Raw genomic sequence first — 72089 nt, forward strand, 5'->3', positions numbered from 1 at the left:
CTGCGGGGGGTGGGGGATGAAAGAAGTTTGTGTTGGGGGGGGGTGTGAGTTCCGGTTTAGCAGAGACTGGCACACCAACAGGAGGCAGTGACTGCATAGCAGGGAGGGACACGGTTCTCCTAAGTCAAACTTGTCCCAGCCTGATGACCTCCCCCGAAACCCCAAGAAAAAAAAAACCAAGGATCTGTGTGCTGGGCCAGAGGCTGGAACACCCTGATTGTTTAGAAACATACTTATTTTTCTAAAAGATTGGGCAGTTTCTTGACTTCTAAAATACAGGTCTTGAAACCAGGTAAAATGAACTGAGGCTGGGAGAAAGTCTGCGCCCCTGGTTTCTGCTCTGAGTGGAATTCTGGAGGGCAGGGCATTCTCTGGATCTCAGGGGTCCGGCCTCTCTAGTCCCTGTCTCCCTGGCAGGTCCCCAGATGCCCCGGGGGTCCTGCTGTTACTCTGACATCGTAACTGGGTGTCAGGATTTAGGAAAACTGAAAACCTTCACACAGGCCCAGCACTTGTAGTTTGTCCCACCCCGATCAAGGAAGTAAAAAGTGACTTTTCAGGCCACCCAGCCCTGAATATGGCAGGATTCAAACGGACGGGTGTGGGGGACAAACTCAGAATCCTGATAGGGCAACCTATGTCGATTAGCGTGTCTTATAAAAAAATCTAGCAAACTATTAGTGAAAATTTCCAGACCCCGCCCCCCTCCCAAAAGCCTATTGTGTTTAGAGTCTTTGAAATACAAACACACATGGCACAACGGCTGGATTGTTTCAAGAAATAAGAAAGATCATAAAATTCCCCGGAGGTTTTCTAATGACCTTGGGAGAGAAATTAAGCACTCTTCCTCCAAACTGTAGTGTGTATAAGAATCTCTCAGGAACCTTCTTTGAATGCAGACTTCTGAGTCCCATTTCTAGAGCCCGTTCAGAATGCCCACTGAGCGTATCTGGGGGAGGGGCAGCACAGAAGAGGCCAGCCAGCAGTGCTGGGCAGCTGTGTGGACCCGATGCCTGTTTAAAGGTAGGCCACGCTTCCTCTGGAAGGCTAAAAACCTACAGAACTGTTACAGCAGCAAATGTCATAATCCAAACCTGCTGTTAATCCCGCTTCTTTAACCTCATCTGTTGTAATAAGGCCACTTGTTCATTTCCCGGCCACCTGGCAGCTCAGACCCAAAATAATCGCACAGAAACTGAATTAATTAAATCACTGCTTGGCCGATTAGCTCTAACTTCTTATCAGCTAGCTCTTACATTTTAATTTAACCCATTTCTAGTAATCTGTGTATTGCCACGTGGCTGTGGTTTACCGGGTAAAGTTCCGGCTGGCTCCAGTGGGGCTACATAGCTTCTCCTGACTCCACCCTTCTTTCTTCCAGCATTCAGTTTAGTTTTCCTTGCCTACCTCTGTTCTGCCCTGCTCTGCTATAGGCTCAAAGCAGTTCTTTATTAACCAATGGTATCCATAGCATTCAGAGGGGAATCCCACATGGCTCATCTTTTGCTTAGCTACTCAATTTCAAGAGCTCTAACTACAGGTCCCATATTTATTATGTCTGCTCCTCTCCTCAGGGCATTCCACATGCTCTTTGGGTCTCCCTGGACTTCCTAGACACACCTGGGAGGTGCTCTATGCTTGGGTTCCTTCACTCTGCCGTCATCATTCTGCTTCTGGTTTTGTTCTGTACCTCTGGAAGACCTGTGTGACCCATGGGTGCCTCCTGTAGTCTTCTGCTCTAGCTCAGCGCATCAGCCTCAAGAGTAGAGCTGGTCAGGGTGGGGAAGCAATGGGGTTTCATTCATTTCCAATACTGATTGATGCTAAAGGGACCGTGCACGTGCGTGGGCATGTGCGTGTGTGTGAACGCATGTATACAGCATGTGTGTGTGTTTGTGCCCATGTCTGCACTGACTGTTGTGAAAAACAAACAAGCATAAACAACCAAGAATCTGAGCTCAGAGCAGAACTCACAAAGTTAAAGGAAGTAGACTCTGAGGATTGTTGAAGGAAAAGATGTTCAAATAACCCCTGGGAACACCTTGAAAAATAACAGTACCTACCTTTATCAAGTCGGCAGAATCAGAATAAGTAACACCCCTCTCTCCCCATCAGATCGGACACAAACTGAGGGCTAAAGGAACGGAGCAGCAGATAGTGGCCAACTCAGCAGCCTTGTTGCTGACCAACGTGGATGGTGTAAGATTGGCCTTGGTGGAGATGATGTGGAAATAAAGGACGGCAGACAGGGATCTCCAGAAGCCAAATGGTTCTTTTAATCAGAACACGCCAGTATCTCCTTGGGAGTGGAGACTGCACATGCGGCCCAGGCGGGTTGGGTCTTTATTGTGTGTGTGTGTGTGTGTGTGTGTGTGTGTGTGTGTGCAGGTGACTTTGAAGGTGGGAGAGTCCATGTGCAGCTCAGTTCCCCTGTAGTCTCAGAGTGGTAGATAGTAATGGAGGTGGGGGGGGTGTTCTGACAGCTCACAGATGTTTTCAGTCCACCTGTGGCCGTTAGGTCATTCATTAGCCCTTCAGACAGGGAAATGGCTCATTTTAGTGAGTGCATGCTCTTCTCTGTGACTTTCTTAGGCCAAAATTATTGTGTTTTATTCTTTTAGCTTTTTGGGGGGCCCACCACTCAGCTCCCAAATAAATCACACACAGAGGCTTATTCTTTCTTATAAATGCCTGCTTTTCTTAAATTACCCTGACTTCCTTTTGCATCTGGGCTTTCCCTTTTCTCACTTCTGTATACCTTACTTTCACTCTTTGTGACTGGCTGGGTGGCTGGCCCCTGACATCCTCCTCTCCTTGTTCTCTTGCTCCCCCTGGTCCTCGTTTCTCCTATTTATACCCTCTGCCTGCCAGCCCTGCCTGTCCTTGCCCCTACCTCGCTATTGGCCATTCACCTCTTTATTAGGACCATCAGGTGTTTTAGGCAGGCAAAGAGCCACAGCTTCACAGAGCTAAGCAAATGCAGCAGAAACAAAATATTATTCCCCAACACAAAATTTTCTGTTAGCCTTCTACCTATATGCTCTACCTCATTGCCAGACTCGTAGGCATGTGAGCGGTTAGTTTACCAATGGAGGCCAGGAACAAACAGAAAGAAGTGTGGCTGTATTTATGGAGTCAGCACATGGTAGGAGAACTCATGCTCGCCAGGTTATCATCGCTTGCTCTTCGGGGTCCAGACACCATTTATTCACGTTTTTTATTATGTGCACAGTTCCTGATTAATTTCCTATTTCCCACAGTGAATTTAGAAAAATGTATTTCATCTTGGAATACCACGAGCCTTCTTGCCCACTGCAGTTGTGTGACAATTTAATGCTGGCGACATCATCACTTACAGCCCCACATCACCGTTACCTTTGAGTAACGGCTTCCACGACTCCATCGAAGGTGCGCTGTGCTTCGCTGATAATACTACCTCTGCAAGCCTTATCCACACTACGCAGGAAAATGTGAGCAATCATTCATACTCTGTACTTGCTAAGTGTGCAGGTCTGAATCTCACAACATGTGATCCTTCCCCATGTGGGCTGCCCCTGGCTTCCACACGTGTGTCGTCAGCACAGTAGAGGGCTGGAGTTAATAGAGATGAGTCATCCTGGATGAAGAACACCCTGGAGGGAGACAGACCAGGGGGCCTACTCTGTTTGTCACCCAGATGTCCCAGTGGGTCCCTTGCTCTGGGCAGGAAGCAATTCCAGGCCCCAAGAACTCTGTGGCCAGGGCAGAAATAGGTCAACATTAAGCTCTGGAATTTCCAGCTAGGCCAAACTGTGAGGCAGAGGCACTGGCTCACTCTCCGGGAGAGTGAAGAACCTGAGACAGGCATGGTGGTGTGTGCCTTCCAGTGCTTGTCAAAGTCAGCCACTTCCCAGAAGATGAGGTGTAGGAGAGGCTAAGTGTCCGTGTCCCATCAGAAGAAACCTAAGGGAGGGAAGTATTCCCAGTCTGTGTATGACTCCTAAGAACATTGTCCATATTAACAGTCCTCACAATCCGGAAACACACATCCCTTCTTGTCCTGGGGCGGTAACTGGCACAGGGGCCTGGGTGGAGGCATAGCTAGGATTGAGGCTCAGCACATTGGGCTGGTGAAGGGTAGGAGGAGGGAAGGAAGGGAAAGAAGCCAACAGCTGGCAGGATCCTTTAGCCCCGCCCCTGTAACCCAGACCTGCAGAACAACCCTTAATTTGCATTTCTACTTGTAAAAAGAAAATTCTCCTTGGGTGGATGAAGCTCACTTTCACTTCTGTGGACGTCAATCCTTGACATTAACATGACACTGGAGTACACCGCTAGGCAACTGACGAGGCAAACTGCTCCTTTCCTTGTCTAAAAAAAAAAAAAAAAAAAAAAACCTCAGCAGGGTTCCTACTTCAGGACCTTGAAGCAATCACAGCTCCCAGGGATTACTAATCAGTGTTGTCGTCTTTAAAGAGCTCGAAATTCCATCCTGTGTCTCTGTTTCCATAAGGGGCCAGCTACATAGCAAGCGCTTAGAGAGAAAGGGTTTTGTTTCTGCACCCAAGCCTCCGATCTTAAAGCCGACCCCCACCTGGAAGGAAGCAGGAAAAGCGCGGCTCACCTGGGACTTCCTGTGCTGTCCGTCTTCCCAGTTCACCTCAGAACAGGTGGGGGGAGTGCAAGCTCTGACCGCAGCCCTTCTGCTTTTCTGACCCAAGCTTAGCGGCTGATTCATTGGAGGACGACAATGGGTACAGAGGGCTTTTGACAGTGTTAAAGACAAGGCTGCAGTCAGAAGCTGCAGATTCAAGTCCCAGACCCAGAATTTTCTGTGACTGTGATCTTAGGCAAGCAAGCCATTGTTGCCTTCATAAAGTAGATAACAAAGCAGTGATCTACGTCCTTAATTTTTCACTAGTTCTACGTACAAAGCTGTCCAGGAGTACAGAAATGCCTTCTGCCAAGTGGCTTTGGCAATGCTCACAGGCTCCCCTAGTATCTGCTATTGGAGACAAGGAGGCATCCATTAACCAAGGAGCAAGCTGTCTGGGATAGAGACTAATTAGAGAGGGCAAGACCCGCAGAATGGATTTCCTAGGCAGAAGGCAAATACAACAAAAGTTAGGAGCACAGGAAGGATTCCTTCAAGGGCTACTGCTATATCTGCTGGTTCCTTCTGGAGAACATCTGATTGTCTACATCTAAAAATTTTTGTTAGGATAAACTAAGATGACATGTAAAAATGACTCCAAATGTTCTCAGTGTATACACCCCATGTTAATGCAAACTAATTTTTATCAACTTCCCTGCTCTTAACAATCAAACAGTTAAGAGAGACTCAGCCATCCTTTCCAGCAAGTTTAGGCAAGGATCATAATAAGAATGTCCGTTTTTGGTTAGCTCCATCCCCGCAGTCTCAGCTTCCTCTCTCACTATGGCCTGCCTTGACAAGCACCCTTGCAGTGGATTTTGTGACCTTTGTTGCATTAGCAGAGTTGGGTGACTGGGGAACCCCTGGTCAGGGGTTTGTTTCTGGATGTCTTCCGAGCAACAAGCATGGGTAGCTGTGTTCTGTTCTGTCCTTTCAAAGAAACCCTTTTAGAAGCAGCCTTAAAGGCATGCATTGTTCCCCCTAGGTTGGAGGACAGATCTGTTAGGAAACAGATCTAGAAGAGGATGATAATGCCATGTTCTAGGGCATGTTTGTCGGTAACTAGCTCAGAAGAATGGTGTTTCCTAAGATGATTTCCTCTGTTGTGACGCAAACACAGTACAGCACCCTCCGCCAACAACCTTGACATCATCCTTGAGATCAGATGGGGTAAAAGCAACAAGGCAGTTACAATACTTAGGTTAGGAGTAGTCAGTCACCAGTCATTGATCCGGGTGTCTTACATATTCTGTTAGAATCTAGGACCCTTCAGAGCTCCTGACAAGGTGAAGGGAGACCTCACTGAAGCAGAAGGGTTGTGGCTGTAATGTGTCGAAACATTGTGGTTTGGTAGGGTGATGCTGACAGGACCAGCTCTGACTGCATTGTGGGATGTGCTTGACTAAAGCAGGCGGGGGTTGTCCTAGCCTGACGATGCACCTGCATAGCATCTAAGTCCTGGGGGCTCTGTGTGTGTCCATACAGCTTCCTTGGCCCTTTGTGAGAGCCGCAGTGGAGGAAGTTCAGCAATTTCAGAGGTGTTTACTCCTTTAGGCAAGGCACTCTGTAGGGAACTGCTGCTTGTGGTCACCAACACTTGCACATTTCCCACCAGAGGAATGCTCGCCCAGCACTGCTTCACAACTGTCTGGCTTATGTGAAAATGCCTTACAGCAAAGGGGAGTGGGAAAAGTAGAAAGTACGGCACACCAGATAAATAGAAACCCTGCCTCTCTTTAGCACGCCCAGTCGCATTGCCAAAATATAAACTCTTTTTACGTGTGGCCGTGAGGCGCCATGGCTCGAGGGTGTATGGGAACTCCCTAGAGCTCTCCGGGGGAACTCCCTAGAGCTCTCCGGCCTAGCAGGGGGTCCTTTAGCTTCCTCTCCCTACTTCGGTTGTTTCTAGCTTGGGTAGCCACACAACATCATCTAAGGCCCTGAGCACTAGGTACTAAGACAGAATTCTTTTATTTATTTAATTTTATGTGCATTGGCTTTTTGGCCATATGCACATCTGTGTGAGGGTTGCTGGATCCTAGAGTTAACAGATAGTTGTGAGCTGCCATGTGGGTGCTGGGAATTGAACCCTGGTCTTCTGAGAGAGTAGCCAGTGCTCCAGCCCCCTAAAATAGAATTTTTACAGATGAAATCCTACTACATGGGGCCAGGAGCTGGGGCCACATGCAGTTGTCTCCCTACTATGGACTAGGCATTCAGTACATATTTAATAAATGACTCAGGTGAGGTTATGCAAATGATAATCTGTTGACTTTGGTGACGTGTGACATGTTCTATGTTTTATTTCCACAAACCTATTACTTTAAAAGTCTAGACAAGTTTCAGGTGCTATTTAATTTAGATGTGGGTGGCAACCAAATCTCATTTTTGCTTTTCTCCAACACGATCACAGCTGAGACAATACTTTGCTCTACAGACAAGACTGACTTTGAAAGCTCCCCACTCCAAACCAAACCAAACCTCTGAGATTCAGGAAAGACAAACCCAGAACATTGAAATACCAGGCTTGGAGTTCCTGAGTCCAGCTGAAGAACGGACTTCCCACCGAGCAAGCTCTGGGTTTGACAGGAGACCCTGCTGCAATGAGTGCGATGGAAGAGCAACTATGTACGGCGTGCATGTGCAGCTACACACATGACCGCACACAGACATACCACATATATGAAAATGGGGAAACTTGTAAAAAACATCCCAGGTCACACCGACAGTTGTCCCTCTTGTAGTGTGTGTTAGCACACTTACTGACTGACCTTAGTCTCGACTCAAGGGGTAGGCTTACTGTGTTCTTTTTCAGTCACGTTGGCTAACCAGACAACAGGATGCTACACATCTCTGGTTAGAGACAGTCTCTCCGGAATACATTGAGTTCCAGCCATTAGGCAAAGACAGGAAGTTCTCACCAGCGCTTAAGTGACCAAGAAATGTGGTTTATGAACCAGAACACCACTAAAATTTTAGTTAGTAGTATAAAAATGGCCACGGCAGTAGCATAATGCAGTCATCCCTCTATCTACAGAAGACAGGCGCCAGGGCACCTCTGGATACCAAAATCTTCAGCTGGTCAACTCTTCCATGAAACATAGAGTATCTGTATATGATTTACATTCATCTCTAATCATCTCTACGTTATTTATAATACTTATTGCAATGTAATTCAAGGAATAGCCATCAGAAAGCTCAGTAAAGATTTATCTTCTTGTAAGAATATTTTATTAAAAAACCCAATCAGATCACATCTCACAAAATTAAGTAACCAACACTGACTAGGGAGTGGTGTGAAGTAGAAAAACCAGGGCTCTTAGATCTTCTCTGGGACTTGTTTTTAAGGTGGGGACAATAACACCAACCTTTCATATTGATCTCGAAGATCAGTAACTACACGCGGGCTCACTAACAGTCAAGTATGTTGTAAATAGGTGCTGTTAGAATGTAAAGTGGGCTTAAAACGAGTCGTAAATAAATGCTGTTAAAAGAAACTGTACTGACTGGCAAAACTTCTCTTGCTGACAATGACTTTAAGAGCAATTTCCCCTTCTCTCTCTCTCCATTTTTGGTTTTCTGTGACAGGTTTTCTCTGTGTAGCTTTGGAGCCTGTACTAGAACTCACACTGTAGACCAGGCTGGCCTCGAACTCAGAAAGATCTGCCTGCCTCTGCCTTCTGAGTGTTGAGATTAAAGGTGTGCACCACCACCCAGCTCAGTTTCCTTTTAAAAATAAAAAAACCCCTCTTCACCAATTTTCACTACAAAAATTAAAATTATGAGAACACATAACAAGTGGTCAAATTCCTATTACTTTTAGTGCATTATCCAGGCCTTTTAGTAAAATTAAATTATTTTAAAGATTACAAAATTATTTTTACTTATGTGTATGTGTCCATGTGATTTCATGTGTGAGAAGGTGCCTGCAAAAGCCAGGAAAGGGTGCCGGATACCCTGGAACTGGAGTCCCAGGTGATTGTGAAACCTAACAAGAGACCCTGGGAACTGACTGCTGAAAGGAGTAGATGCTCTTGACTGCTGAGTCATCTCTTGGCGCCCATATTCATTTTAACGTTTTCTGTCAAAATTCCCGGCCCCTGAGGTGACTATGACGCATTTACAATTTATATGTGCAATGCTCATCAAACTCTAAAGGCATTGCTAAAAGTAATGACAGAAACTAAGCACTTAAGATTCTCGTCAGGACTGCACATAAACAAAAACATGTTTCTAACTTTTACTCATGAACAACAACAGTAAAGAACCTAATTAGACTTATCACTTTATAGCAAAATCAGAAGCAGAGTAATTATGTAACTTGTCAATGTCATATTATTTCAAAGACAATTTTTGAACAGGGAAAAGGTAGGTTCAAGAAAGTAGCATGAACTTGACACTGAAGACGTATCAATTCTGGAACAGCCTACTGAGCAGATGGCATCTGAGCAACAGGAAACAGAGCTTATAGTTTTGCTAAGAAGGAGGCATTTCCAGCTGACTTCCTTTCCTTTCTTAATTTAGTACACTAGCAGATTACAACTATTTTCAAAGACACATCTTTGAAACATAGCACAAATTTTCTGGTGTCTTTTCCAGGAAAGGATGAAATGAGCGCACAAGGTGCCGACTGGTAGTTAGGCTCTAGAACCAGAAGGACCAGCCTAGAAGGTTGCCTGCGGTGCTCTATGGGGCACTGTAGTCCATCTTCAACACTCACCAGTAACCCCAGGAAACAACCAACAAACCCCACCCACCACGGAGAGCGCATGCTTTACCCAAAGACTGGAGCTGACAGAGGCTGAGAGGGTAACAGTAGCAAGGATAAGTGCTGCCCTTCAACAGGTTATGAAGAAACTAAGCTAGGAGTAGACACAGCTTAACAGTGACGCTCATGGAGCTAGTCCTTCAGCCATGCCATAAGCTTGCCCAAGAATGACGACAGCAACTAACTGCACCTACGCCGTCAGAATAATTGTGAAGTTGGCAAAAATGTCTCTGAACCATATATTTTAGTCAGATTACAGAAGAACTGTTTACCTTGTGGGCATAACATTTTAAGAGAATGATCACAAGACACAGCGTTGGACTGGTCTGGATCAGACATCATGGAACATTTAAAATGTGAAGCCTGAGGCAGGATACAAAGAGGTGAGCACATAGAGGAAATGTGCTACCTAGAGACAGCACGACGCTGCTTTTAGAGAACTCCTGCCTCTGCAGGGCACAAGGCGCCACCTTAGAAGTACTTCTGTACCACAGCAGAGGTATTTGCACGCCACTGCCACTCTTAACTCTGATAGAATTTTTCTAGCATGTTTATTAGAAAGATAGAATTCTAGTCCTTCTATACAAAGTTAGTTTTAGTTTAATAATGTGGACAAAATCTACTATTCAACTGACTCAAAAGTAAGCCCTTGAGGCCTTTATGAACCATGAGAGACCATTCTCAATGGGTACATTTGCCAGCAGTCCCACATTGGGTTTGGAGACAGCCACTCAAGTGAGGAGTCACAGAACGTCCAAGTGTTTCCACAGGCGGAGCCAGCACAGGAGCCTGGCTCTGCAGAGGACTGTGGGATTGCTGAGACTGTCAGGTGGGAAGGGCAACAGCACACATCCACCAGCTGCCTCTCTAAGTGACCTATGCCCCCCCAGATCCTGTCTGTTCAGTATAGAGTTCTTTAATAGTTGTGTTCTTTGTTATTGACTCTAAACCCTTAGTGGATTATGCTGTAGAAGAGATAGGATTACACAATTAAATATTAGAAATGACCACCGAGTATATCCTGTTTATTGTTTATGATTTACACGGAAAATGGCGGGCTGGGATTGTAGAACAATAAACCAATCATTACAGTTAGACCTGGGCTTTTGAAAACCTTGCATTCCATTTTAACAGCTCATATATATTTAACAGCTTATATATAAATCCATATCACAAATAATCTTAAAAGTTAGTTAGCTTAGAGATAAACAACTAAGAAACACAAAAAAAATCCACATGAGCCTAACTTTAAATATCAGCATTCATATTACAAGAAATAAGAAAATGTTCAAAAAATTAAAATTATTAGGCCAAGTCACAACGAAAAAATAGAGAAATAAGATAAATGGCATTTTATCAATAGTTTTACTATTTCTAATTTACCTTCATATATTCTTAACTTTTCAAAAAAGATCCAAGATAAGATCAAATAATACGTTGGGGTCTGAACTTGTCAGCCTCAGCTTATATTGGCTTGTTACCATCAAAGTTCTAAAACTTCATTTTCCTTTTTAGAAAATTTAAAGCAAGTCTTATTCCGCCTTCTCCTTCACAGCAGCTGTGTATATGCAGTCAGGAGTCAACAATGAAGGACGGTAACAGATGGAAAGCAAAAAGTACAACAGTTATCTTACGTTAAACTCTCTGGTTGAGTTTGGAACCAAACCTCTTAACAACTGGCAGATAACAGCTAAATTTTAATAGGCAAAGAAGAAATATTTTCTTTGGGACAGCTGCTATCTAGGAGAATAAACCAAGGTCCTTTAATACTGACTAAACATAACGTGGCTTGTTACAAAGCAATCTGCAGCGATGTCAGTTTAATCAGTAAGTGCCACAACTAATCAACAGCACATAAAAGAATACAAATAAACCATACAATCCACACATTCCCACAGCACACACAGGAGAGCTAATGTTAATCTGGTATGACTTCTTGACACTAACTGATCATCAGTGAAATATGGCATGGAAAGATCACAGAGTAGAAAACAAGCAAAGATTAGTTTATACAACATTGACTATATACATCAGAAAGAAGCATGCTAGCTAGAGCAACATTAAGGCCTGAATGTAAGCATCCAAAGTCACAGAAGCCCCAGAGAACCCCTAAATTACAAATTCACCACATTACTTGCATGCAATGTTCACTTTTGTTTTACCCATAAAAGGATACACAGTATTTTGCTGTAAATACCAGCCACATTTACAATATATGCAAAAATCAGAATGCAAGTGTTATTTTTTTATATTTAAGCCTCAAATGTGCCAACAGTGAAAAATTCATTTATTTTTAAGAATGGAGAGAAAAAGAAAGAATATAAATACTCAGAGACATTACACAAATTAAATGAAACTGTGCATTTCGCAATCTATTTAGATATTCCCAAACCTAGATGAGCAGGGGACCAGGCAGCGTGCACTCACAGTGCTCCAGGACTGTGCCTTCTAAGCCATTGTTCCCCAGTGTGGACGTCAGGTCTCATCAAAGCTACCTACTACACCCGTGTCTGCATAGACTTGCCTACTCCGTGTGATCCTCTAAAAGCTGTGCATTTTCATCTGGGGTGATATAGTTACAAACATGACCATGTGCAAATCTTCAGACCTAAAATATTTCAGAAACCAAACTACCTTAAACTAACTACATCTAACTTCTTCAACAAATATGTCAAGAGTGTTCTGGACCTTCAAGTATTTAACAAGTAGAAGCAGACTGGATAAGGGTTTAGATAGTGTTTCCTAAGGCCAAACACATGTAACTGTGCTGAGCACTGAGCACATCAGACTATTCACAAGCTCAGCTAGCCTTTCTTTAAACATATCCAATGTTCACTGAATCCTTTACCACCTAACCATTTCAGGAGGTTTACATCTAAGATGTAAATTTCTTTTGTTTTTCTGGTCAAAATTTTCATCTTTGTTTGGCATTCTGAAAAGCTTTAATCTTAACCTTCTCAGTATTAGAAACCAAGAAGTTTCAATGTAGCAGAAGCAAAGGGACCAGTGAAAAAGCATGCTTTAGAATTCCATTTATTGTCAATGAAACCAAATTTTACTACTGTTGTGATCACAGTCTTCACATCTGATGTGGACGGGAGAGTGTAATTATGATCTCTTAGTGGCAGCACTTCAGACAAAACAGCCACATATGCCACAGAGCTAGCTGACTACTCACTTTATAGTGAACACCAACATAGTCAACTAAAGAAAATGGATGCACTGCTTCAACATTCAGCTTGAAAATGCTTAGTATGTTCTGCAAACCTAAGTTCAGTTTAGAAAGGTTAATATTCTCTTTCTAAACTATGGCATATACTATATATAGCATTTTAAATATATTTATATATAATTATTTGCACATCAGATTTAGAAGAAATTTGCAGATTTACTGCGATAGAATTTAGATCTCATTCCAATGTTACACTTTATGGGGCTTCTGCAGTATTGTCATTGGCAGGTGGGGCATCAGGATCAGGTTCTGAGGAAGCAGCTGCAGATGCTTCAATAACTGCAGGTGGGAAATGACGACGGCACACAGGGCATGTTCCCGACTGGAGGGAAAACAAACAAACAAACCAATTAGCAGTCAACAGAAGAAATATACTAACAGCCTTGGTCTTTATAGAAAAATGGCATCATTATCCTATAAACAAATTAAGCATCATTCAAAAAGAGATTTGTTACTTCATATTTTGGGTGTGTGTGTGTGTGTCTATACACACGGGTGCAGGTGCCACTGGAGCCACAAGACTCCCCCAAAACTGAAGGTACAGCAATTGCAATACACCTGACATGGGTACTGTGAACCAAACTCAGCTCCCCTGTATGAGGCATATGTACTTTAACTGTTGAGACATTGCTCCAGCTCCCAAATCAAGTATTTAAAAACAAAATACACCTCAAACCCACACAATATAAACACTTCTCTCTCTCCTTCCTCCCTCTTTTCCTCTCCCGCTCTCCTCTCCTATCTCCCCTGTGTGTGTATGTGTGTGTAACAGACCTGGTTGTCCTGGAACTCTCTCTGTAGACCAGGTTGGCCTCAAACTCGGAGATTCACTGGCCTCTGTCTCCCGAGTGCTGGGATTAAAGGTGTGCTTCACTACAGCCCAGCTCAAATTTCTTTTATGCAAAACAGTGTGTTATGATCATGTTTGCACCTTGGATTTAACTCACCTTTTACTTACTGAATTTTTATTTAGAGCTGACATTGTCATCAAAGACAAAGAATCAGTGCTTTGTCTCTTGGAGGTCATTTAAACTTAGTAATGACCTGAATCCAATCACTTTTATCTATTAGGCATGACGAAAGACCCCACCAAATTAGTTCAACAAATTACAGCCCATCAGGCCTGCCCTTGTTATATACATGTATGGAAGTCGCACTTTAGTATAGACAGATATATAAAACAGACTGACTTCAGACCTTACTGTATTAGCCAGGTAATCCCTTTCTAAAAACAAATGGAGTTATGTGTCTTCTTAGTAACAAAACAAACCAACCACAGACCTGGGAAAGAAGATGGGAAGGGAGTAGTTTTACGACCAATGGAAGACCACAGAGATTGATCATCTAACAGATCATGCCCTTGCAAATCTGATCTTTTCCCAAATACATCTCCCTGATAGAAGGGCGATGAAGCTATAATGCTGTTGAAGGTGCAAAGAACTTTATCTTAGGAAACTTTTTTCCCAGGGGTGGCTTCATATTAAGTTCTTTCATCAGAGGGCAAAAATTAGCTTGTTATCCAGTGCTAAACAGCACAGTTAAGTACACTGGCTGTGTCCCAGTCACAGCAGCATCATACATGAGTGCAGTTTTGACCTAGGAGGTACTAGCTATAACATCTTAACCCAGGTAACAATCACTGGAACAGGGACTAGAACACCAGTACATTTTCCAGTTTTTGTGAAGATGAAGTGGGCAAACACAGGCGAATCATCTAGTAGTGTCTGAAACTGATTACACAAATCATGGAGTCCTTCCTAAGTTTGTAACTAACTGAGAGTGTAAAGAAAGCTTGTTATGTCAAAGATAGCAATGGGAAGGTCAGCTTATCTACTTAGATCACCTCATTTCACAGGCAGGATGGAGGGAAGCAGGAATGAATGCATAGAAACAGGACTAGATGTACAGAAGAGAAAATCTGAAGAGACAGGGTGGGGGTTAGAGCACAGAGAGCCTTGAAAGCCAAGACAGAAATCCACCATCCCACTATTCTGCAAGTGAAAGAAAATCAACCTTAATTTCTCACCTTTAAAGCAAACAAAATAACACAACCAGAGCTGCAATTTAGATAATACCCATAATGAAGATGAGGAATGAAACAGGCAACCACCACAGGTAAAGAGGTGAGAGTCTCTGGGAGCACACACAGCGGTGCAGGTTGGGAGCCTGTATTTCTGCTTTCCTAGTAATCTCAGAAATATCTTCTCACTAACATCACTTCTGCCGCCACACACAGGAATTACAAGTTATTTCCTACTTAATTCTCACCTTAATTTCTGCTAACTTACTGTTACTTTATTTGTTATAAGTGTTTGGATTAAGGTTTCACCCCAGCCTCTAATATTCCTATATCTAAAGAGTCTAAAATGTTTGAGTGGAACTTTCCATCCTAGCCCCCTTCCCTGGGAGTTGCCTCAGTCCAGACTCCACCTCCGAGAAAGCCTGCCAAAAGGTGACCCCCTCCCCAGAGAAGGTCAAGACCACTCCCACAGGCTACTTAAACTGCCCCCCAGAGAACGAACACGTGATCTTCTTGGTCTTCCTTTCCCTTCTCCATCCCTGGGGGGCCTGGAAGGCCACCTGGGAGCGCTGGCATTCATTAAACCTAGGCTTTTTCTAATATGGTTTGATTTGGTCTGATTAGGATTATTGCATAGGTGGAGAGGCTTGTTGGGACGTAAAAACATTTCATCAAGTAATTCATTAAATTCAATATGGACTATTTCAACTTCATGTAAAATTCAAGGTAGATAGACTATATTGTTTGATATAGCCATCTATGCTATATCAACATTAACGCCAAATAAACAGATTAAGAAAAAAAATCACCTAGAATGCCAGGGAGACTTGAAACATCCATTATCTGCACTAATCGATTAGCAATCATTTTGTTAACATGCAGTTTACCGAAGGCTGTTGACAGGTCTTTGTAACTTGTACCATAAATTAAGCTTATATTTGTCATCTCATTATTAACAAGCCCTCTCTAATTGTTACTAATAGTGCTGGTGTAATTTATGATTTTAACATTTATTAGGTACTGATTGCCTCCTAGGTTATCACACTAGCTCTCAAAATATTGTGTAATATACGTATCACCGTAACAATGGCTGTTTAGAAAAACCTTGAAATTAAAAAGAGCCAGCAGTAGTTAGGTGTAGAATGCCCGACTTCAAAGAGCACTGTGCCCCATGAATATTTTTGTGTCCAATTAATTTAACTGTAATAAAAGTATTTCAGAGCAAGTCTATAACAGGATGTATAAATTTAGTGCTATCACAATAATAAACTCCAACCAAAATGAATTATTTTTGGAAAAAAGCAAATAAATAAAATGTTTTTAAAGTTCAGACAGAAGACAAGTACTTAGAAACAAAATTAGAAAATATTATGCATTGAAAAAAACTATACAACCCTTTTGGGGGAGAATAAAAGCCAATCCCACAAACGTTAACAACTGGGGAACATGTACACATGCCCATGGTAAATGGGAATTCTGGTTACTGGAGGCAAAATTGCAGCTGTGGGAGCCATGGGAACAATGAAGATTTCAGCCAATGAGAAAGTACAAACTGAGTATGACTTAACCGCAACATAAGAGGCACCAGCAACAAGGATTCCTCAGATTCCGTAAGAGAATGGTGAACACCCTACACCAGATTTTATGAGTGTTCCTGTGATGGAGTCGGGTCCTCTGGAACAACAGCCAGTTCTTCTCTTAACCACGGAGACATCTCTCCAGTCCCAGACATTTTTTTGAATATATTTTCAAGAAGATAAAGTGACAGTAAAAAGTAAAACAGTTAAAAGAAAAAAAGGAAAGAGGGAAGAAGACGGAAATGGGAAGAAGTGTTTATAAGGAGGAGGGAGCTATAACCATAAGAAAAACACTAAGAAAGAAACTTGGGAATTTCTACTAAGCTAGATAGTAAGGACCTTCATGTGACAACAGAGATCATAGGATGTAAGTAAACTCTATTTCCGAAGTATCTCAAATACACTGGAAATTATTGGTAAGTCTTCAAGATAGGTAAATAAAAACTAGAAGAGGGGTTATTTAATTGGCTATACTTTTCTCACACATTTTCAGCACCACCCGGTCACACTAGCACTATTCATTAGCACAGTATGTCTGAGTGGTGTAAAAAATCTTCTGAGCTGTATCTGTAGACATTTGCAGGGCTACAAATGAAAATATATTAAACAGTTCCTGTTGTCTAAATTTCTACAAAGGAAACCACAAAGGAAGTCTCTAGCCTGAAACACTACTGAAGTATTTAGGAAAGCACATCCAAAACTCACCTTCTGTAGCCAAATTGAGACGCAAGGCTTATGAAAAAAATGATGGCACGGCAGCTCTGTCGCTATGTCGTCCTTAATGTACTCACTGCAGCAGATGGGACAGCACTGCTCCTGACCAATAGCTGAGAACACAAACAACGTGTACCCATCAATCACTAGTCACCATGATGGTCATGGAAGGCGGAAGAGGTAATTTATCAATTACCAGGCAAGCGTGATCCTAGCATGTTAATTTGGAATTTCATAAGCATTCCTTCTTTAAAAAGTTGACTGGGTAAATACTTGGCCTTAATCTATCATTTCATTAAGTATTTTCTACTAGGTGAAAGTTTGTCAGCTTCTGGCTTATGAAAAATATAGTAACTACTTGATCTCCTTGGTGTCCCAATAATACATCAAAATATACAACATGGCATCCCAAACCTGAGAACTGTGACTTTACCAGTGTGATCTTCTAGAACAAGAGTTTCTGGAAGTCCGTCAATGCTCTCCTTACTAGCTGGTGGATTAGCCACCTCAACATCTACTGCAAGAGACTCTAGATGTGCCAGTGCAGTCTGAAAAAGAGAAAGTATACTTCTTTGTTAGGAGATACTTTAAAATAGTAATATGAACTATTTTTAAGTTGTCTTGTCAAATTATATTTATCATATTGCCATATTCTCTTCCTATTATTCTTTGCCTTTTTAGTTACCTTCCAAAAGAACCACTGCCCTGATCATTAAGTCAAATTTTCTGTTCCTCACCAGCACACGTGCAAACACACACACACACACACACACACACACACACACACACACACACACACATATATGCAGAAAGTCCAACCTATCCCAAGGAAGATCTTACTTCAGTAATCATCTACTTGCTCATTATAACTGTATTTTTCAGATGAATGGTCACGCTTCCAACTTGAGTGTTGTTATGTGAGATCAATATCAGGAAAAGAAACACTTTAGAAAAGCTCACTTCATGAGACAAAATATGGTGAGACTACTAAATATTTAACGTGAAAACAACCAATAGGGGCCCTTTGTCTCCTGAGTCCTGGGAAGACCAGCTAGCCCTGTTGCCCTGCTGAGCAGTTCTTCCCAGAGAGATCCTTCATCTGGCGTTGGATGGCGATACAGATGGAGGCCCGCGTTGGAGCATCGAACTGAGCCCCCCAAGATCCAAATGAGGAGCAGAAGGAGGAAGAAAATGACGAAGGACTGCGAGGGATACTATCACCCACTGATACAAGGGGTCGGATCTAATGAGAGTTTACCAAGGCCAGATGGACCGTGACTGAACGAGCATGTGATCCAACCAGATTCTCTGAATGTGGCCGGATTTTCTGAATGTGGCTGGCCTGCAGTCTTTCTGAGAAGCCATTGACAATGACACTGGGACTGGTTTCCTCTGCATATACTGGATTTTTGGGATCCAGTCTGTTTGGATGCTCACCTTCCTGGACCTGGAGGGAGGGTGGAGGAACTTGGACTTCCCACAGGGCAGGAGATCCTGACTGCCCCTTGGGGACAAAGAGGGAGGAGGAGAGGGAGGGGGGGAGTGTGAGGGCGTTGGGAGGAGGGGCGTAAATGGAAACTTTTTATAATTTAATAAAATTACTTTCAAAAAAAAAAAAAAAGAAAACAACCAATAGACATCTGAGTGGTTTCACCTGCTTTTGGCACAGGATTAGAACATGCACACTGCTAGTAAACACGTTACTAGGTTGCCTGGTCAACTTCATTTAGGGGTTGAAAATGTGTGTAAATGACAATTCCATGAAAGCTGGAGAAAACAAAGGGTTACATAGCCATTTAATATGAATATCCTCTTCTAGATTCCAATTCAGATTAAATGATAGGAGGCCTTGTCTCTTTCCCTTGACAGTTTTCATTGCATGTTCCTAATGTACCCAGTGCTGGGTGACTGAAACTTGGCTGACTGTTGATTTAAAATGAGTCATGAATACAGTCCTGAGAGCTTACCACTGCTATACTAAATATTATGGTACATGATTTAATACATCATACAATCTTATAATATCTAGTGGAGAAACTATTAATTCCATTTTGTAGATGAGGCCCCTAAAGCATAGAGGTTAAGGGTACAGTCCAAGATCAGATAGCCTATCAACCTAAGAGATCATGCTTTTGAAATCCGATTTTCTAATTCATTTAGTTATGTGTACATGGATGCACATGGTGCTTACAAGGAGGGCAGAAGACAACCTGCAGGAGTGGGTTCTTTCCCCTGTGTTGAGTTCTGGGGGTTGAAGAGCTCATGTTCTTGGCCTCTACATATTATGTTTCTACAATTTACAGCCTGGTGTATATTATGTGCTTTTGTGAGCCTGTATAGGTTCTTGAAGGGTTCACAAGTATGGATGTTTTGGGGAAAACAACTTCAATTAACTTAAGCAGTCTTTGCTGAAACTATCCTGCATGAACATGTACCTATTAAGTATTATTGGAATTATATTATTATAAGGAATATTATCTCATATTCCTTGTATACTAGCCTTCCCCACAGTTTATAAATAAGTAACTTAGAGGTATAATCTAAACAATTGGGATCAACATGGATTCCAACAGAAAAAATAAACCTTTTTAGAAGGCTTACAAATCCTTTGCTTTAAATAAAAGCAAAACAAGCACCACAGGAAGGTAGTAGATAAAACTTTTGGACAATGTCACCAAAGAACTAAGTGATAATGCTATGATTAAACTATATTCCTATTATCTGTTGCAACAAAAGTCCTCAATCATACATTCATACAGATGAACATAACATTTATTCATTCATGTTTCATTCTAAGAACCAAACTTAAAAAATTATTAGACAGAGAAAAAGCCCCCCTCCATTTCATTAAGGAATGTCATTTCCAATAAAATTTTATGTTTAAGTGATAGCCACAATTTTTAATTTATCTGTGAGTAACTATAATTATAAATGAGAAACTGTAACTCAGTTTAAACCATTTTCTGCATTATTTAATTACATTTTCATTGTATGTATATATGTATGAATGTGTGCACAGGTATGAAGGCCAGAATACAACACCCTGGAGTTGGTTCTCTCCCACATGACTTATGATGAGAACTTCAAATGCCTACATAAATCTGTGCAAGTACATGGATTTTCAAATTTAGGACTACGTACAAAACTCTATTATCAGTTATAAAAAAATAAAGATGTTTGCTATTTTATCCTGTGCTCACTCAAACATGAGACACAGATAAGAGCTTAATGTATATTGCCAAGATCTGCCACAAAAGCTACTATCTAAAGAAAGATGGACCTAGTATTGAAAAAGAAGTAGAAATGAAAGCAACTACTGAAAAAGAGGTGGGATGCTTAGTATAAATAAAAGCAAGGAGAATTTTGTGTTTTTTAAAAATATTAAAGAATACCAGTGTTGTCTTAAAAAACAAGTTTTCAGTTCCATGCTTTAAAACTATTTAAATGCATTCTAGACATGAAAAAATTATTTCTGTAGTGACAGGAAAATGGAATTGTACCGATAATCTAGATGTGAAATAACCTAATCAACATCTCAATCAGTAATGCAGAGTGCTAAAATGTGATGAGACTGTTTATGCTGTGGAGACAGGAGAGAGTTCAAGACATTTCATCAGAGACACAGGACATTTCTGAGACTGGCAACACTACACTGGGTTCTCGTTAGCAGAGACAACAGTGGATGAGGCTGCAAGTTCCTAGACAGACTACGCTCTTCCTTGCTTTGTCTCTCACACTCCTGGTGCCTTTGTCGGGCTTGTCCCTCATGACCAATTTTTTAAGCTCTTCTTTCAATCAAATGTCACACTGCCCATTAGAAGTAATGAAAAAAATTTTACATTATTCTCAACATTTTAAGGATACCTCCATAGTCAAGGAAATAAAAACCTAAGACAATAAAATGAAAGATGTTTCAAATATCGTGAAACCAAACCCTAAAATGGATCTGCTTCACTCTGCTGACTCAGAAGGTACACTGCTTATGGAGGTGAGTAACTCTAACTGTCATGTGTTGTCTCTAATGCAAGCTATCACACCACACCACTCTTGTGTGCATCAGCTTTGGGAAGAAGGGTTCAGCAACAGTCCTAGGTATATGCTGTTTTCATGATGTTGGTTGCTCTGGTACATATTATTTCTGCGATGGTGATGTTTGAGAACAACACACTGTTAGAGCATAGCTGACACCAACACTCTAATGGAAACCACACAGATGCACAAAGACGTTATGTAACGCACATGTGGACCCAGCTGTCTGCCTACTACCTAACTTAGGAATCTGAAGGCAACTTTCTACTCAGAAAATCTCAAGATAAAAGACTGTCATAATGTTCCTGGAACTCCCTTCTTACCCACTTATTTTCTACCTCTTTCTCATTCAACTATTCAGTACTGCTGATTTAGCTTGAAGTCACTTTATGACTAGTGATTTAAAGAACGATTAATTTCAATGAGGTTCACCAGTATTATGGAAGCTCCCAAGTCAAAATGTCTGGGCTTTTAATTTTGGGCAAATGCATTTCAGAATAAGGTTGTGTTTTAGTTCAAACAATCAGAAAGCAGGCAAGAAGAGGTGGCAGATGTGTCCACTGTTGGAAAGCATGCACATGTGTGGGTATGGGAAAGCGAACCTAACTGCAGAAGAAAGTGCAGTCTGGAGGACAAAGGAAAGCTTTGTCCTGGGTCCTTAGATCTGCCTCTCTGTGGCAGTGTGTACATATGTGTAAAATGTTCATACTTGCATACCTAGAGTTCAGGACTGAGAAAGACTGCATTTCCTAAACTTAAGCAAAATAGTTCTCATTCTGTAGAAAAAAACTGACAACTACTGCAATTTGAAGTAAGCTTGCATGACAGCAAGTAACTTCATACATATACTAGTAACTCAGCAGGTATTAAATTGCTAAGAAAGCTATGCACATTCTCTTCAGTAAAGTTAAAAAAAGAAACCATTAAACCTTTAAAATTATTATTTTATAGTCTACCTTCTCTATGTATTTATCAGTTATAAAAATACCTCCATAGCCTGGGCTAAGCGTTCTTCTAGTGCCATGTAGGTGAGGAACTGAGGATCCACATAAGAAATAGCTTCAGCAACTCCGAGTCCATCCGCAAAACCATCAAACAGGCTGAAAAAACAAGATCCCTAACTATGATTTCAGAAACCTTGCAGTGAGAATAATTATGTATTACCATATTCATAGGCTGTAAAAGTTCTGTAAGAAGACAAGTAAAACTGTGTGAGTTGAAGAAGAGAAAGAGAATAGAAAAGCTAAGGGTTGACTATAAAGAGTTAAAATGACGTCATTTGCCCACCAGTCTGATACCTCACTGCACACAGGAAATTCCTCCTAACTAAAAGCCTGCTGAAGGGTATTTTTACGCATATAATCATTTCCCTACATTTTTTCTTTCTGTTAATTTTAGTTTCCAATCAGGGTAAAGGTAAAAATATGAGAAAGGAAATTATTGCATTTAAATTCTATTACTAGTTAGTCAAGACCTATCTTATCCCCCACTTTGAACTGCTTAATTACTTTTGGTTTTGCCAAATTTTATTTTCTCAAGCCTTTCTTAATCATTCTTCTTCCCCTTGGCTAAGAATCAGGCCTCGTTCACTTATTAATAGCTTGAAAATTATTTTTTCAAACTGTTTATTTTTTGCTGTTTTGGTTTTTTTTGAGACAGGGTTTCTTTGTGTAACCCTGTCAGTTCTGGTACTCACTCTGCAGATCAGATTGGCCTCAAACTGACTCTTTCTCCCGAGTGCTGGGATTAAAAATGTGCACCACTACTTCCCAGACAAACTGTTCATTTTTTATGACTTCTATGAGCTCTGAAGATAAATACATTTGATTCTACTTCCTTTATCTATAAATCAGATTCCCATTTTTCCCTGGCTCTAGAATTATTAATTATTTCAATAAGAAAATCCAGGTATGGGAGGGCACGTAGAAGAAACAAAACTTCCAAGCACCCTGCTCTACAATAGGTCAGATTAAACCTGAAATAGTACTTCTACTTAAAACTTTTACCTTTTCCATATTTGTCTACTGAAACAACACAAACACGTCCACTTTCTGTAGGAAGCCCAATCCAACGACTGAAGTAAATTACTTCCCAATTATTCTTTTCTTGAATAGCATAAGCAAACCTAGGCACTCAGGACCCGATATAATCAGGTCACTGAAGAATAATCAGTGTTAAAAACTCATGTTTGAGACAAGAATCACTAATGGATGCTAATGCTAGCAGATGGCAGTTTGATAGCTGGAGAGAAATCAGGTTATTTACAGTCTCAAAATTGCAATTAAAAAGGAGGAAATGGTAATTGGACAGTATCAGAATCTGAAAGGCTACATAATAACCAGATGACCAAAATTAATAGCACTAGTAACAAAATTATATGCCATAATATCTCTCCTGATATGTACTATAAAGACAAATTGCATCATTTTCTGTTGTTCTTGCAAAAAAAAATACACAACTATGATACAGGACAAATACAATGTGAGGGATAGTCCACAGAATAAATGACCTAAACTTTTCAAATATTTGTCAGACATGAAAAATAAAGATTAACTGAGGCTATGCCCAGACTTAAAAACAAAACAAAACAAAAATAAAAACAAAAACAAAAAACATTTAACTAAATGTAATGATGGTCCTGGAGTAGATCAGATAAATATTTTCTGTAAAGTCATTGGTAAGATAACTACCGATATTAGAATAAACTCTAGGCATTAAGTTATTAGCACTATATCAACACTAATTTTATGATTCAGCAATTCTGTGTTCTATAAAAAGTTTGTTATTTTTTCAGAAATTCATTCTAGAATTTTTATAGGTAAATAAATTATATCTGCAGACTTACTCATAAAAAGGCAGGAAGAATCCTAATCATAAATGCAGGAAGAAAAGAGAAAATGGAATAAATATGTCTAAAATATTATAACATTTAAAGAATCTTAATGAAGGAAGGATATATTGGAATACTCTATCATTTTGTACACTTTTCTCTAAGTCTCCAAATATTTCAGATATTGCATATTCAAAACAAAAACCTCTAAAAATGTTCTCCTAAAATCAATGCTATAAAGATGTGAAAGTCAAAAAAGGATGATGTGGGATTCCTCTCTGTATTCTGTGATTACCATTAATGAATAAAAAAACTGCTTTGGATCTATAACAGGGCAGAACTTAGGTAAGCGGGGGTGGGGTGGGGGGTGTGGGTGTGGGAGAGTGGGGACTAAACTGAATGCTGGGAGAAAGAAAGGTGGCGTCAGAGAGAAGCCATGTAGCCCACGGGAGCCAGATGGAACTTTAGCCTGCAAACCACAACCACGTGGAGATATACAGATTAATAGAAATGGGTTAAATTAACATATAAGAGTTAGCTAATAAGAAGCTAGAGCTAATGGGCCAAGCAGTGATTTTATTAATAGAGTTTCTGTGTGATTATTTTGGGTCTAAGCTAGCCCAGTGGCCAGGAACCAATAAGTGGCCCTCCTCATCCAACAGATGGGTGAGAAAAGGGGGAAATAGACATCTGAAATGAGACTGGAAGACACCTATCATACCTATCAGACGCCGTTCCCACCATAACTCGCTCAGTGAGTAACAGAGCATGCAGTGACACACCCACCCTAACTCTGCTGGGTGAAAAACCGAGCATGTAGTGACATGACTACATACCTCCAGTCCACATCCAAGTCTTCACTCACACTGGAGTCATCCTCAAGGTTGTTGTTACCATCCAGCATGAAGGCTTCCGGCTGTGCAAACTCATTGGCAGGCTCATTTCCTTCATCACTGCTGCTTTCATTGACTTCATTGTACTGTAACCAGGGAATTTCTCCCTCTTCCAAAGATGTCTGTTCCCTAATATATACATTTGAAAGGAAGTAACAAAATGTTGCTTTCGAACATATCATTCTGTATTGTATAATCAATCATTCTACTTAATACATGTAACTTGAGTTCTTGTAGTTTTAAGTCTTTGGTACTTATGATTCTAAATAACAGTTTTCCTCGCCTGCAACAGCATTTCAAAAGAAAATAAAAAGGCTGGTGAGATGACACAGTGGATCAAAGTTCCATCACCATACCTAAGAATTTTGAGTTCAAGTCCCAGTACCTACATGGTAGAGACAACTAATTCTCACAAGTTGTCCTTTGACACACACACACCCCTTTTTTAAAAGATTTTTTTTGTGTGTATATGTGTGCGAATGCACAGATTGTGCATGTCTGTACACATGACTCAGAAGCCAAAAGAAGGGACTAAGTATCTCTCTCTGTAATACTCTGTCAGTTCCCTTGAGGCAGGATCTCTCCTTGAACCCAGGACTTGCAAGCTCCACCTCAGAGCTGGGGTTATAGGATGAGTCAGCTGCCTGATTTGTTAACTAGGGTGCAGGGATCTGAATTCTGATCCTCAGACTGTTCAGCAAGAGATTATAGCTACTGACACATTTCTCCAGTCTCTATTTATACCTTATTTATCTTTAAGTTTATTTTGCGAATGTTAATGTAACTGTCCTGGTTCTCTCCTGGATAGTATTTGCCTAAAATATTATATTTTCCTTTTATTTGTCCTTTAAATGTGTCTCTCTTTAGTTTTTAAAATTCTGATAAGCTCTGCCTTATAAAAGCAAAGATTAGTCACTGCATATGCATTTTTGCAACTAGTGATTGCAAGAATTATTTCTATAGCCTATTTTCTTTTAACCTTTTTCCTTTTCTATCTTTTTGGATGGATTTTAATGTTCTTTTCATGCTTCAATTCTTTTCCTTCTGCTACTGGGGACAAAATTCACTGTCTTATGCATACCAGGAACCACTTCACTTACATATCACCTATGGCTGCCCTTATGCTACAACAGAACAGATGAGAACTGCGGCAGAGACTGACACACAAAATTAACCATGTTTATTTGGCTTCTCACCAATTAAGTCTGAGAACTCCTAAATTAGAAATATTTCCTTCCACTCAGGTTATAGTTTTTACCACAAACCACTGATGTTCTGGAACTATCCAATCAAGTTAGATAAAAATATATTAAAACTTCATTTGTAACTAGCCCATTCTGTAAATCAATCACCCAAACTACCATGACAATGCTAAATGTAGTTTACCATGTTGATTTACCTTGAGGCAGATTGTTCTCCCAAGTCTCTTCACTGTATGGAAATGGGCAACATTAACTCAATTATTCCTAATTTGGCTGAAATGACCTTTTAAATCAGCAGTTCTCAACCTACAGGTTGTGACCCCATCTCTAAAAATATTACATTATGACTCATAACAGTAGCAAAATTAGTTATGAAGTAGCAGTGAAAATAATCTATGGTTAGGGACCATCACATCAAGAGGAACTGTATTAAAGGGTCACAGCATCAGGAAGGCTGAGAGCCACTGTTTTAAATGCTCAAATCTCCTTCATACAGAAACATGAAAACGTGCATTGTATCTTCAGAAAAACACTGAAATTGCCAGCATTTAAAGTTGCCCCCTACAAATACCAAAGTACCACTTGTTCAACACATGAGCTTATAATGTAGTTAATGTACATCCAACATTTGAATGTGGCAAATGCCATTCTTGCATAACACACATTTAAAAAATTAATCTCACTGTAAGACATACCCCTCCTGAAGAGACAATTCTTGGTTCTCTTCTTCAGGGCCACTACTATCACTCTGTAGCTCAGGTTCATTCTCATCTTTTCCTGGCAGAGTCTCCCAGCTCTCATCACTTGAGGACTGATCTTTTTCTGTGCCAGAAAACCGGTGAGGCAGAGAAGCAGACCATTCCCCATCACTACATTCTGAACTGCAAACCAGAACAGAAACAAGCTACTATTACACACTAAGTTTCTTTCATTATGTGGACAGTTATCAGGCATTATGGGACACATATCAGGACTACTGATGGCAAGGTTTAGTCAGGTGCTCATTCATTTTAAAAACATAAAAATGAAAATAAAAAACCAAAACAACAGAAGCAAATAGATTCAACAGATGTAACCCTTTCAAATGATCATGACATATATGAGTTCAGACATATTTCTACATAAAAATTTAAATGTAATATGGGAGTCAAAAATGGTATCTGGAATAATAAAACTCACCTGATCTAAATGAAACAATTTTTTTATTACACACTGCCTCCCCATTTTTAAAAAAAGTACTTACAGACTCTGGGCCTATATTATTAATACTCATAGTAACCGTTTAATAAGGAGAAACTTCTGAAACTGTGTCCCTAGCCAGCAATGAGCACCTTACTGAGTTTTTATTAATACTAACTAGCTGCTGGATATTTTCACTCACCTTTCAAATTACGTTTTTTACTATAAAAATCCATCTGCCAGATGAGTCCCTTATCTTACCATGCTTTTAGTTTAGAAGCTACTTATTTTGAACTCTTTCCAAATTTTGTATGTTCAAATCCTTTATTTTCCATTTTCTTTGTATATGGCCTAATGCCCTTTTTTCACTTCTACTATCAAAAATGAATGAATGAATGAATCCTGCAATACAAAGACAGCTGCAGCAACAACAAAACCATCCAGGTAATTTCTACAAGCCTATAACTATAGCATCTATTAACTGAGTCTCCTAAATTTAATCTCACTTCCTCAACTCACAAATACATTCTGAATATTATTATCATTTCAACTTACACAGTAACTGGTACATTCGTAGCAGAATCCCAGAAAGTGCTCAAAGCTTTTCTTCTCCCCCTAAAGCAGTATTTCACAAGTTTAAGTGGAACACCTACCACTTTCACAATTTTCCCCTACCTAGTATTTGCACTGTTTCCTAAAGCACAAAAGATGACCACACAAGTTCTTAAGCTAGCTTTCCTAGATTTAAATCCACCTCTTACAGGCTGTGAAAACTGCTGTGTGCCTTTGATTTCTCATGCCTCTGGTAATATAGTAACAGCATCTAACAGCTGTTGAGCTCATTTGAAAGACAAGGAAGTAAATATATATCAGTCACTACACTAGTGTCTACAAAACAGAAAGACACCAATAATTGTCATCAAAACCATTTCCGTAACATATTTCTAATCAAATACATTTAGTTTATAGAGTAAACTGTATCTGTAAAATCCCAGGTGTAATGTGCCACCTAGTTTTAAAACTCATTCAAACAAGTACTGATTAAAATCACAAACCTTAATCTGTGTGCCACTTGATGTACTTACTTTGGAAATGCTAGTTTACAGAAAAAGCATTAAAACTTCTTTGAATAACACTTGTAATTTACAACACAATCCCACTTCCTTCTTATAACTAGCTCTTTTTCCCTTACATAAGGTGTTCTACTACATTGCTGTCTTTCTTCATCAAAATGTGCTCACAGCCAGTTGGTGCCTATCATCCTTCAAGACTAGACCAGATTTCATTTCTTTCAAGATGCTTCTAGATAAAATTTATCCCCCTTTTAAGGGGGACAATTATTCATTGACTGGGTACCTGGTTTATTCAGTCCAAATCACTGTGCTGCAGCTATTTCTTTAACACTGCATTTATTTTTCTTAAGCATTCACAATGGATTTAGGTTTAAGAGAGTAAAACCTATAGCTTAGTTCCACAAAGCTCTGGTTGGCTGTAGATGACCTTCTAGTCGATGAACTAGGTTGTAACTGATGAACACTGATGAACTAAGATGTACTCAGTAAGTTCTTTCCTATGCTTTACAGACATCTTCCAAATTTTGTCTGTTGTGTTGCTGGAGTAATTTCTTCATCCTGCCCTACTTCTGGATGCCCAATTCATTAATGTCTATTTTACTAAAACAGACATTACAAAATTTAACTGATCTAAAGTATTTTCCTAGTTATATAAATATTAAATAACTAAGTTTACTAGTAACTTATCAGCAGTTAAATGTTTACAAGCTCTTAGTAGGTACTAAAGACTATTCAATCATACAGCTTCAAATATAAATTTTATTAGTATATGATTTGAAAAACGCCAGCAATAGGCCTTTATAAGGATGTTCCAAAAGTATATACAAATTTGTGATGAATGACAGAAATACATGAACCATTTTACTACTATTTCAATGTGAATATTATTATGTCAATATAGTATTTATTACTAATTTGTAACTCCAAAAGCCTAAATTGGCTCAGAAAATCAGAGGACACTGCAACTACTAAAAATTTCAACCCTCCATAGCCAATTTCTTTATTGAACACACAAACAATACTGATTATATCCAATTTCTATGAACAAGCTTTGAAATCAGACAGATTTGGTTTAGAATCCAGTGTAATTTCTCTGTGTTAATTACCTCCTCAATAAAGTGGAAGTATTAATATTCAGGTTCCAAGCCTGCAGTGGTATTTAGAGTATAGTACAAATTTGGAAAGTGGTGAATAGTTTTAAAAGAAAATAATTAATTTCTTTTAAAACATGGTATATCCTTTTAGGTATTTCAGTGGGTTGCTTACTGGCTCACCACTATTCCTCTCTTTCCTATGTCAAAGAAAAGCTACTTGACACCATCTCATTTGTCTTGGTAACATCAGCTTCCTGGGAAGCTGTGTCTACACAGGTCAGAAGAGGATCTCTTAGAACTGGGAGTTACAGATGGTTGTGAGTCACTATGTGTTTGTTGGAACTGAGCCTGTGTTCTCTGCAAGAGCAACAAATGTTCCTACCTTGTGAGCTACCTATTATTTTAAAGTAGTCAGCTTAAAATATCTAATAGTGTCCAAATGAATTTTAGTTGTATTCTTGATAAATGTTCTATATTACCTTTATAATACAAATACAACAATATATCTTCAAGTATATCATTATAAGTTTTACAAAGGAGTTACTCTAAAACATTTTTCACAGACTCAAAGTTCTGTATCCTTTCCTTTCCTTCTCAAGTGACACTTGAATAGAAGTGGTCACTATTTCCCCTGTTCTCTTCTTAGAGCTTCACAGAGAGTAAACACAATTAATTCAATCCTTTAATATATTTTAAATTTTACAAAAATACATTTGGAGTCTAAAGTAGACACACTATCCCTCAGAATTAATTCTGTATTTTTTTTAAGGCAGGATCTTATGCAGGCCAGGCTGGCCTCAACTGACTACATAGCCGAAGAAAATCAAGATCTCCTGACCTCCTACCTCTACTTCCCAGGTGCTGGGATGACAGGAGTACACCTCCATGCCCAATTTCTGTGAGTCTTAAATAAACAACCTATTTTAGCATTTCAGGGTGTTTTAATTCCATCACCTGGCAAACCCAACTACAAGTTCTACCAGACTAGAAAAAGTTTTATTAACACTAAATGTTTCTCCTACTGTTCATTGTATTTACAAAAATCCATCATTGTTCATAATATATCACTTTTAAATATACTAAGAAAATATATCCCCTAGACAAATACACTTCCTACAACTAGGGGGAAAAAACAACAACCAACTTTTTAAAAAACAGAACCCATGAAAACAACTATATTTTGTTTGAGGGTTGATTAGAAAAAAATATTTTAACAGTTTCACTTGAAAGGCAAGTAAAACTTAATGGTTTTTATTTTGTTTTGATTAGTGGGTTCACAGTGGATACAGACAAGTTAAATAATTTTCTTCAAGTAATGTGTAACTATGAAAAACACTAGCAACCTTGCACTGTCAAATTTATTTCTCTTTAATAATAATCTAAAAGTAGATAATCAAATAAAAAATCCTGGGACTGAATGTTTTAGAATTTAAATCTTTTCTCGCAAGCTCATAAGCAATGACTAGCATCACCCAACAGAATCCAGGCCAACAAATAATTATCAAACATATAAATACTTCTAGAGCAAAATATGATTGCCTGAAAGTGTCTCATTTTAGTTTCAATCCAGACTATCTATCAAAGAAGTTAATTTCAGATCAAGCTTTATGGCCAATTCATGATTTTGAAACTTTGTGGATTTTGAATAAAAGACCATGGATTCCAATTGATACATATAAATTGAGAAATACCTTTACTCTCAACTTAAACAACGAAGACTTACAAATCAATATGAACCTTGATTATCTTCTACTCTCCTAACAAATCTGTTCATCTAGAGCTTCGTCAGAGCAGTGTGGATTTAGTTAGTACAGTTCTGTATGCTGTATGTCTTCTAGCAACTCCTGGCTCTTAGAAACCAGGAACTTATGCCACTTATTTTTGTAGCATATGTCAATCTATTTAATAGTTATTTATAACAACGTCATATGATCATTTAATGTTTCTGCTATTAACTATATAGGCATCTTCCTAATTGAACCTACATTCTATATGAAATCACTTCCAAACACAGCACAGTAGAAAATATTTGGGGATGGCTGAATAGAGGTCTATTATCTATGGATCGGTTCTGAGAGAGACATTGACACTGAGTTTGTATGTCTTCTACTTTCTTCATCTATTTCAGCACGCATTTTTCTGTGATATGGCAGATTCTTAACCTAAGTTGTTGTTTTCCCCATTATTCCTTTTCTCCAAGTTTTCTTTTCTCCTTCCGTATCTGATCTCTTTTTTGTTAACAGTTATGTACTGAATCCTGAGAGTTAAAAAAAAAAAAAACAACAGATTTTTCTCTTTCTCTTGATTTAAAAAAATGAAACAAAGCAAGAAACAATAAGTCTAAATCAGTAAATTCTCTTCAAACTACATTCAAGTTAAAATGCTATTTTTAATAGTTCATAAAGTATGTGCATAACTGAGTACTGTTGGAGTTACAACTAGATTTAAAAGATTTATAAAGCTGGGTGGTAGTGGTACCTGTCTTTAATCCCATCCCTCAGGACACAGAGGTCAAGGCCAGCCTGTCTACAGGGCGAGTCCCAGGACAGGCTCCAAAGCTACAGAGAAACCCTGTCTCGAAAAACCAAAAAAAAATTTATAAAAATCTGGACTCCAGCAATAAAATTAGAGCAGCTGTTCAAAAAACTTCTCCCGCCACCAGCATTTGCTGTTTCATGGCTTGGGGAGTGGGGAAGAAATCTATGTTTGAAAAGCAACTGGAAAATCTTGACAATAACAGTACAATCATAGAGAATATAGCCTCTTGGAGTTCAAGGCATCAAATTCCAGCTCTAATACTTACATACTTTATGACATACCAATTAGTTAATTCTCTAGACCTGTTTCCTCATCTGTGAACAGAGGAAAAATAGTATCTACTACATACAAATGCCAATGAGAATTTTTGCTTGAAATATGGTCTCCCTATGTAGGCCAGACTAGCCTTGAATTCATGATCTTGAACCTCATCTCATGAATGATAGGATTACAGGTCTATACCAACATACATAGACACTAATTTTTAAAGAAATAAATAAGATTAAGTGATAGGAAGAGAGAACAAGGACCCAATAAAGAAATGGGGTGACACTATTAACAAAAGTAATGCAATATTGCCAATCAACAGTGACCTTAATCACTCTTTAAACAGACTGTCTTAACACAGATTTAAAAAAATACAATAAATTTATACTTTGCATTTCATTCATTAAAATGGTTAATTAAAATAATCAGCACCTAAACTCTTTGTAATAATCATTATGCATCTCAAAGTCTAATGTCCATAAATAATTAAAATCCTCAAATAAAGCAAAATATTCTGCAGTTTGCACATATGGTTCATACTCAGAATATATGATCACCAAGATATCTACTTTCTATCACAAAGACAGCCTATTATTAAATACCTTACTACTCATAGAGCACTTTGTTAACAGACATGCTGACCAACAGAGTATAACAGGGAACCCAGAAACAAACCCATCAGCTATGGTCACCTGATTCTGACAAAGAAGCCAAAAGCATCCACTGGAGAAAAGGCAGCCTCTTAAACAGAGTTGGAGAAACTGAATATCCACCTGGAGAACAGTCAAAGCTGATTTCTATCTCTACCCTTTATAAAAACAGACGCAAATCACTTTAGGGTATCGGAATAGCCAAGAATTTTCTGATGAGTAGAACTGCATGACAATATAAAGCTTCTGCACAACAAAGCCCTTAACAGAGTAAAGAGCCTATAAAATGAGGAAAATCTTTACCAGCTAATATCCACTAGGGGATTAATAAGGAAAAGCAAGCACACAGAAACAATAGTGCTAGTATAAACAATGGCCAAATGAACGGAATAGATGGGTCTCAAAAGTACGAATGACCAAAAATTATTTTAAAAAGTTTAGCATCCATAGCTACCAGGGAAACATGAAACTTCACCAAGAGTCTATTTCACTCTAGTCAGACGGCTGTAAGCAAGAAAACAAACGACTGATGGCAGGGAGCATGCACAGAGGGAAGACTCCATGTCCACTGCTACTGGGAACGGGAATTTGTATGGCCACTGTGGGAATCTGTATGAAGATTTCTCAATAGATTGAAAACAGAACTATAATATGACCAAACCTTGGGTATAAATATACAAAAGAATCTCAGTCAGCATATCATGGTGAACCTGAACATTTGCTTATTTCAGCACTATTTTATTTAAACTTTAATATTGCATTTATTTATAGCAACTGGTATGGCTACTGGGACTAAAAGGTATGTGTTTCCACTGCACAGCTGTAAGGCTGACCGATGTGGCTGTTTTACTTTCCCAATCCACAGGCAAGCTTTATTTCTTAAAATACAACTGACATGCCACTATACACGTGCAGGTATGTAGACGGAAGTGTGCCACAGTGCACGTGTGGAGGTCAGAGACCAACTACTGGGAACCAATTCTCTCCTTCCACCTTGTGAAACACAGGAATTGAACTCAGGTCACCAGGCTCAGCTTGGCAGTTAGCACCTCTACTCACTGAGTTATCTCACTGGCTCCATCAATATTATTCACAACAGCCAAATTGAGAAATCAGACCAGATTTCATCAAATACAAACAGATAAAGAAAATGTGATATACATACACAACATAGTTTTGCTCATTCATAAAGAAAAATGGATTGCATTTTAGAGAACTGGATGGAACTGGGGACTATCACGTAAAGAAAGCAAAACAGAGCAGACCCAGAAGATAAGCACTGCATGCCTTCTCTTACGCAGAATCTAGATGTGAAAGTGGAGGGGGACTATCTGAAAGAGAAAGGAAACCAGCAAGGTGGAAAGGCAGGCTAAAACATGACAGTCATGCAAAGTTCAAGGTGTACATTTGTGAGAATATTATACTTTGTACAATGAATATAAAATCTTTTTAAAAAGAAAAGAATATCTGGCTTAATACACATATCAATCAAATACTGCATGAAGCTTACCTGTCTTCATCTTTGTCGTAGAGTTGGTAATAATCTCCGCAGCCATTCCAAAAGGAGTTATCCCGAGTTTCTTGTCTTCCTGAAGCTGTGGCTCCATTTTCTGATGTTGCGCGATTATGTTCTGTTTCCCTTTGTGCAACTCTTGAGTAAGGTGGAGTCAAGAACATACAGTCATGGTCTCCATCATAGTCTTCACACTTTATTATAGGATCATCTGAACTACACTCCTCAACTTCTAAAGCCTCTCTCCACCTCTGAACACTTCTTTGTTTAGCCTCATGCCTATTAAAACCCATTTCTTGGTCCACCTGGCTCGAACTTATCACTTTTCTAACTTTGGGCCGTACTACCTGCTCAGGAGAGCTTCCGTGGTGGTTGGCTCTGTCATTAGTATTGTGTTCACTACAAATATGCCCTGGACCACAGTCTACATCTTCAGCTGAATTTTCTCTCTGTCTTTCCCGATCAGCATTATCTTGTTGCCTCTTTCTAACAATGTCTTCAGAAGACCTCTTGAACTCCTGCCCATTATGATGGGCAAGCTCAGCATCACCAGTAGAATTTTTCTCTAAAGGTGTTGAATCTAGCTCTTCAAACTCATCACTTATTTCACAGTTGAGAGAGGGAACAGATGGGGAAAGATCAGTGTACACCTCTGCCTCTCCATTTTCCAGCTCAAATACTGTAGTGCCTAATACTTCCTGACATCTACCACCTTCCACAGCTTCTGCAGAAAGCTGAAGGGAGTCATTATTCACATCACGTCTGCTGTCTGGATCATTAGAGTCAGCATAAACCAGCACAATTCCATTTTGGACACTTGAGACATTATAAAGAGCTGGACTATACTTGGTCTCAGCGCGACTACGAAGATTCCTTTTGCTTTCTAAGGTCTCCCTGACTTCCTCACTATGGCATACTGGGGTAATGGATGGACTGCTCTCAGTGGTTTGATTCAGTGCTGGATCACAAGCGGAAATTTCTGTTTCAGTTTTTTCAAAAGTAGCACTGGGTAAAGAAGGATGGACTTGATCCAGTGAATTGGAACCTTCATAAAAAGAAACAGAAGAAAGCATTTTGGAGGTATTAATTTAGATAAAATTTTATATAATATCAGTTTCATGGAAATCATAATCTATTTGGCAATATGCTGATGTTTCTATATTCCTTAACTTTACTACAGTTAGACTGGTTACACTGCGAACTCAGTTCCGCCCCTGGACAGCCTTTCATTACCCTATCCTTGTGTTTTTTACAGATTTTTTTTTAAAACCCTGTCCCAGTATCAAAAATATTCTCTATGACAAAAAAAGAAGCAAATAGGAAACTACACAATGTATTGTTAATTCATTTATAACTTAGGTGTTAGAGATAAAACCTAAAAATAAGTGAATATATTGATTCAATTTGCCATACTTTGTCAAAATTCTGACACTTGAAAATCAAATCTATAATTATTTTCAATTTTATCTTTTATTATTAGTTTCACAAAGATACTGAGATTTGTTACAATCAAATGCATAAATCATAAATGAAATTTAATTTATAACAGAAAAGAATCTTTATTGGAATAACTTCATCATTCATCAGATTCTGATCTATTAATAATAGAGAAAATATTCTACAATTATCCAGTTTGCTTAGAACCAGAAAAATGAAACTAGAAGATTTTATATATTTATATATAACTATGTAATTACAGTATAGGAAATCTATATATAATATTTCAAACCACTGAATAATTAAGAAGGCTTAACTGAATAACTATTACCAGAAATTTTGGTGTTTATATTTTACAAAATAATGGAAAAAATAAGCAAGTTAAGCTAAATTATTCAGAGGAAGTTACAAGTTACTTGAATATAGTATGCAGGAACAAACACTCTCAGTTCACATTCAAGTCTTGGCATGGTCTACTTTTCAAGGTAAGGCACTGAGAACAAAACCCTAAGCTCCCCTAGGTCAGCAAAGTTTGTGAGTGGAAAAGTAATATCCAGTCACTTCTGCTGTAAAGGTAAAAACAGAAGAGATTTAAAAATAAGACAAAGACTTGGGAGAAGAATTAGCTGATGGATGTGGTTGTGTGATCACTGCCATAACAATTAGTCATACTTTAGTGACTGGTCATATTGAATTTTCTATATTTAATGCATATTGTACTGCTATTAAATTCAATAAAAATTTTCAAATAGAAAATGTACTATATTTATTATCAAAAACATAAATTTTAAAATAATAGCCCTTAATTGACTACATGTTACATACCTGAGGAATTTTCCTTTGGAACATCATCAAGTTCCAATACTTCATAGTCATCACCAGCCCGTCCTAAGCTTCTTTCATGCCTGGTCATACATGGCTTAAAACTGACATATGCATGTCTTCTTCCATATCTCCTGCCTGTAATAGTCTGATATCCTCCTGCAGGTTTAGGCCAAGCTGCCTTGTTGGATTCTTGATCCATTACTGAAAATATAAATTAAAGTAAAGAAGGTCAGTAATGACCTTCACAATGGCAATAAGTTTGGGAAAAAAGTGCTTCAACAAATAGGCTACTATTTACTAAACTATACACTACTAAACAGGTGTCATGTTTAAGTGGTGCAGGGATGACAAGAAACAACTAAATAGTTATGCCCTGAAGGCAAGGGTCAGATAAAATTCTCTGGAAGGAAATAGTCACAGAAGAAATCAAACGCGCACTATTCCATCTTCAAAATTACAAATGGATGGTATAATTCAAGCTAAGAAAAGCCCCAGCATGTAAACTTGAGTATTAATTCACTTTTTATTAAACAGTACAGTATTACACAAAAATATATTAAGCTTGCTTAGGCAACTATTTATTATATATTCTATGTAAGAATAGGGAATTTCCTCACAGGGCATAGTACAATCAATCCATGAAGGCTTCTATTTTTGTTATGTATTAAAGTAAAACAATCATTTCAAAGTACAAATGACAACCTTGTATTTATTAAATGCTATCAAATGTTATATTATTTTTTAATCCCTTCAAAACATTTAGATGGTAACCACTAGCTATTTCAAAACTCAAAATAAATGTTAGAAAGTCAGGCATGGGGATGTACATCTAAAACCCCAGCACTAAGGCAAGGATGGTAAACTGAAGGACAGCCTAAGCTACACAGTAACACTTTCCTCTAAAAAAAAGTATTTAATCACTTGTCTCAAAAATATAAGAATCAACATCTTTAACTACTACTCCAAAAGAACAACCTCCAAAATGGAACATATGCTAGAAATGAGGGGGTATTTTATAATAAGTGAGAAATTAACCATTATAAATATTAAATAGCTATAGATGATGTAAAATTTGTCTTTTCATAAAATCACCTAACAGAAGATATAACACATCACATATATTCATTTTTTTTTTAAAAAAAAAAACAAGTTCTCTCTCTATAGCCCCAACTGGCCTTGAACTCATAGAGACCCACCTGCCTGTACTGGAATTAAAAGTGTGAGCCACTGTGCCTGGCTCCACATACTCTATTTAAAGTACCCAGGAAACAACAACAAAGAAGTCCTTAATGTAGAAGAATAAACACCTACCTTCCTTACCTGACGGTTCTTTTTCAGTGTTCTGTGACATATATAGCAGCGTCTATGCTCCCAGCTCAGTAGAATTATGATGTGATTTGGTTTTTACTTATACAGTGAATAAGCTGCAAATGATTCCTACAAAGAAACAATGTATTGAACAAAATATTAGTAATAAAAGAATAAAACAAAAAATGGCAAAATTGATGCAAGTGGAGATTGTTGGCCTTTATTCACTTAGAGAAATATAACTTGTTCTAACAGAAACCAACAATAAACAGACAGACAAGAAACACAAACAATCATATACAGAACTTGTAAGTAAATAATCAAATATATTGTTGAAGAACTGATTGAAAAATGAAACACTGCTAGTTAGTATTCGTGTAATGAGACACAACCCTAGATATCTGAGAAAAAGGAGCCTCAATTGAGGAACTGTCTACAACAGATTGGCCTATGAGCACATCTAGGAGAATTTCCTTGATTAATGAAATCAATGTGTTGGAGAGCACAGCCCACTATAGGCAGTGCCATCTTTGGCAGGTGGTCCTGGATTGCAAATTGAGCAAGCTGTGGAAAGCCAGTAAGCAGCTTTCCTCTATGGTCTCAGATTCAGTTCCTGCCTGTAGTTCCTGCCTTGTTATTTTCCCTCAACAACAGACTGCAACCTGTAAGCCGAATAAACCCTTTCCTCCTCTACACGGCTTCTGGTCACTGTTTTATCACAGCAACAGTGATAAAATAAAATAGTGACCTAACTATGTTGGAGCTTATTATACCATGCTGGCTTAAGCTTTTCCATAAATTCACTTAGTTCTCATTAAGTTTAAAAATGTAATCTTTACCTTAAAAATATTTAATAAGAAAATTTAAAAATTTCAAGTATAAGGTAGTGATTTTCTTATCAATTATGATCAGATAATTTAACCTCAGAATCTACTCTAAACCAGCAGACTAGCACATCAGTTAGCAACAACAAAAAAACAACTTCTCGTGTGAAATTAATAAATTTACTATTATAGAAGTTGATGGCTTTTTAAGTTTAGCAGAAGCTGACTTTTTCTTAAACACTTGAATATTTGAGTACACAAACCACCAGTAATTTTCTACCACTAACACAAACTTATTAGAAAAACACTATGCAAATGGGTTGTTATGCCTGACTATCATTACTTAAACACAAGCATACATCAGAGAACACATATCTATATCCATTTATAAAAACAACAAATTTGAGGAACATGTCATCTTCTAATGTAGCTGGATGAAATCAAAGTAATGTATAAAAATCATAACTTTATCATGCTGTCAAAAGTACAGGTTCGCATTAACATCACTTTCTTAAGAAAAGTCTGAAATAACCTGACTTCACAGATCACTGTGTAGCACATGGCACTCTTATCACAGATTTAAGTTCACATCACAAATACTTTATCTAGTCTTCTTAGAACAGGCTATATTCTAACATGTTCCAAGCACTATTTTCAGAGCTAAGAACACAACATATAAAATAAATGGATGTATCTGCTGACCTCAACTATAGTATAGAATAAAATAAAATAAGGAATACATGCCATAGACCTCTATCCTAAAGAAGAGAACAATTATGAAAGGGTGTATTCCTATGAAAGGTCAAATATGGACTTATGTACTACAAGAGACAAGAACTACTAATTACATGGTTCTCTTTTTAAGCTATTTTCTAGACTTTTCTGATCAACATAACGATGGAAACAACAGTGCTGGACATAGTTTGGGTCCCTGTTCTTGGTGGCAGAATATTACAAACAATGCTTTCACTGTTCAAATATTGTTTGTAATTTGCTTCCTTATAAGATACTCATGCATCAAATGACAATTACATTTAACTACAGCATATCAAATCAAAACCACTCTGGGTATTCTGCATTTTAAAAAAGGAAGAGATGGAGAACATGGTCTAAGAATGGAGACGTAAGATTTCTGGGTGCTTGTGAGAAAACTCCAAGGAATCAAGAGTCTTGTGACCTCAGTTGTTTCAAAAACAAGGAACTCTTCTTTGATTATGCTTTCATGCCCCTCCCAGGCATGTTACTTCAAATTATTCATTACAACTGGCCTTTGTTGTTTATAGCCCTCTAAGTCATAAAAAAAAATGTTTTTGCTATCTGCAGCTTGCCCTCCATGTGCAGCTTACCCATGTGACTATACACTTTACTCAAGTGACTCCTGTTAACCCTCAGATGCTCTGAATAGAGTTAGCTAATGCATGAGAATTTAGTCCACCTCATTTATTGTCTCCATTCTCAATGGAGTAGCAAATATGTGCCCAAAGTAAAATATGATGAGACTTAAAACCAGCTAGTAGGTGGTGAGAAAGACGACACTGGAGGCAGTGTTAAATAACACTAGGAGAATGATGTCTTCCAAAGCCTGATAGGACTGTGGATGAGAGGGGAGGATTCAGAATAGAAATCATTTTCATGTACCAGTATCTCTTAAAAATACTCATGGCTGGATGTGGTAGCACACACTTTTAATCCCAGGCAGATCACTGAATTGGAGACCAGCCTGGTCTACACATCCAATACCAAGGCCTGTAAGAACTATATAGTGAGACACTGTCTAAAACAAACTCATGGAAGGCTTTCCGTATCTTGATCTAAATGCACTTATTTTCAAGGTCCATCACCTATTAATGTTGTGGTATCTTCTGACTGCATAAGGAATTGAGATACCTGGTTTGAATTGTATTTCCTTCTTACCTCCCAATTTTCCCTTTAGTAGAACATACTCAAATAATTATTTCAGAGAATTTATGGGGAAGGCAAACTGATTTTTTGCATGTTATAAAATATCCTCATTAGTCTATCATAATTTAGTATTGTTAAAACCAAAACTCATTTCTGTAAATCTTGAAGGTATTATTTCCTAATATGCTTATTACTATTAGGAAAATATCAAAGTAATTTACTACTGTTTCAACAGTACGGAAAAACCCTACATTTTTCTCTGTGCACTATTTGGGATCTTGTCTTAATAAGGATGTACTTGGTAGCAGGCTACTAAATTTCTCTCCTTAGTAACAGTAGCTGAGCTGTTTTAATGAACAGACCTTGATCAGTGTCACAAAGATGTCTGTTTTCTTTCCTATTATCTCTTTATTTGACCAACATGGACTAATCTTTTGTTTTTAAAACTTTCTTCTATATTTTTCAATCCATGGACTAATATATTTAAATCACTTTCCTATACTCTGTAACAACTTAAAGTTGTTTTAATTCTCTTGTTCCCCTTTTCTTTGTTACTTTCAATAATGGTTCTTGGGTTAAGACTGTAATGACCCTGTATATACTAATTTTCTCTATTTTATCTGATGCCACTATAACCAACTATCTGTGACAGTGTTATCTATCTCCAGACCTCTCTGGAGTATGAAAACTAGACCAGGGAGAAGGAACACAGAAATATTATAGTTATGGGTCAGGATTAAATGATTCATTTACCAGTTTTGGGTTTGTTCCTAAGGTAAACATGGAGTGTTTAGTTTCTGAATTTTTTTTCTGAATAGTTTCCTCCAGAATTAGTATGACTATGTTCTATTTGTGGTAACTATTCATTCCAAATGCTTTGAGAATTTTTATATGGTTCTAAAATCTTCCCAAAGATAACTTCAAGGAAGAGAGAGTGTACCTTAGTGTATGGGTCTGTAGGTATGATAGTTCATGATGAAGCAAATATGGCTTCAACTGAAACCATGAAGCAAAGACAGAGCAAACTAAAAGTAGGTATTTTTTTTAAATCTCAAAGACTCTCCTTTAGTGACATACATCCTCCAGCAAAGTTGTACTACCTAAACTTCCCCAAATAGTGCCATCAACTGTGGGTCAAGTGTTCACATGCATAAAGCAATGGAGAACATTTCTAACTCAAACTACCAGTACTATATATGTGTCCATGTTTATGTGTACATGTGTGTCCATCTGTCATGAAGATCTGGAGGCCAGAGGTCAAGGTGAGGTGTTGGGTCAGGTAACTCTCTCTACTGTTCTTCATGTGCATGTGTGCACACATACATATATGTATGTATACAGGGTCTCTTCACTGGACCTGGAGCTCATTAAGATTGGATAGACCAGCTGGCTAGCAAGCTCTGGGTAGTCACCTGCCTCTGATCCATCTGCCTTTATTTCTTATTGCTAGAGTTATAAGCACATGGCCTTACTGGGCTTTTTTCTATGTGGTACTAGGAATCTGAACTCAAGCTTCCTGCTTGAGAAGCAAGCACTTCAGCTACTAAGACATGCTCCCCAGTCCAGTCCTGGCCAAAGTAATATTTCAAAAGAAGAGCTCAAGAGTTTACATTTCCTGATTTTAAGACTTACTGCAGAGTAAAAATGCCATGATGATATAGTATTTTCAAAATTCAAGCACAGAGATCAACAGGACAATCCAGAAGCAGATCACATTTGTGGTCTATTGGTAAGTCAACAAATTCAACAAGAAAAGGAATGCTCTCAACAATTAGAATTAGAATGACATAACCATTGATAAGAAAACAAACTATAAAAGCCTTTGCTCACATCATAAAACAAAAATAAAAACCAAAATGATTGCCTGGCATGGTGGCATGTGCCTTTATTCCCAGCACTCTGGAGGCAGAGGCAAGCAGACCTGAGTTTGAGGGCAACCTGATTCATAAAGTGAATCCCAAAAACCTGTCTTTTTGAAAATCCAAAGACAAAGAAAAAAACAAAACAACCCCCCCCCAAAACAAACCAATCAAAAAGCCCAACGCCAAAAATATTAAATAAGTAGCCAAAACCATGAGGAAACTTGAATTTTATTTTGGAACTGGCAAGAAATTCTCAGAATACAGAAGCAAAAACCATAAAAAAGAAACTCACTAAGCCAAATTAATTCTAACAAACAGGCATCTGTGAGCAGCAATGTGGGTGTTGAGAACTGAATTTGGGTCCTCTGAAAGAGCAGCAAGCACTCTTACTGTACAGCAATCTCCCCAGCTCCTCCTTGTAGCATGATTAATAAAAACACAGAGACCTATATTGAAAACCAGAAAAGCAAAGCAGTCAACCACTGGCTCTTACAGTCCAAAATGGTGATCCTGCCTCCAAAAATCTCAGAATGAGACTGAGAGCTGTTTCCTCCCATTTTATAATTCTCTCTAGTTCTGGGATTAAGGGCATGCACCACTACTGCCTGATTTCTATGGCAAGCTAGTGTGGCTACTAGGATTAAAGGTGTGTATCATTGCTTCCTGGTCTGTAAGGCTGGCCAGTGTGGCTGTTTTGCTTTTCTGACCCTCAGGCAATCTTTATTTATTAAAATACAAATGAAATGCCACTACATTTTCCCTTTCTGTTTAAAATAAAAAGGGCTATAAGAAAAACTATATATAAAATGTACAGGCAATAAATAAATTGACAATGCCCAATCCATTTGCATGTGACAAATTTAGAGAAAATACTCCATATCTATTCTATCTTGGTGAGTCAAGCCTTGTTCCTAATTTACTTCCTATTATAACTTGCTTTCTGCATCAGGTAAATGAGGAAAATTGTAACTATAACTATCTAGTCTTCAACTCTCTCAGAGACACAAAAAAGAAATATTAACTTGGTGTGGGAGTTTCTTCTGTTTGTGTGTTGCTTTCACTGGTTAATGAATAAAGAAACTGCCTTGGCCTAGTTGATAGGATGGAACTTAGGTAGGCGGAAAAGACAGAACTGAATGCTGGGAGGAAGAAGGGCAGAGAGAGAAGCCATGGATCTTCTGTCTGAGATGGATGCTGGTTAGAATCTTGCCAGTAAGCCACAGTCACATGGTAATACACAGATTAATAGAAATGGGTTAAATTAAGATGTAAGAATTATCCAATAAGAAACTAGAGCTAATGGGCCAAGCAGTGTTGTAATGAATACAGTTTCTATGTGGTTATTTTGGGTATAATGTAGCCAGGCAGCAGAGACAAACAAGTGACCCTCTTCTTGTAACATTAACTGAGTAAGCAGGAAGTGCGGGTAAATGACTTACAAAAAAAAATTGAGCAATGACAAAAATAGCTGGCTACCTGGACAAACATCCAAGGTTTCCTCTGTAACATTGGGGCATGCATCTTCAGATTACAGACCTAGTAAAACTGACAAGTCTTTTCTGTGAAGCAGGATATTCTGGCTAACTTTTGCCACAAGGAAAGTAAACTCCATATGGAATTTCTCCAATGCCCATCATCTTCTCTGAAGCAGATTGGTGCTGCCGGGGCAGAAATGTCTCAATGTCATTAAAAAAAGAGCCTATATAATTAAAACATATTAAATTCCATATTCTATAGATCTCTGAAGTGTTTGAAGACCACTTGTCTATCTAAAACATATCTTTGACCTTAAAAACATACCTAATGTGACTACAAGTTTGATTATAATAGGTGACTAATTATTAACCCTCATTTCCTTATTAAACAGTTTGTAATAATAATTTTTAAGGACTAGAAATTTGTATTACATTATTAAATGAGATGTATAGGTACAATACCTTGAACATCATTAGAAATGTATGTATACTATGTTTTAACAAAATTAATCTCAAATTTGTATCAATATACAAAATTTGTATACAATAAACAAAAGTCCAATCCAAAATAAAACATATGTAACTAATAGCTGCTTTTTTAAAAGTAGGTTCAGTAATCTATCTTTTTATCTTCTCATATCTATATCCTCAGTTTTTCTTTTCGGAGTAGATTCAATAATCTACCCTTTTATCCTATCATATCTATAACATCCATAATCCATGGAATGACCAAAACCCACCCACTCCACCTCTTGAGAATGTGGGCGTTGTATTCTTAAATTTACTTCCTGCTGGTGATAGTATCTTTAGGAGATCCTGAAAGTAAAATTTGGATTAAATGTCAAGTACTGGGAGAGGTAGCTCTATCATTTGTTGCCTGGTCTCTGTGTAATGAGAAAGTGCAGGTTTATCTCAAGTCTGGGCTAGAGTAGTCTGTGAGGCTGGATCATCTCAGTTAGCGGCCTTGAAACTGTCCTGAGCAGGGTGTAGTCCAAAGCAGATCTGAAGTGGTACTATCAGCTGAATAGCATCACATTAACTAGGTAGAATTGTTATTTTGGGGCCCCATCATCTTTCTGGAGAATTCAAAGATTACTATAGGAAAAATTATTGTTCACTGTGGAAAACTTAAACATTATTTATATCAAAACAAAAGTTTGAATTTCAACAGACATATAATCAAAGAACAGTACTATAGAGGTGAAAATAGGTACGGGGAGAAATAAAATTTTTGAAAACAAAGAGTCTTGATAACCTTGGTCCCTAGATTTTATCTTCTGTCCCACACCAGGTAGCTCCTGATATGAGATAGAAACTCTGAATTTTTCTTTTAACAACATGCTTAGATTTAGAGAAGAAGGCCAGATTTGATTTTTAAATGAGTAGCAACTACCATTATACTGAAAAGTAGGGAGATATGTTTGTTTAGGTAATGGGATATTATCCTGATGAGGATATTGGTATTCATATTTCTCTTTGCCTGGTGATTCTTTCTGGACAGCTATCTTTTCTTCTTTAGGCTTCTAGATATCCAAGGTCTCTTGACTTTTTGAAGATGGGTATTTTCCTGCAAAGACATCCTTATGAGGTTTCCTTACAACCTGTATGATTGTCACCTCTGTGGATAAGTTGTCATTTCTCTGTATCAAGAGGCTCTCCTTTTCAAACTGAATCTTGATTAATTTTGATATCTATAGTTTTTCTTCTGTGGAAACAAGAGCGAAACCCTTTCCCCAACATTAGTCCCACATTGGGCACCAAATTGAAGCACAATTAATAAAAATTCAGACAGACATTGGGGATCAACCTGAAGACCAGAAAAGCAAAGCTTTTTATGTCAACCTCAGTCTGAAAACAGTGATCCTGCCTCCAGGCAACCTCAGAATGAGACTGAGACTGAGAGCTGTCTCCTTCCAGCTTATAATCCTCTCTAGTTCTAGGATTAAGGGTGTGTTCCACTACAACCTGGTTTCTATGGCAAGCTAGTGTGGCTACTATGATTAAAGAAAGATGTGTGTTATTGCTTCCTGGTCTGTAAGGATGGCCAGTGTGGCTGTTTCACTTTTCTGACCCTCAGGTAAGCTTTATTTATTAAAATACAAATGAAACGCCACTGCAACATCTTGAAAAACCATCAGAACTGGTTGTATCTGTTGTCAATACCCATCCTCAGGACAAAAAGATAAGGCACCATCAAGAAGCATAATAACATGTACATTGAAGATGTAGCTAGAACTAACTTGTGTAATACCAGACTGATGGAAAGGTCAAAAACTATTGACCAGGGCAGATACTCAGTAGCAGGAGCTGCGCATAAATCAGTTCGGCCCAAAGAAACCACAGAAGAGAGAAAAGCTCAGATGACTGAGTAGAGAACTGTCAAAGGAAAAGGGCTGAAAATGCCTCCTAACTGAATAGCAAATCAGTCTGAGCCAAAAGGACAAAATGAAAACCCTGTCAGGTCCTTTTGGACTACCATGGCAGAAAAGATAAACAAAGATTATTTACTGAAAAAGTAGACAAAACAATTTCTCAATGACTGAACCTGATTAATAAGGAATGCCCAAAAGAAATTTTAGGCACAATGAATGACCTGATTCATGATATTCCAGATGCCAAAAAACTTGTTAAATATTGGATATATATTGAACCTGTCATAAGTCTTATTGAAAATATTATCTCAATTTATGAGAAGGCCATTCTGGAAGGGGCTCAGCCTACTGCAGAGATGTCACACACAATGAAAGGTATTTTAACAATGAAGAGTCAATAAAAAAATTAATTTGGGAGAAAATACTGAGGAGGCTCATGCAACCAAGGGATATATCCAGGAAGTAAAAATTGAAGAAACAAGTATCAAATTAGAGCCAGAAAACCCAGGAGAGGAAAATGAGTATCAGAGGAATGTTTGTGAAACAATCAAGACAAAGAAACAAAAGATCTAACCAACGATTTTATAACTCCTGATTTAAAAAACAGAAGCATGTTATCTAATTAGGTTTAATGTATCTTCTACACCATGTTTGCACCTGTCCCTGACCAAGAGAGACCAGGTGGCCTTCAGAAAACAAAGAAAACAAAAACTCAAGGAATATCTATTAATATGAAAAGCAATGTTTCCATACAAACAAGAAAATCAGATATCCAGAGAGCAGCAAGTGACGACAACTGAAGATCATGTTCAAGAAGGTAACAAAGTTCTGAAACCAAAACCAAAATGGCCGATAAATACTGAAAACAACTGCATTCCATTAAAAGCTGATGGAGTAATCAGTTCAGAAATACACAACTTGAAGGATAATATTATCAAGTAGAGATGCTTTCCAAGCTCAGACTATGACATCAAACCAGACACGTCACCTTAAAACAATAAAAAGATGCACGTAACTGCAGAAAAGCCCAAACAGGATGCTGACAGGCCTCAAACAGAAACAAGTGCTTGACTGTCACGGTCAGGGTGTTCAGTGTAAGATTAAGTCACTCAGAGAGCTTCCGAACGTCAAGGGGAGAGCCCTGCAACAACCAAGGACTACCCACTACCCACTACCGTGTCTACAGCCTCAAAGGCTCAGTCTGTGCCTGGACACAAAATCAGTATTTGAGCCTTTCCTGACTGAGGTAGAGGTATGAGCCAGTGCTGCTTTGGTTTTCTGGTCTTCAGGTCGAACCCCAATATCTGTTTCTGGTTTGTTTTTTTTTAAATTAATTATGCCACACCTTACATTTACAGTTTGGAAACAAAACAAAAAGCATCTTCATATTGAAATGTGTGTTTTCTTGCCTGTCAATGCTGTATAAAGATCATATTTCAAAAGCTTTAAAAGTCATTGAGATAAGCTGCTTTCTAAAAATGGCTATACGATCTGAAGGAAACCTTTACAAATGACAACAGTTATCAGCATCATTTGTTGTCCAGTAAATAAATACAAGTTAAAATTCATTGTGAACCAGGAATGATGGGATGCCTGTAATCCCAGTAGTCAGAAACCTGAGGCAGGAGGATTAAGAGGTCAAAGATAGCTTGGGCTACATAGTAAGTTCACAACGGTCTCAGCTACAAAACAAAATCTCTTTTTCAGAAAGACCAAGAAAATAAACAAGTGAAAAACAAAAATAAAAATCAGTGTAATACTAATACACATATACTAGAAGGGTGTAAATATAAAGCAACAGACAAGTAAAACAAGTTAAAGATTAAACATTCAGTTTCCATACAAGCCCATTAATACCACGTGTAGAGATATTTTTTCAGGTATAAAAAAGTTTTTAATTCACATAGGAGCTCAGAATGAATGTTCACATACCTTTATGAATAACAACCCTAAATCAGCAACAACCCAAATACCCATAAACAGATAACTAAAACAGTAGTAAGTCAACTATCATGAACTACTTCGCAATAAAAGGAAGTGAAGCAGTTAAACACACATAATGTTCTTCAAAAACATGATATGAGGAAAAGGCAGACACAAAAGAAATAATTTCACTTATATAAAATAGCAGACCAAGAGAAACCAATGTTTCAGAGAGATGAAAATACTATCCTGATTGTGTTACATTTTATTCTGTGGTAATGGCCATTAAGAGTACACTTTTATGAAAACAAAATGAGTTGTACATTTTAAATAAGTACATTTCATTATGTCTAATTTACTGCCAATAAAGTTCACTCTTTGAAAAGATCTCTTTCAGGAAACTAATATACAAGCTGTACTGGTAATACCCAAATAGAACTACACATATAATTGAAAAGATGTCAAAAAAAAAAACCCCTAACATTCCCTACTTAAGGTTTTTTAAACATATTAACAAGAATGAAAATAATAGGTGTCAACAAGATGGCTCACTAGGGAAAGGTGCTTGCCACAAAGCCTGACAATAGGCATCTAATACCCAGAACCCCATGACAGAAGAATTAACTCCCACAAGTTGTCCTCTGACCTCTACAAGCATGCTGTAGCAACATACACGTGTACAAACACACATGCGTGCATGCTCTGTTTTTAAAAATGAAAATAACATCTTGGAAAACTAAAAATAGAAGGTCATGTTTTAACTTAATATTGGCTATTAGGAAGCTTTGTGAAATATATTTAATGCTAGCATTCACCTTAAAATAAGAAATAACACCATATTTTAACTATTAGCTCTACTATTCAATAATAAGTAGTACCTACCCGGCAATTCAATGAACAAAATGTTACAAAAACTAGAAAGAAAATCACAAAACTGACTATTTTCAGATAATTAAAAACTAAATAAAAACATAGCTCCATGGAAAAAACAGAACAATGCAAGCTTTTATATTTCCAGAGACAGGAAAAAGAAAAGTTACCTTTCATCTACAAGTAGCAACCAACCATAAAGGAAATGGAGATACTGGAAAGGAATGTCAACTATATATGGAAGCTAACTAAAGCTTTACTGTAAAGTAGGATGTGAAGAAAAAGGTGAGGACCAACTTGGGAGGGGGTTTGTGACTATGAAATAGTTTTAAGAATTCATACAGAACCTCATTCAAAATAGGGATTTTAAAATTTAAATTACAATTGGTCTGAAGATCACCTAGAAGAAATACTCAAGAAATAGTCAAAATACCTTTGAGAAGAGTAATAACGAGGGTTAGGTGTCTATCAAATTTAAATATTCAAGTCCTTTCCCTCTGCAACTCTATGTCTATGGATCTGTGCTCCAGAAAAGTGGCTGGATCTTGGGATGGAGGAAATACAAGGGAAACTGGTAGTATTTTTACAGTCTTCCACACTGTGAGCTGTTCTAAAATCAAGGACTTAAGTTTACAATCCGGCATCAACCAATCAGTGAGCTACCTTTAGTATAAAGCCTAACTTCCAACTGTAATCCATTTAAACGGGTTTCAATAGGAAAGTTTAACTAAAGTCCATCTAATTCAAGAAATATGTTGGACTCTCAGAACATGAAACACGGGACTGTGTCCAAGACATGTAAGTAGGTGAAGAAACGAGCTTGACACAGAATGTGCTCGGTATAGCCCTCACCCCCACCCCCGCATAAGCCAACTCTGCATGCATGTGTCTAATTTAAAGATGCATTTGGGAAAGCACTCTGAAGGACGCCCACCAAATCTCAATAGTGGTGCGGCACCAGAGGGGGACAATGGTCACATTTTACTTAGGACTCCTTCCTTGCTGAATTTCACACCAAGGCTGCATGTCTGTAATAAAAGATTAAAGTTACTGCATATAAAAACGACATGAAATCCAGAAGACAAGGACAGAAACTATTACGTTTATTGCTGCAATTTTTATGTTTATTGACATACTCTTCAGATGACCTGGGAGTCTTCAGCCACGATGACAGCCATCTTAAAAGAAATAGGAGCAAATATTTCGTGATGAAAATAGGAGAACTAAGGCCTCTTTTAAAAAGAGAATCGTATACTTGACAGAACGAGGAGACTCAGAGTAGTGACTATGTAGATAGTTTTTTTTTTTAAATGCCCGAAGAGGAAAACCTCCCCGATTCTTCCTCCAGAAAAAAAAAAAAAACAACCCAAAAAAAAACAAAAAAACTATTTACCTTCTCCCCTTTTCTCTAACTTGGTCTGGGCAGCTTTCAACTCACCATTTTGTAAGTGCGCAAAAATGATTAACCAGGAGGAATCGTGGGGTGGGGGTGGGGGCGGGGTGGGGGGGCGGCCCTGAAGGTGCCTCTCTGACAGGCGTGCTCGGGCCTAACGCCGCTGCCCGAGAAGGCGCTAGGCCACTGGCACCGTCTGACAGGGTGTCTGGGGGGCCTGGGCCTCGGTGACAACCGGGGAGGTCGCAGAAACGGGGGACAGCGAGGGGCCGGGGAGGAAGGCGTGCCCCACGGACAGGGGCCCGCAGGCCTGCGACGCCATGGTCCACCGCAGCGGGCCCGAAGGGTGGGCGGCACTGGCGGGCCGCGAGGAGGGGGGGGGGGAGGCGCCAGGTCCTTGGCCCGGGCACCAAGGACGGCGGGGGAGCCGGCGGGAGCGGGCGGGTGGGCGGGCGGAGGGCGCGGCGGGCGGCTCGGGCTAGAGCGCGGCCCCGAGCGGGCTGGACGAGGCCCGGGAGGCGAGCGGCCTCCCAGCCGCCAACCCCACCCACCATGGCCGGCCGCAGCCCGGCCCGCTCCGCAGGAGCCACCACCGAAGCCCAGGCGCCGAGGCAGCGGCTCCGTCACCCAGATCCCCTCTGACCGAACCAGCCAGGTCGGGGAGAGAGAGAGAGAAAAAAAAATGTCCCCTCACCGGAATGTGCAGCGGCTCCAGAGCGAGATCGGCGCTCGATCCTCCACCCGCCACCACCGCCTTCTTCTCCGCCTCCGACTCCTCCCCCGCCGGAACGCGCAGCGGCTGCAGCGGCGGCGGCGGCGGTGGCGGCGGCGGCGGCGGAAGCAGAGGCGGCGGCGGTGGCGGCGGCGGCAGCGCGTCCCGCCCCTTGCGCCGCGAAGGAGGCGGAGGAAGTCAGCGCTTTCGTCCCGTCCCACCGGAGGCTCAGCCAATAAGCTCCGCGACTCTCGACAGGGAAAACGCACGCGTCCAATCGGAGCCCGAGAAGTGGGCTTACGTCAGTGGCTGGACGTGGCAGAAAAAGGGAAAATAACTCGGGCTGTCTCTCCGCCCGGCTCCCCAGGCGCTCTCCGAGGGCCGTCGCCGATTGGCCGCCGAGCGGGGCGACGCACTCGGCCCCGCCTCCTGTCTGGCCCTGCGCCTTTCCCTGCAGCACTGCGACGTTTGGGGCGGGGGCGGGGCGCCGCGATCTGCTGCGCCGGTTCAGCCTTTTGTGGTTTGGGCTGGGAGAGAAGGGCGGGATCTCCTGTTAGGAAAGGGGGTGTGGAGAGCCGAGCGGGGGACTGGCGCAGTTACACTTCTCGGCATTCCCGCAGACTCCGGCAAAATGGAGGTGCTGAATTCCGGACCGACGCCACTAGAATTTGCAGTTTAAGTACTAGGAAACCCCCAAGCGATGGCAGTTCCCATAGCAGCGGGAAGGTGGTCGTTTGCTCGCCCTGACGGGAGTGCGCCACCGCCACCGATCAGCACCCTCCCCCCCGCCCCTTGCTCTGGTCTCCGATTCTGATCCCATAGGGCAGGTACACTAGATTTGGCCTCAGCAGCTGACATCTCTAAGCTAAATCGGTTGTCAAGCTGGGAGGTAACAGCTCTCGTCACACATCACCAAAATAAATACAACAGCTGGAGTCCCTGGACACCTTGCTTAATTTAAACGCAGTCACAGTTGAAGTTCATTATGTCAGTGATGCACATGTCCCCTTCTCTCATCCGGAAGCCTGCCCGCTTCTCTGGTTACAGTCCAGTTTTCTTCTCTTCCTCCCCGCCCCCATCTCCAGCTCCATCGCCTAGTGCCTAAAGCCCGGGATATATTTACCACGTCGCCTCCCCCACGAATTAAGACCCCACTTCTTGTGATGTCCTATAACTGTAAAATCCGCCAGTGAACTGGAACTATTTTTTTTTCCGCCATTGATGTAAACAATTTATGGGAAATTTCCCATGCAATCATAGACCACAAGAATTGGCTAGACATTTTTGAAACCAAGTTTAATTCCCAGACTACTACTACTACAGTAGCATATATTTTATTGAAAATAATATTAGTCTGTCTTTTACGCGTTTCCAAGTCCTTGCCTTCTTAAAAGAGAATTTATATTTTAATTACATTCCTCTAATTTCCCCTTTAAATTCTTGCAGATGGGTTCAGTTGAACACACTAACCGGTTGGCAAGCACGAGGATTCTCAAATTTCAATAGTTTTCTTACCATAGCTTTGTATACTGCTTGCAGGATTATTTTTCTTATATTAATGTATTTTCCTTCAACTTCTAAAGAGAGAATTATGAAAATACTATAAGTGGAAAACAATATCACCTTCCAACAAAATTGAGAGTAACTAAGAAAACTGAATGCCAAATAAGAGCTTTCAAACCTGGTTGCCGACTGTGATGCCCAACTGTGATGGCTTTTCTTGGTTGTCAACTTGACTATAACTGGAACCTGTGAGAGATAGTCTGCTTGGTTTGAAGTAGGTGAGTCCACTTCTAGTCTGGATCTTGGAAGTGGGAAGACACATCTCTGATCCTGATCTTGAGGTGGGAAGACACACACCTTTAATCTGGGCCACCCCTTCTTCTGAAAGCCTATGAAAGGACATGGAAGAAGGAAGGTTTTGTTCTTTACTTGCTTGACCTCGCCTAGCTAGCACATCCCATTCCTTCGATGGCACTGGAGCCTACTTCTTTGGGTTTCCAGTACATACTGAAGACCAGCTGAGACACCCAGTGTGATGGGGCTGAACAACTACCCGATTCTTGGACTTTTCATTCACAGGTAGTCACTGTTGGATGAGTTGGACTGCAGTCTATAAGTCGTTCCACTAAATTACACACACACACACACACATATTACACATATATGTAACTCTCTCTATAATATATATATACATACACACACACATACACACATATTACACATATATGGAACTCTCTCTATAATATATATATACATACACACACACACACACACACACACACACACACACACACACACACACACAATGTTCTGTGACTCTAGTGAACCCTGACTAATATACCAACTAAAGGCTCCTTCTTGAAAGGGTACATTATCAAACAGACATATGATAAAGACACAGCACTTGAATGACATTTTTTTCCCCCTTTTGGTTTTCAAGATGGGGTTTCTCTGTGTAATAGTTCTGGCTGTGCTGGAACTAGCTCTTGTAGACCAGGCTAGCTTTGAACTCACAGAGATCCAGCTGCCTCTGGCTCCTGAGTGCTGAGATTATAGGTATGCACCACCATTGTCTGGCTTTGAATGACATTTTTATTGCAATGCCATTAAAGGACAGAAAAATAGATCCAAAATAGCAATCACTTACTATGTGAGTCATTGTTTTAAATCTTGCAAGCATGTCCTAAGCATAGTCATCCAAGACCTCACAAGTGATTTAGGTTGCAGCACTGAGAAGTGCTGGGGTGGGACTGGAAGCATGAACTCTAAGCCCAGACAGATAAATTTTCACACTAACTCCTGCATTTATAATTGTGTATTTCTTGTAGTAGGAGGCCACTCGTTCGTTCCTGGCTGCCCAGACTCGAAATAACCACACAGAAACTGTATTAATTAAATCACTGCTTGGCCCACGTGGCTGTGGTTTACTGGGAAAAGTTCCCGGCTAGCATCTGTCTCTGGTGGGACTATGTGGCTTCTCTCAACTCTGCCTTCTTTCTCTCAGCATTCAGTTTAGTTTTCCCTCCTAGCTCTATTCTGCTAAGCCACTGGCGGAAACAGCTTCTCTATTAATCAATGGTATTCACAACATACACAGGGGAATCCCGCATTACCTCCCTTTTTCTGTCTAAATAAAAATGAAGGTTTTAACTTTAACATAGTAATTACATATAGCAAAACAATTATCAAACAAAGATTACTATTACAATATTTATACTTTATCTTTTATCATAACCAAGGAAAACTGTAACTATAGTTATCTATTCTTCAGCTCCATCAGAGACTCCAGAAGGATACAATATTACCTAAATAAACAGGAAATGTATTGTAAACAACTTCCAAAACTCTAGAAATGGCAAAGACATCTCGCTACCTGGACAGTCACCCAAAGTTCTTCTGTATTGTTGGATCATCCATCTTCAGTCTACAGGCCCATAATGTCTGGAAGACTTTTCCATGAAGCAGAAAATTTCAAAGACAGTTCTGCCTATATTGGCAGTTTGCCAGTAACCTTTTTGCTGTGCCCTGCAGAATGTCTGGCAGACTCTTTCATGAAGCGGGAACCCTAAAGGACCATCTCACCTTTAGGCCTGCATGTCCAGTTCATATAGCAAACCATCAAACAATCCAGGCAAGAGAAGTTTCTTGCCCAAATGGTTAACAAACCATTTGTTTCTAGGTTTTCTAGATATATAAAGATATATTTCAGTTAGATAGGTGTTCACATCTTTCAGAGACCTTCAGAATATGGAATTTAAAATGTTTTAATAACTTAGGACTTTCATTTCAATGAGACACATCTGTTCCTGGCAGTACCAATAACTTCAAGAGGAAGATGGGCATTGAAGAGGCTCCTTATGGAGTTTGTTAGCCATTTGGGCAAGAAACTGGACTGCTAGATGCTATGCTGTATGAATTGGACATTCAGGACCCACAGAGAAATGGCTGCTGAACTTGTCTAAAGGTGAGACGATCCTCCAAGGTTTCTACTTCATGAAAGACCCTGTCAGACACTTCATGAAAGACCCTGTCAGACATTCTGCAAGACACAGAAGAAAGCAACTGACAAACTGCCAATATAGGCAGAACTGTCTTTGAAATTTCCTGCTTCATGGAAAAGTCTGCTAGATATTATGGGCCTATATGCTGAAGATGGGTGCCTTCAATGTTACCAAAGAACTTTGGTGACTGTCCAAGCAGGGAGATGTCTTTGCCATTTCTAGAGTTTTGGAAGTTACTTACAATGCACTTCCTGTTTACTTAGGTAATATTATATCCTTCCGGAGTCTCTGATGGAGTTGAAGAAGAGGTAGTTATAGCTACAATTTTACTTAATTATGATAAAAGATAAAGTAGATATAAATATTGTTAATGTAATTCTTTTTTGATACCTGTTTTGTTATATGTAATTACTATGTAAAGTTAAAACCTTCCTTTTTATTTAAACAGAAAAGAGGAGGTGATGTGGGATTCCCCTCTGTGTGCTGTGAATACCATTGGTTAATAAAGACGCTGCTTTGGACTTATAATAGGGTAGAGCAGAGCTAGGCAGGGAAAACTATACTGAATTCTGGCAGAAAGAAGGCAGAGTCAGGGAGAAGCCATGTAGCCCCGCCTGAGACAGACGCCAAAACTTTACCTGGTAAGCCATAGCCTCATGGTGATACACAGATTAATAGAGATGGGTTAATTTAAGATAGGAGTTAACCAGAAATATGCTTAAGCTATTGGTCAAATAACATTGCAAATAATATGATTTCTATGTGGTTATTTTGGAAGTCTGGGCAGCCGGGAAATGAACAAACAGCTTCCTACTACAGCTTCTGAGTAATCTACTTACCTCTCTGGCCTGGTTTTACAATTTTAATATGTGAAAATAATAATACACATCTATACATTGTTGGTACAGATTAAACAACCTTTTAAATGAAAAAAATCATACCTAGAATGAAGTACTAAATCCATATGAGTTTATGAGCTGTATTATTGTATGCACATGAGACAATAGTATGTACTAGTGTAAATGTATTATGTGTTGCATAGTTGGCAAGCACTCCCTGAAGCAGCAACCACACACAGTGTGGTGTACTCTTAAAAAATGTTCACCAGAACAACAGCATCTGTTTTACCTAAGAAGTTTTTGAAAATATCAGTTTCCAGGTGTAGTCTCGGGCCTGAATCAGAAACTCCCATGAAGACCCAGCTATACATAATAAACCTCCCAGGTAATCCTGATACACATATACATCAATAGCCATGGAATCGACCAGCCTAGTGGTTCTCAGGCTATGGGTCGCGACCCCTATGGGAGTCAAACAGCCCTTTCACAGGGGTGGTGTATCAGATACCCTGCAAATAAGACATTTGTATGCAATTCATAACAGTAGCAAAATGGCAGCTATGAAGTAGCAACAAAGATAATACTATGTCTGGGGGTCACCACCACATGAGGAACTGTATTCAAGGGTCACAGGGTGAGAACCACTGATTTAAGTTGGGAGAATCCTAGCAAAACTGTCAGAAATGACTTCCCCAGAACTCTAGAAATTAACCAACTGCCTACAACATTCAAAAAGATTGTTTATCAACAGTCTGCAGCGCAGCAAGCTTGGTGACGGGTGGCCTTGCTCTATTCCACCTGTTGTTGTGTTCCAGTTGGTCTTTGCATGTGACTTAAGTGACTCAGTCAGTGATTTGAGGGGATTTCTACAGAGGTTCTTCTCTGTAGCATTCCCCATGAGGGTTTTAAAAACATTCTCTTGGACAGTTTTGAACCCAAATCTTTGTCTCCTGGGTAATAAGGACATTGTGTGCCACCTTCTGCCTGGACTTCTCTTTGGCACCGTGTTTCGGCCACTGTTGGGATGAGTGAGAAGCGTAGGTCATGTGTTTTCATTCATTGCCTAAGCATTGCTAACTCCTTGGTGCGCTCAGACCTTCATCATCTGGACTTCCCTGCTCTCATCTTTTCTTCCAGAAGGAAGGTTAGTCTGAGCCAACTTATCAGTAGCAGTTGCAACCAGGAGACAGGAGCTTTGAATTTTTAGCAGGGAAACACATTTTTGGTCCAGACACATATTTCTTCAACGATAGAATTCCTTCCAAATCTTGGTAAACTTCTGATTCATTCCCCTTCAGGTAGTGATGTGGGACGTCCCTCTGTATGCTGTGAATATGTTTTATTACCATTGGTTAATAAAGAAGCTGCTTTGGCCTATGGCAGGGTAGAATATAGGCAGGCAGGAAATCCAAAGATAAAGGGAAAAAGAAGGTGGAGTCAGAGAGATGCCAGCAGTCGCCAGAGAAGCAAAATGTGAAATAACAAGTCATGAGCCTCGTAGTAAAATGTTGAATAATATAAATGGATTAATTTAAGTTGTAAGAAGTAGTTAATAATAATCCTGAACTAAGAAGCCAAAATATCTGTAATTAATATTAAACCTTATCACTCTAAGGAGTGATAATTCAGGAACTGGCAAGCCGGAGAGAAACCTTTAGTTACAAGGTAGTTTTGTGAGCCATTAGCCACATTCAGTTTTCTTTACCCCAAATCTAATTCTCATCTGGCTTAATTCTTTGCTCGCTTGCCTGTCTTTCAATTTAATGGTGACTACTTGGAGGCCATCGTACTTGGGTGGGAAATGCAGGCCTGAGTCTTGGTTAGACTTTGTTGATCAAAACCTCCCCTCGCCTGTTTTCCTTACAGTTTGGAGGCTCATTTTTCTATTCATTTCAAGTTCAAACTTTCTGGAATTTGTTTAATTACCATTTTTAAAAGTAGCCTTTTCTTGCCCGGGCTCATCTGATTCATCTTGCTCTTTGCTAGAGAGCCTCAGTAGTACCAGTTTCTAGGCCTCTGCTCCTGGAGTTACAGATGTCACAGGAGCTGCCTCTACCTCCACATCTCACCACGGTGTTAGCTAGGGTTGTTTTGTTTTAATTTTGTTTATTTATCTCAGACGTATGTGTGTTTTGCCTGCACATATGTATATGTACCATACGTGTGCCTGGTATGTGTGGAATATGATGATATTTTGTTTGTGCTATAACAAATAAAGCTTGCCTGAAGATTACAGTGTGGAGCTAAGTCATGCGAGTCAGTCATAGAGGCCAGGCAGTGGTGGCACATGCCTTTAATCACCTTTAATCCCAGCACTTGGAGACAGAGGCAGAAGGATGTCTGTGAGTTCAAGCCCACCCTGGGCTACACGAGACTGATCCAGTCCATGATAGCTACTTTAACCTAATTCTTCGAGACTCTAGTTTGCATATCCATCATTTCATTATCAGATGCCAAAGTCCTCTGAACAAGTTTCTTCGAAGAAACTGTGTCGTAATTAAGCATTCTAGTTAATATCTTTTCAAGACTGAAATGATTGCTTAACCCCATAGAACTCATGAGTTGGCCTAGTGGCAGGAGAGTGTAGGAGATGGGAGAGGCTCTTCTTTATGCTGTAATTCAAATGCCTTATGTGACCGGCTGAGTGGTGGTTGAGGGCCCAGGAAATAGGATTTAAAAATAAATTAGAAACACTGTATCAATTGCATCTTCTGACATCATTTGTTCTGTAGATTATTATATCTGTGCTTCCGAAACTGCTGTCACTGGCCAAGCAATATCAGCATCGCCCAGAAATTGTTAGAAAACTCAAATTTGGAGGCTGCCTCTCACATCAACAGACAAGTTAAATCAGGCACGGCAGGAATAGGGCTTGGTAATCCATACTTAGTGAGCACCATGGGTAACTCTATTTCTGGGTAGCTTTTGAGAAACACTGAGTTATATTGAACATCAGCATTAGGTTGAAATTAACAAAAATAAGATTTTGACCCTCCCCTTTTGTAGAGTTTAAGGACAGTTACATGGCAAATGTCGTGTACAAGTTTAAACATGGAAAGAAGGTTCGTGCACACGTGTGTGTGTGTGTGTGTGTGTGTGTGTGTGTGTGTGTGTGTAATAGATAAAAACATTTGCTTCTTCAGTCTTCAGTGCATCCTCCTAACATACTTTCCTATTCTGAAAGTTGCGAAATTTGCTTAGATCCTTTCCTTCCAGACTTTTACATATAATGCAGGTTCTGCCAATTAGAGGCACTCACGTAAGATTTGGAAGGTAAATGTGAACATCATAAGTCCATGTAGGGAGCAAATAAAGTCCTGAGTGAATATGTGTGTTGTAAACATGGGTACAGTCACGGCAAGGAGCAACGCTTCAGTCCTATGGGAGTGGCATAGCCTTCCCTGAATGGGGTGCAGAGGGATGGCATGGCCTTCCTTGGTTCCAAGGGCAAATGCTGGAAACATCCAGGTAATTCTTCCCCCCATTTTTATGACCTGAAGACTGCTCCCCTACAGAGATTGCTCCTAGGAGACTAGATAATCCCGCCTTCTTGTTTATCTATATGTGATAACCCTGTCCACCTCTTCAGGTGTATATAATAAACACACTGAACTTCTGGGGTGCTGCAGCTTCTACAGCAGATAGCCTGGGCCACTTGTTCCCAGCTTTTCTGTGTCCATGTGTCTGTCCTTTCTTCAGTCCCTCGCATCCCCAGCTAGGACAGTACCCAGACTGTGCAGGATGTGGTAAGTCAAAGCTAGCAATCACCCCCAGGGGCTGTGGAGGAGAGCCAGCCTGCTGTCTGGTACAGAGATCTGTGAAAGTGCAGAATTAGGGGTAGAGAAGCCCACTCTGCTGCTGTGGCTTCTGCTGGGAATGGTTTGCACAAAGTGGGCTTTGCAGTGCTGAGTTTCCCAGTTCTTAGGACTCTGGACTTTTTGTTTTCTTTTCTTTTATTCTTGTAGGAGGGATAGATGTTCTCTTGGTAGCCTAGTGTGACTTTGATATAATTTTATATTTACTTATATATGTATATATCTTATATATAAATGAATTTTATTTATATGTAATTTAATAGACGCTTACATTTGAGTCTGTTCTACCAGTCTTCTCTAAAGTAGTGTGTGAACCTTGCCTAAACTTGCTGGGATGATTCTAGGTGGTATTGTGGGTGACCCAGTTTTCCTTTGGAAACGCTGAGGTATAATGTCATTATGTATATGAACTAAAATTTTATGATTTATCCTGAATGTGGGTCGCTTTTGATTTTCTTGCTGGGCACTGGGTAAATCATTCTATGTAAAGACTTACATCTAAAGGGAAACTTTCCTAAAGTTGCCTCCTGTCTCTTTGTACTTCCATATTCTTCTTTAACATCACCCTTTCATCTTTTTGCCTGTCTTTCTGAGAGTGTTCAAAACTCTATATTTAATTGCTTCTTTTGACTCATTATTTCACTCACTATATTTCTCATTTCTGTGATTTCTTTTTATAACACTTTGCTCTTTATGAACATAATATTAATTTTTATTTCTCCAAAGATTCAACTAAAGTTTTCCTTTTCATTTTGAAGGTTTCCTCCCTTCTCTAGAATGAATTCATTTATTTCAGCGTCATTGTTAGCATCTTTCTGCTTTAGCATCCCTCTTTCTTCATGTGCATGTTATAATTGGTTTGGGTTTGGATCTGAAGATAGTACTTTTATTGGAAATTCTGTGACTTTGGATCTGCCGTTACTTTAAGAGTAGGTAGCGTTTTTACCCCTTCCAAGTTGTTCTGAGTTTGTAGCTGTCATGTCTGAATCCATCAGTGATACTCAAAACTATTATCTAAAACTGTGTTGTTCTCTCTGTATTGATGTCTCCCTTCCCATTATCTTCGTGACTCTGACGTTTGATTAGAAAGTTCTCTAATATTATTCTAACGTATTCAGGAGGAATAAGAGATAGCATGCTATTTTGAACACACACATTGGGAAATAGATTATTCAAGCCTAGCAGGCATGCTCTGGGTTGAATGCTCGTGTGAGTCTTGAGCACTGGCAAGAACAGAGCACTGTAGGCAGTAGAGATTCTTTCAACTCACAACGAATCCTATACTTTTAAGGGAAAGATGTCAAGCTGAAAGTGACTACTCATATTTCCTCATGTCGAGAACAGTAACGGGGTTGTAATAGAAACTGGCTTTTTAAAGAACAAAAGACAGAATTGAAAGGCTTATTTCCTAAAAGACAGTTTCCAGAAGACTGGAGAGTCTGACTTGGGAAACTGGCAGGAGCAAAAGGAGGTTGGATATGAAGGTTTATAGTTTGAGGCTTGCAGCATAGCCAAACTGGCAAGCACATTGCAACCACTCCAGTGCATGGGATGGGATGCCCTGGCTTGCTCCAGTGCATGGGATGGGATGCCCTGGCTTGCTGTGGTACAGGCTCGCAATAACTTGGCTGCTCAAAACTGGCTGCTGTTCTGCCAAAACAAATCCTTCTCTGACCATGATTCTTTATCTCACCTGCTCCCTAGCCAAAGTCCCTGGAAAGGGTTTCTGGTTACCAAAGCCTAAGTCATGTGCCATCAAAAAGAGGGACAGTGGTAGTTGATACTTTCTGATACTATAATTGGAACATCTGCCTCTGCATATAATTTATACGGCAGGGAATTCTTCAAATAGGAAGGAATTCAAATTCCAAAAGAAATGACAACCATCCATTGCAGGGCACCTAGCCAGTATTAGAACAGCATTTAGCATTAACTTTTTAATGTGTGGATGTTTAAGACACTTGCCATATATATTTAATTATAGTAATTGCAAAACACAGAGACAAATAAGCTATGGGATCCATAATACTTTATGATCTGAGTAGTGGAAAAAATTAAAATCTAAAAAAATGAGAAGAGTTGACTGTCTTAGTTAGGGTTTCTATTGCTGCAATTAAACACTAGGACCAAAAGCAAGTTGGGGAGGAAAGGACTTACACTTCCATATCACTGTTCATCATCGAGGGAAGTCAGGCAGAAACTCAAACAAGGCAGGAATCTGGAGGCTGGAGCTGGTGCAGAGGCCATGGAGGAGCGCTTCCAAATGGCTTGCTCCTCATCACTGGCTCAGCCTGCTTACAGAACCCAAGACCAGCAGCCCAAGGATGGTACCACCCACCATGGGCTGGGCCCTCCCCGTCAATCACTAACTGAGAAAATGCCCTACAGCTGGATCCTATGGGGACATTTTCTCAATTGAAGTTTATTCCTTTCAGACCACTAGCTTGTGTCAAGTTGACATACAAGTAGCCTGGACATTGGTATTGATCTTTTTTATCCAACAGGAAGTCCTTCTCCAAGATTGTTTAACATTTAACAATATTTGTGGAGCTCACTGAAATAAAGTTTCATTCCAGTTGTAAATTGTTAAAAGTGAAATGTCTAAAACTTTCTCATTAGATAAGATTCCTTCTCACAACATATCCCCATGAGCTGTAGATCTGAGAGCACAAAGTTCCAAGATCTATATATACCCATGTCATCTGCTTTTCACACTGAATATTGTGGTTTCTTTGGCTCTTCTTTATATAAATGATAAAGGGAACTGAATGAAAAACACATTTTTCTTCCATTATACTTAACCTTCTCGACACATTTGTGACCAAATGTGTGAGTTTGTTTGTTTTTCCTTACATTGGTTGATTCTCCAATATCAGCTGAGTATTTTACAACTCAACCTGGGCATTATCTACCTTCCATAACCTAAAAACTGCCAGTCCCAAAGACTGTGCCCAGATTGAGATACCAACCACTCCTGGTGAGTTGCCAAGCCACTCCTCCTCTTGCATATTACTTGATTACAAATCAGGGTTCCTACAACTAAGATGGGTGAAAGAACTCAGGGGTGCATACTTCCCGTGTGTTCTAAGAGGTGTGGTGACGGATGCAGATAAACGCTACATGATCAAGTAGCCTGAACACAGAGCTTCCCGGGAAGACACTGGGTGCTCCCCTCTCAGTGTGTGCCTACATCCACTCAGTGAAAACTTTTGAACTTCTGACTCTGAGATTCCATGTTGGCTTCATGAGGTATCAACATGATCCCCCTTAATAGTCAAATACTCTCCTCTTCCTGGAGAAGGGGCGCAAAGTAGGGGTGGGGTGGGAAGGGGCTGAAAATTCCAAACTGCCAATCATGATTGCTCTTTCTAGACCAGCCCCTACCCTGAAATTATCCAGGACTCACAGAGAGCAACTCATCAGAACAAGAGAAATTCCTGTCATTGAGGAAATGAAGTTTGAGTCTGGAATCATGGCTAAAGACCAAATAGCAAAATAAAAAAAAAAAAATCTGCTCACCACTGAAGCTTAGAGAATAACAAGAATTTTAGGACCTGTGTGATTAAAAACTTAGGGAAAATTAAATTATATCTTATATTATATTGCAATATTGCATCATTTGATTCTAAGGCCCATAGATTTTGTCTATCTTCCTTAGAAATGCTTGTCAACGCAACAATTAGGATATAGAACTTAGGCTAGTAGTAGTAAACTTATTTCTTCAAGGAACTGAAAGTCTTACTCATATTTGAAAAGATAATAAAGATAAAGGTATATGTAAATCTATAATATAACACACAAACTGTGTAATCTTCATCAATTATTTGTGAAAAATAATGCTACTCTACGACAGTGAGAGTTGATTATCTGCTATGACATTTTGAGTAAAGGTCTCATATTCCTTAAGGAGAGGAAATACACTTCTTACCTTACTCACCTGTCTATTTCACAAGAGTAAGAGGTATGTCTATTCTCTTGACTTGGCATTGGTCAGCATTTATGCACACGTACACACACGCATTTACACAAACACACACAGTGAAATTTTGCCGACTTTGAACAGCACTGATTATACCTACAAACAAAAACTGACTTTATTTTTTCAGCTCTTGACTTTGGTTTGAGATATTGGTGCTGTTGAGGACTTTGAAAGACACTTAAAAAACAAAACATGGCACTCCATATTTTCGCTAAATTATTTTAATCCAACTTTCCCAGATTGTTAAGAACCCAGTGTTGCCTCTCGTCTATATTGCCAAAAGTTTGGAAATGTCAGCTTAGACACAGGAGTAAGTAGCCATGAATTGCTTTTGTAGAATACCCTTTAATTTTGATTTGGAGAGATACGAGTGTAGCTAAGGACACCCGAAGAAGAGATATTTTGGACTGTGGGGCCATCATTATGCGGATAATATTCTGCTTTATTCAGGCCTACATCTCTCTCTCTCTCTCTCCTTTAGCCCAGATGGTAAAATGACTCATCTCTTCCACTGGCCAGCTAAACAAGGAGAGGGAAGAGGGGCTGTTCCAAAGCAGATAAGAAGGACGATGTTTCAGAAGCGAGGGGAAAATATTTCTAGGCAGTGATGATGGTACGTTACTGGGACTTGTTAATACTTTGCATTCCTTTTCCCAGTCACAGCTTGGGTTTCACATTGCCTCCAGGATTCCTGAGGAGTAAATCTGGCCAGGAACTCTTTTTATCTTTGTGGTGTGTATTTAGGTTGTAAATATTTTTAACCTTCAAATGACTTGCTTTAGTAATTTCTCCTCGAGAAGCCTAAAGATCACCCTTTGAGTGCATCGCTTTTTCGGTACTTCCCTGGACAATCACCGTAGCGATTTTATGTGGAGTGCATTTTAGTAAAGGACTCTGCGTGGCTGAATACATAATTCCTTCACGGAAGAACTGGGGAAAGCGTCTCCTGGGTAGGGAGAACAAAGAGAGAAAATTATTTCGATCTGGCAGTTGCAAAGAAAAGGAGTGGAGAAAGGAGCCTTTTGCGTACGTCTGTCTTGCAGTTGTCATTATGTGAGGTTATATGCCAACTGTGTGCAGTGGCTCATAGAAGTGAAGGCACAGAGAGTCCCTCTCTTCCCCCAGCACTGGGGACTGAATGCAGACCCGTGTACACACTAGACAAAACCTATCGTTCAACCATAGCTGCACTCCAGCCCCTGTCACAGACAACCTTAAATCTTTACTTTGTCCCCCAAAGATCTGAAGAAGCCATTGGTTTCTAGTAAGCCAGACTAGTCTTCTACTAACCAGAAGTTGCATTTCTAATACAAGTGAGAGTAGAAATAGCTAGGTAAGATTAGTGGCATAAATATACCTCTATAGTTAACTTTTGGTTCCATTTGCTAATGGAGTCATTACCCAAGGCTTCCAGGATAATTCCAGCTCTGGTATTCCTTATCCTGAATCACTTGCTAGCTGCCCATCCCTCTGACATTCACTCAGACTCTTTCTCCTGGTTATTTGGACAATTCTATACCATGGAATCCGCTCTCCTTTCTTGTTGCGGCCCAGTAATGGCTATTTACAGGTTCTGCACTAGCAAAACTAAATTTGTTTCGAAAGTATATACACTTCATTAGGATTCTACTACAAGTTAGTTGATATTGCTTTTCTTATCCAACATGTCTTTATCAGGTCCAGTGGGGAACCCCGTTGCTTTATGTTTATGATACACTTCCTCTTTTCACAATAATTCTGCGGTTTTCCATTGATGAAGAACCTCTTGCTATTGCCAACAATCTTGGGTGGATTCTTCAGTTACTTGCTTATCCTGTCACTGGCTAAGAAACACACACGCTACTCGGTGTGAATTAGTGTGCTTCTCCTTTTCTCCCTGGAGTTTCAATATTGAACAGCATACGAACCAAGAATTTTTGAAGCCAATTCATCAAGATAGTAGGGTTTGTTAAAAGAGATTGCCAATTATCTCTTGCTTTCTAGATAATTATAAGACCATCATAATCTATTTATTTCTAAGAAATAGAGTCACCTTTATAGTGCCCAGGAAGAGTGTAACCCCAATGACACTTTGTTATTACACAGCAGCAGCATCTTAAGGTTTTCTATTGTGTGAAAAGACACCATGACCATGACAACTCTTAAAGGAAAACATTGAGCTGAGGGGGCTTGCTTGCAATTTCAAAGGTTCAGGTCGTTATCCTCATGGTGGGAAGCATGGTGGCATGCAGGTACACGTGGTGCTGGAGGAATAGCTGAGATTCCTGTATCTTCCTACATCAGCAGGAAGTCAACTGACAGTCACACTGAGGGAAGCTTGAGCAAAAGAAACCTCAAAGCCTGGTGCCACAGTGACACACTTTCTCCAACAAAGCCACACCCACTCCACCAAAGCCACACTTCCTAATAGTGCTGCTTCCTGTGAGATTTGGGTGCCAATGACATTCAAACTACCATGAAGATGGACACTAAAAAGAAATCCCACACTAGCTCAGAATTGAGTATAATAAAGGTTATTTATTTAGGGGTAGACTCACAGAGCACAGTCCTCTGCACAAATGGGGAACAGGAACCCGAATCCAGCAGCCAGAAGAGAGGGGGAACACATGCCTTACATCAACATTTATAGGATAAGAGGCCACGCCCAAGTGGGCTGGTAACTTAAAGGCTTCTGGCTGTAGGATTTCCTACATCATTACCACAGGCATCGAGTTTGGATTTCTGACCTGCAAACTTTGAGTCAGGGCTAGGGATATAGCCTAGTGGACGAGTGTGTGCCTAGCATGCATGAGTCTCTGGATTCAATTCCCCAAACCACAAATGAGCTTTGGAGAATGAGCAAGGTATATCATTCCAAGCCACTAAGTTCGCAATAATTTGTTAAAGCTTCAACAAGTAACTAGTACAGTTTTATAAAGTATGACTGCATAAATCCTATGTATCCTTCAAAGCAAATTCCACCTCTTCACAAAGGCTTTCATCTTTAATTATTATTATTTATTTTTAAGATCTTTTCTTTTATTTTTATGTGTGTGCATCTGTGAATATATGTTGTGTGTGTGTGGTTAAGGAGGCCAAAAGAGGACATTGGATGTCCTTGGATCTAGCGTTACAGGTATCAATGGGCCATCCAATATGAATGCTCTAGTCCCCTGGAAGAGCAGCAAGTGCTCCTAGTGCCCCCATCTTTATTTTCAAATCATGAAATGTTGGAAATGTTTATGAGCATTAAGAAAAACTTACTGTGACTTTGTTTCCTCCTAGTTTTGTTAACTTTGTGATATTTTTAAGAGCAAAAAATGTTTAAATCATTTTTGTTAAATTTGTGATATTTTTCAGTATTTTAAACTAATTAAACAAACTGATATTAACTTAAATACAGTTTTCTTGGTGTTAATGTCTTCCCAAATCATCATAGATATGTCTCTTAACCTGAATTATTACAATTCAATTATTTAAATTAAATAAAATATAATTTCTTTCTTTCTTTTTTTTTTTCTTTTTTGAGACAAGGTTTCTCTGTAGCTTTGAAGCCTGTCCTGGAAGTAACTCTTGTAGACCAGGCTGGCCTCAAATTCACAGAGATCTACCTGTCTCTGCTTCCTGCTGGGATGCACCACTACTGCCTGGCTAAAGTATAATTTTCTTTCCCACATTTCAGACATATAAATATATATAATTCACACTCACACACATATACACATATCCATTTATAGTTCCATATAGATCATCCAGCTTAATTTAATTCACTGTAAGTTGTGTTTTTTAAATTTTATCTGTATGAAATATGTAAATTTAATGTATTCTAATTTTAAGATAAAGAAGTGGATAAGCTAAAAAGCAGTAACAAAGCTTCAAAACAGAGTAACTTAAAACAGATTAAAAGTGTCCTCCCTTATATAATAGCCCAGAGTGGATAATGCAGGGCTGTTCTACCATCACCATGTGCTTTTTATCTGAAGAATAAATATGTCTCTTCTGTCTTCCATGTACTCCCCAGCACGACAAGGAAAGCAGAAGAGTAACACAATCTCATCCTCTGCTGGCACGACTGGACATACATCCCCTCAGCTCACATCTCACTGCCAAACTTAACCACTAAACCGTGTCAGCTGCAAAGAAGCTGGGCATTTGATCTCTAGCAAGGCAGGAAAATGACCATGAGTACTGGGAAACTACGTTACTAAGAGAGAAAGGCACAATGCTTAGGTCTTGGGAAAACAAGCATCATGGTCAGAAACGCGACAAGGATTGAGAAGATCCAAATATCATGAATCTACTGAATCTGGCTGAATCTATAAAATATTCCACTTAGCATTATCAGAACATACTTCTTTTGATGTGCACACGTTTACTCTGACAGACTGAATCCTGATTTATATAATAACTTTAACAAATACAAGAATTGAAATCATGCAAAATACATTCTCTGACCTTAAGAGAATTAAACTAGAGACCAGTAAAAGAGAAAAAAATAGATCAGGATAATGCTCGAACATTTGGAATTTATAATATACTTCTAAATAATCTAGCAGTCAATGACTAATTTTCAAGGTAAATAAAAATATTGATCTGAATAAAAGTGAGTTTGTAAGTGATCAAGATCTATGAGACATAGCAAAAGCAACTCTGAATGAAAATTGATACTTCTATATATTTACATGAGAAAGGAAGTAGCAAGCGAGACAGAACAGACAGTTCAGCATTTCAGAGCACTTCCGCTGTTTCAGTGGACAGAGTTCAGGTCCAGTACCCACGTTGGGCAACTCACAAGTACCTCTATGTCCAGTTCCAGAAGATCCAGTACACTCTTTTGTCCTATGTGGGTGCTCTCACATATGTGTATACACCACACACACACACACACACACACAGAGAGAGAGAGAGAGAGAGAGACAGACAGACAGACAGACAGACATAAGCACATTAAACAAATAATAAAATAACATAATAAGCCTACAAAATTGTTAAATTAAAAAAACCAAAATCCCAGCTTCTACTCAAGAAATAAAAATAGATTGAGGGCAAAACAAAGAAATTTAAGAATTACCAAACAGATAAACTGAAAACATGAAAGAAATAAGTAAAATCCATTTTTAAAGAGCTGTTTTGTGAGAGAGACTAATTTTAGCCAAGAACACTGTGCAGAGGAGACTGCAATTCCAGTATCAGGGGGTCAAGAGAGAGCCCTGTAGATTCTTCACAAGTTAGAAAGATAATTAAGAACCTCATAAAAATTCCATATTCACAAAGTAAATAATTTATGTAGAAGGTAAAGATGTCTGAAAACCCCAGGATGAGGTGTAAATACAATGACATTTTGGTTACGTATGGATCACATATATACACTGGTCCCATGAAACTGCAATGAAACTGAAGACTAGTCTGGGAACATGGTTGCTGTAGTAAAGTCATAGCACAAGCATTGGCCAAGGCAAGTGCCAATGGTTATGTTGGTGTCAACAAGCCAACCATTCTGCCCATTGCGTGAAGGAGTTAGCACACATAATCATTCACAGTCCATAGCAGGCACATATAGTTACTATACTTCCACTCTCTGAGAGGCTGTGCCTTCTACTTACGTTCGTTTATCTACTTTTCGTTTATTTACGTACAGTTTATCTACTGTAAAACAGTACACTGTGTGGCACTGACAGCAGTCTCAAAGAGTTTGTACTTACCATGATTCTCTTTTTTAACTGATCGGAAACGACTAAATCTACACTGGGAAGGGAATGTAGAAGATATCTTCAGGCCACTGGCACTGCTAAAACTAAGGAAGTGCTAACATACACACTCAGAACCTTTGATAAGGGCACGCCAATGAATACAGGAGCTGGCTCAAGGGAGTGCCTAATGCCTGATGTTGCAAGAACTTGAGCAAGAACTAAGCATTGTTGGTTGATTGCCAAAGATATAAGATAAATATTCATGAGTCTATAGTGATATAAATAACTGAGTATGGCAACTGGGGGAGAAGAGATACATCTTTGTAGAAGAATTTCAAATAGTTTATATAACCACTCCTTCTCCAAAGATACAGAGTAATTCCCATCTCATAAATGTGGATTAACATAGGTATGTCCTTTCAAACAGTAAGGTACGGCAAGTGGTAAGAATATAATGATTTTGTAGTCAAGACATGTGACAAACACTACTTAGCTGTGTGTTCAAGGACGTCATTGATACTCCTGAGTCATTTTTTGGTAGAATGCTCACTTGATGTAATGTACTGAAAATGGCATTCTATTTATGCGAGTTTCCTCCCCCAAACCCGTAAGTTCACTCTTATAATGTGAAAAATACCAGGTAAATGTCAAGAGCCCAGCTTTTGAGAACCGTCAAGGGCCTCAAGAGCAGGTAGTCTGAGAAACTGCAGTCAAGGGGAGCTACGGAGACACAGCTGGAAAGGCTTGTTGTTAAACCAGCTAAAAGCTAAGGAAATCTGGATGGACTACCGACTTCATTCAGAGTATCACAAGGACTTCCATTAATAACAAACAGACCATCATAATAATGTAAAATTTCAGTAAGCACTCTGGGTTATTAAAACTTTTCTATAAGTCTAAAACTTTTGTAAAATGTAGTTTTTAAAATTTAAATGAAATAAGAAATAGAGGATTAAGAAGTAATTAGAAAAAATAAGGAAAAAGCAGAAACATGAAACACAAACTAGGCATTGAAATTGATTTTTAAATTTATGGAAAAGTACTTGATTTCACTTTTAGAGAAACGCAAGGACCAGATTCTATGTTTGTCTTCCCAAAACATCTTTTCCATTTTGAAGATAGGAGCCCCTTCTGTTGAAAATCTGCTTTTCCATTGTATTCTGGTAGAAAATTTGATCACAAACCATGGGCATATATTAAGTTCTTGGTTATTATTAGCTAACAGCTTTTTATTGGCCTGTGGCAAAGCCTGCATTTGAGGGAATTTCAATTCATGGATGATCTGAAGCTGAAAGTTGGCCTCCTTGTTTGACTGGGAAATTGGAAAGAAGTCAACAGTTACTGAAGAGGGAGTAGCAGAGGAAGCTATGCTAGCAGGGGAGGTGAATTATGGTGCTTTATTGGGTAAGGACCACGATATAGGTTACGGAACTAGAGAGGCATCCCTGACTCTGCTTTATATTTCCTTTCTCAGTGTCAACATATTTAATTTCCAAGTAAGCAACTAAAAGCCTTTCTTCCACAAAATTTGAACACAAAGGGAATAATATATCCCAAGAAAAGCCATTGGAGTCATATTCACCCTCTAGATTTCCTTGGTGTTCTGGCATGGATGTGCAAACAGCCCCTTTACATCATGGTTCTGAAGGCTTGGACAATTGTTTCTTATGCAGGAGAATCTGCCCATCTCATGTCTGGTAACTGTGTTCCTTTTACAGTTGGAATCTAGTAAAGTAATTTGTTTCTTTTGTTTTTAGCTTCTTGAGGCCCACCTGCATATGTAGCTCTCAAAATACACTCTGTCTAGCTTCTGGCAACACAGCATTTTCAGTTTGTTGCCATGTGGAGAAACACTTGTAAGGAGCTGACAGATGATAGCCGTAGAAGTTTCTCTTTATTATGAAAGGCAATAGACAGGTGCAAACATGTTGCGTTGCCAAGTTAACTGAACTAGAAGAGCTACCCCCACTAAAGTAACCAAAGCAGAGGCCTATTCTTGGTCTTCATGTATGCATTGCTTTGGGACTGTTGATCATCTTTTTGGGGATTTGGTTGATTTTTAAGAGTTGATGCAGTTTTCCATAGCCATGCGGTGATGATCTGCATTGGATGAGAATAGATTTATTTGAGAATAAATAGCTCATAGTCTAATCCCATTTGTGAAGCCCACAGTCTTATCTGAGAGCAAGCCCCAAATATCAGCTGTACCAGAAGAGCGATGTTATTATCGTTTAAGACTCGTCCAGAGACTATTGTCTGGGCACATCGTTTTCCTCTCTTGAACTTTTCCTGTAAGAAATGGTGATAGATCTCAATTATGTCTCAAGTAGGCAAAGTTTAAAATTATAAAACGTCATCAATGCGTTGCAAAGTTACATTTGGACCATTTGCCACATCAAGCCCATTCTCACATGGCCCTTATTTTAGCCCAGTTCTTTGCAGCTCAGTGTGTGCTAGCTATGGGAAACAGCTTGGCTGCCACAGGTCTCTGCAAAGAACAACACCCTTTGCTTTCTTCTTCGTCTGGAGAAGAATCTGGGCTAGAGTAAAAACCAAACTCTGGGTGTGGTGATAGTGACTGGCTGCATGTTTGTGCCCAGTAACCCTGGGGAGCCCTGAGTGAAGGAGTCACTTCTGTGCTGATGTCACAAAAGAGCTAAAACTTGTA

General features: G+C 39.3%; 1 protein-coding gene across 2 annotated transcripts; it reads right to left on the bottom strand.

Moving 5' to 3' along the window:
* Positions 1-10405: 10405 nt before the first annotated feature.
* Positions 10406-51247, bottom strand: Pja2 (praja ring finger ubiquitin ligase 2). Of its 2 annotated transcripts, none has more exons than XM_087906027.1 (10): positions 51098-51247; positions 37795-37911; positions 36475-36675; positions 34210-35257; positions 26594-26779; positions 24640-24825; positions 21962-22073; positions 17378-17492; positions 16936-17057; positions 10406-12955 (listed from the first exon to the last, which is right to left on the bottom strand). In XM_087906027.1, the coding sequence occupies exons 2-10, from the start codon at positions 37823-37825 to the stop codon at positions 12830-12832; spliced, it is 2127 nt and encodes a 708-aa protein (XP_087762153.1). In that variant the 5' UTR covers positions 37826-37911; positions 51098-51247; the 3' UTR covers positions 10406-12829. The 2 variants fall into 2 exon arrangements, with proteins under 2 accessions (XP_087762153.1, XP_087762152.1); XM_087906026.1 differs by having other exon boundaries at positions 37786-37911.
* Positions 51248-72089: the final 20842 nt, after the last annotated feature.

Source organism: Myodes glareolus, chromosome 1, assembly GCF_982192425.1.
Source record: "Myodes glareolus chromosome 1, mMyoGla1.1, whole genome shotgun sequence".
NCBI lineage: Eukaryota > Metazoa > Chordata > Mammalia > Rodentia > Cricetidae > Myodes > Myodes glareolus.

What these genes read in the sequence shown, in the direction of transcription:
- Pja2 (XM_087906026.1), bottom strand. Translation starts at nt 37,825, where the DNA reads ATGTCACAGAACACTGAAAAAGAACCGTCAGGTAAGGAAG. An exon ending in GCTTAGCCCAGGCTATGGAG is followed by an intron (nt 17,493 to 21,961) that starts GTATTTTTATAA and finishes TCTCTTTTTCAG; the next exon opens with ACTGCACTGGCACATCTAGA. An exon ending in TGTTCTAGAAGATCACACTG is followed by an intron (nt 17,058 to 17,377) that starts GTAAAGTCACAG and finishes TTGTGTTCTCAG; the next exon opens with CTATTGGTCAGGAGCAGTGC.